The sequence below is a fragment of the Psammomys obesus genome, unplaced genomic scaffold (assembly GCF_907164565.1).
Source record: "Psammomys obesus unplaced genomic scaffold, mPsaObe1.curated_primary_1811, whole genome shotgun sequence".
Taxonomy (NCBI): Eukaryota; Metazoa; Chordata; class Mammalia; order Rodentia; family Muridae; genus Psammomys; species Psammomys obesus.
In genome coordinates this window covers 2816241-2876518 of record NW_026596962.1, presented here as the reverse complement: position 1 = coordinate 2876518, position 60278 = coordinate 2816241, and the positions used below count along the sequence as shown (strand labels likewise).

At 47.0% G+C, this 60278-nt stretch overlaps 1 protein-coding gene across 1 annotated transcript; it reads right to left on the bottom strand.

Annotated features, from left to right (window-relative positions):
• Nucleotides 1-17583: 17583 nt before the first annotated feature.
• LOC129670258 (cytochrome b5) lies at nt 17584-48328 on the bottom strand. Its single transcript, XM_055598736.1, has 5 exons — nt 48077-48328; nt 25702-25830; nt 24183-24212; nt 19641-19675; nt 17584-17939 (listed from the first exon to the last, which is right to left on the bottom strand). The coding sequence occupies exons 1-5, from the start codon at nt 48203-48205 to the stop codon at nt 17858-17860; spliced, it is 405 nt and encodes a 134-aa protein (XP_055454711.1). The 5' UTR covers nt 48206-48328; the 3' UTR covers nt 17584-17857.
• Between the last annotated feature and the right edge of the window lie 11950 nt (nt 48329-60278).

Below are 60278 nucleotides of genomic sequence, written 5' to 3'. Positions count from 1 at the left end.
AGATAGATAGATAGATAGATAGATAGATAGATAGATAGATAGATAGATAGATAGATAGATAAATGAGAAAAGCTGAATAGTGCCTGAGGAACAGTTCCCAGGGTTGACCCCTGGCCTCCACATGCAACCCCACCTGAGCCATGGCTGACATTCTTATTTCATCACTGCCCTTTCTCCCCAACACTCTCATCAAGAAAATCTTAAAGCAAATTATAAACATACCTCATCATTCACCTCAAACAGTTAACAATCATAGCCAACAAATTTCAAGTAACGACATAGTCATCTAACATCACCTAACTGGACCTAGCCGGTGCTTACTTTTCTCCGTCTGTCTTGCAAATGTGTTTTTGTGCCTTGCGTAAGTGAAGGTGTGAATAAACAAGACTTATGCATGTACTTATGCATCCCCTCCCCGGCGCTGCATGCAGAGTAGTTACAGTGCACAGGAGATGTGGAAGAGCTTGACCATGGTGAGAGCTCACACAGAAAGGCTTGGCACCAGTCTTCCTCAGCAGTCGCATGACTAGTCTTGACAAAAGTCTCTCTGTGTGCACATGTGTGCCCATGTGTGCATGTACGGGCCAGAGGCTGATTTCAAGTGCCTTCTAGTGCTCTCCATCCTTTTTTAAAAAGCTTCCCTTTTTCTCCTTTTTATGTGCATAAATGTTTTGCCTGCATGTCTTTATAGGCACCCAACTGGTGTCCGTGGAGGCCAGAAGAGCACATTAAATCCCCTGGTACTGTACTTACAGGCAAAGGTAGCATGTGTTCTAACCACAGACCCATCTCTTCAGCCCTTATATCCTACTTTAAAAAATTCATTTACTTATTCCTTATCTTAATTAGTATGTTTACATTGTATGAGGTTTATATTTAGATTGATTTCCCCCCCCCCTCCCCAGATAGAGTTGCTCTGTATAGTCCTGGTTATTCTGGTACTTGCTGTGTAGACCAGGCTGGGCTCCTATTCAGAGCTCAACTGACTCTGCCAGCCAAATGCAACATTTGTTTCTTTTCTTTTAATGTCCTTTGCTTATTGGAGAATGTGGGTGACATTTTAGGACTTGATACATTGTGATACTTAACTCTTAACATGTGGGGACCATTTAGCCTAAGAAAAAGTACCTGCTGGCCCAGTGAGTGGCAAAGATAGGGGATTCCGAGTAAGTACGCGTGTAAGAGGAAGTGCACATTCCCCGGTGAAGGTTAGCAGGGACCTGGAGTCCAGAGGAACAGGAGAAGGAAAGAAGAAGATAGACTGTAATTTTAATCAAGGAAAGCACTGCTGAGAACCTGACAGGAAGTCACTTCACCAGGAAGGAGGTGGGCTGGGAACAACCAAGAAGTTGGTGCTGTCTGTTGCAAGAAGCTGTTTACAGAGCGCTTCCATAGGCTTTTAGCATCTGCCTTGGTGGCATTACCTTTGATGACTGCTCTGGAGATGTTTATGTCACCAGAGAACAGCCACACTTTCATTAGTCTCATCATGGAAAAACCCTCGGCTCATTTTATCGTCTTTCACACAAAATAAAACAAAACATCCCTGAAAACCGCTTGCTTTCAGTGATCACTTTTGTTCCATTTACAGCTTTACCTTAATCTGAATATAGGATGAGACTAAAATCCACAGAAACAAGGAGGCCAATGAGACAGGAATTCTCACACAGGAAGATGAACCAACTCAGTTCTCCATGATTGGGCATCCCAGAGGAGACACACGTCTTCTTCTTTCCTGGAGTTATTTCCTTGAATTGACTAAAACAAGGCAAATCGATTTTTTTTAACAGCTCAGGAGGCTGGAATTCTGATGTCAAGCTGTCAGAAAGACGCTGGTCTCTCTGAAACCTGGAGGAAAGGTCTCCCTCCCGCTTCGCTTCTTCCAGCTGCTAGTTGGTGTGGACACGTGGTGTTTGCGCCTCTGCAGAGACTGCTTTTGCTGGTGCGCGTGTGTGTCAGTCTCCAGTGGTTATTTTCCAATACATGCACTGATCTTATGGGATCAGGGGCCCACTCTACTCTAGCACCGCCTTATCTTAACCGATTACACCCCTGCTGACCCTCTTTCCAAATAAATGCTATCGGTGAAGACTTGACTATCTTAGGGGCCTGGTGTTAAGTATCACTAACACTTTCCTCCCTGTGGGTTCAACATAACCTAAGCACCAGCGAGCAGAGCCAAAGGAAGATACACTGCCGGGCTCCGCTTTTATCCTTGGAAGAGGCTCAGCAAGGTTCAGTCCCTGGCCCGACCAGGATGAATATGCGTTCACTCCCTGTAATCCATGTCAGGAGGGCTTGAGGCAAGGTTGTTAATAAAACAGCAGAAAACTCTTTGGCTCTGGGAAACATCAGGGTAGGAACAAGGCACCGTGAGGCTTGTGGCCTCAGATGCAGAGAAGCCAGAGCCAAGACAGAGCTCTGCAGTCTCACAGCAACATGTCCTGCTTGTTAGACGTCAGCAGGCCACTGGGCTCTTCCGGAACTAGGCAGCTGAACCCTTCTGAGCAGAGCTCTCATTGATACGGGGCTACCTTCTATCAGAGGTCTACACACTAGTGCAGGGGACAGGGCCAAATAAGTAACTACCACACCGATAAGACACAGCAAGAAAACAACAGCGATCACCTTCAACCGACCTTTGACTTTAGCAGCCTCTCAACCCTGAGTTGTTGCTTTTTGCACAGTGGCCCAATAAAACTCCCCGATACTCAGTATCTTGATCTTAGAGGTTCATCACAGATGCTGGAGAGAGAATCCTAAAAACATGACAGACGTCAACACCCAGGGCTTTGCTCTTTGGGCTGTTTATATCCATAAACTGCAGAAGCTTCGACTAGAGTGCTCCTGTGCACAGGCCTACACACGTGCCCTCCCTCCCGCAGCTGTTCTAGAATTCTTAATCTAAAACGAGACGCATCAATAACAGGAAAAACAGAACATGCATAATGAAGTAATAGTATTGATGTTAATATGTGAATACTTAAGACTAAGTTCACCCGAAGAGTATAGACGGTTAAGTGAAGAAGAGACTTCATCCATGCAAGTACACAGAACTTGTCCATGCTGGGGTGAGATTTTCTTCTCTTCCCTTCTTTCTTTCTTTCTTTTTAGATGAAGGATTTATTTGCTTGGTTTTTTACATTTTTCATTATTGTTATTATTATTAACAATTTATTCACTTTGTTCCCCAGCTGTAGGCCCTCCCTCATCCCCTCGCAGTCCCACCCCCCTCCCTCCTCCTCCCCTATCCCTCTCCCCTAGTCCACTGATAGGGGAAGTCCCTCTCCCCCACTGTCTGACCCTAGACTATCAGGTCCCATCAGGACTACCTGGATCCTCTTCCTCTGTGGGCTGACTAGGTCACCCAACCAGGGAGAAGTGATCTAGAAGCAGGCAATTGAGTTCACGTCAGAGACTGTCTCTTCTCCTCTTACCAGGGTGAGATTTTTCAATGGGGGCTGTTTCGGGGTCTTCTTCCATCCTCCAGAAGTAACCCTTCACGCTCTCCCGTAAGAAAGCCCAGGAAACGCACCAGTTCCTAATGCACACTTGGGCGGAATCGTTACTGTCCCTGGTACCATGCCTGCGGTAAGGAGTTGTATATTTGCATCTGCCCAGGGGGAATTCAACCAGATGTGTAACCCAAAACAGCTATGTGGCTGTTAGGAATCCCATCCCAGTCCCTAGCCAGAATTCATTTAATGATCAGCAGTCACAGGGAATCTGGGGTCCTTGGGTTTCCAAGGCTTTCACAACACATTCTTGAAAATCTGCCTGTTCAAAGCCTGGGAGATAGGGGAATGGTGTCGTGCTTATCATACAGGCATGAAACCTGTGTTAGGTCCCCAGAATCCACATTTTTAAGAAAAGGCAGGTGAGGGCTGGATAGCTAAGTGCTGCTCTTGCAGAGGACTTGGGTTTATCTCCAAACATCTACGTCAGCGGCCTACAAGTGCCTGTATCTCTATCAGTGTCAGACACCTCTGGCCTTCTTGAGCACCTGAACTCATGTGCAAACACAGACACACACACACACAATTTAAAACACTAAAAATAAATTTCATAAACAAAAAGGCCAGGCAGAGCAACAAGTGCCTGTGGGAGCACTGGGGAGGGGAGGACAGATCCACAGGGCTTGTTGGCCGGCTTGTATAGGCATGTCAGCAAGCTCCAGCTTCAATGAGAAACACTGTCTTAAAAGATCAGGTGGTGAGCGATTGAAGACGTTTCCACACGGAGACCTGCAGCCTCTGCCTCCATGACACACGTGCCCTGTGCCTGCACACTCCACACACTGAGGTCTGCGAACCAGTGCAGCCAACACTGGACAGTGGGAAGGAACCCTTGGCAAAGCGTCTCCTTCTCCCTTCCTAACTCTGGCTTTCCTGAGCCACAGTGGCAATAGGCAACAAGGTGGGAGAGGAATGTTTGTTTAACTCTTTGCCACGGTCTCAGGAGAGAGGCTGAGGTCAACATAGGAGCTGCATCCATTGCAAGTGCCCTATGGGAAGACTGAGGCCCCGAAGGCAGCCGGGCAGGCCATCCGCAGGAGTCAGGCTGCCTCACTCACACCTACTAAAAGTCACCAAGTGGCTGCTTGATTTTGCTCATTGGCCACAGGGCTTTATAGGAACACCCTGATCCCAGAGGGAGCTGAGTCACCTACGTAGGACCTGCCAAGATACATACAAGAGTCCCAACACAGAAGGAACAGCCAAGCTGAGTAAAAAACCACATCCATCTAAAGCACAGTGAAGACAGTCCACAGCGTAGCATGTGAAGTTTTGCCCTGAGATCTGGAGCTTCCCTGTCAGCACCTCTCAGCACTTGCTCCTGCACATTTGTACCTGTTTTGTACCTGTCCCTGTCCTCCATTCCCTTGCTTCCTGTAAGGACAGTGAAAGCCAGGTGCAGATGACAGAGCTGGAAAGCCTTGGGGACCCCTATTCCACTGTGTCCTCCCCAATGGAGTCTAGATCCTCCATGTAAACAATAGCACATGGCAATGTTCCTCAGGCCACAAAGCCCCCACCATAAGTGGGGACCCATTTCTGCTCTTTCTCCTTCTGTAACAAGACAAATTTCTAGTGGTCTTTCTCCTCCACCTCCTCCTCTTCTTTTTCTTCTTCTTTTCTCCTTCTTCTTTTTCTTCTTCATCATTTCTTCTTTTTCTCTCCTCCTCCTGTTCCTTTCTTTTCTTCTCCCCTCTCACTCTTTTTGAGGTGGCCTGTCATATCTTCTAGGATGCCTTCAAGCTCACTATGGAGCTAAGGATGACTATGGAGCTTGGATTTCTGATCCTCCTACGTCCACCCTTGCAATGCTGGGATTACAGGCTTGTGCCACCACCAGACCACGTTTATGTGGTACTTTGGATCAAACCCATGGCTTTGCTCATGCTAGGTAAGTATGCTGGCAACTACATCCTCAGCCCTGCCTTTCTGATTTCAGAAAGCTAATTAAATGTAAAAGCAAACAAAATAAACAGGCTCTGCAACACATTCCTGTGGATACCTGGCCTTTAGTCATTGTGGTGGGCTGAGCTTTGTCCCACAATCCATCTGGAGAGCTACCTGCTCTCCACCCAGGCCCCACAACTCAGAGTGTGGCCTGATTAGGACAGAGGGTCTGTCGTGGTAAATACAATTAGTGAAGATGAAGTCAGTGCAGGTGTGGGCAGACTCTAATTCAGTTCAACCATATGTTTAATAAAAAGATTTGGGGGCTGGAGATTGGGCTTGGTGGTTAAGAGTACTGGTTGCTCTTCTAGAATACCTGGGCTCAATCCCCAATCTATCCATCGTGGCTCACAACCATCTGTAACTCCAATTCCAGGGATCTGATGCTGTCTTCTGGCCTCCACAGGCACCAGGCAACCATCCAGTTCACATATACATACGCAGGCAAACACACACACATAAAATAATGAAAAGGTTTCTTTAGGAGAGAAGTTTGGATGCAGATGCACTTCTGGTGAGAATGGCATGCAAAGCTAAAGACAGGCTGACTGAGGCGCCCGCTGACGCCGGGGAGAAGCCACAGGGAGATTCTCCTTCCCGCTCTCAGAAGGAAGGCATGCCTTAGACACCCAGCTATGTTTTAACCTCTAGGATTGTGAGTCGCACACTTCAGCAGCTCAGGCCACCCGTTCTGCAAGACTTTGCAGTGTTCGTCCTACGAACCAATGCACTTTTTCTGTCCATTGTCTATCTAATAAATCATAACAAGTTACCAGTGTTTGACATACAATCCATGAGAGCAATGTCTCATTACAGTACTTACATTTTGTGTTTAAAACAACAGAAAAAAAAATCTATCAGAATTCCCACTCCCATAAATCCCATCTTTTGTTTTGTTTTTGCTTAAGTTAAATGCAGTGTAGATCCATGGCTATAAACATAAATACTCCGAAGGGAGTTTGACATTATGAACATTTATTGAAACAAAATCAGTAGGTTCCTACCAAAAGCTTATGACCTCCACAGTCCTGGGCTCTTAGCCAGGTGGCAGTATCAGACATGAAATTCTTCCTGTGGAGCAGGCTACAGATACAATCCAAAAGGGTCGGTTACCACCATAACCATAGCACCACTATTACAGCAACGGGCATAAGCTGTCTAATTAGTCAGTGTTCTATGGCATGCAGGATCCAGCACTGGGCAAGACTTCGGTATCATCCCTGCCCCAGCAGCCTCCATGGTGCCTTTCACTTTCCTCAGAAGCCTGAGATACCATAATTGCCTGTGCTGCTTTGGGTCCCTCAAGGACTCCGCCTTCTGCTTATCATAGTCTGATTCTTCTTTGGGTATGTCTAGATAAGGAGATCAGCCAGTGAGAAATAATAAATTCTAGCTCTGGCCCCATAAAGCCAGTAAGTCACAATGATTGCCACTTAATATGTCATGATCAAATTAATAAATAGACATCAGTTGCTCCCTTGACCTTGAAAATACTTCCTTGACCCCAGGAAAGTGGACCATGATATGACTCAGACTTCTAATTAGTCCCTCATGTATCTAACTGAATTCATTTGGCAGGTAGAACAGGTTTTGTTATTTATCAACTATTTTATCACCCCGTGCATTGGCCCACTGGTGACTCAGGGCTGTTAAAGAGGTAGGTCCTGTTGCCATTCTAGCTTTCATGACGGTGTGAAATGATTTGCAGTGGAGCTTTCAACCACATTCCCCTCTAGAGCAGTGGTTCTCGGGCCTCCCAACCCTGCAACCCTCTAATACGGGTCCTCATGCTGTGGTGACCCCAACCATACAATTATATGTGGTCCCTGTGGAGGAGCAGTTGGACCTCGAGTGGGGTCACAGCCCGAAGCTTGAGAACTGCTGCTCTAAATGAACACAAATAAATAAGAGGTCAGTCAATTCTCTTTTACTTGCAACAAGTGAAAGGTTTATGGCACAGGAAGTTATATTTTAGTGGCAAAATCATAACATAAATCTTGTGAGTGATGAAATCTTTTGGTTTGGCTCTGGTTCACACAGTGTTTCACAAAACTTTTTCTCATGCCCACACAAGAGTCACAAGCTGGTTAGGCAGTGCTAGGCAAGGTGCTGGCCAACTTTTAACCTCTTTTTAAGGGGAATAAAGAGCTACCATGAAAACAACCTCTTTTACAAATAATGACATTCTGTGACCATGCTAGGGCCTTGACTTTCTACACATGAGAGGTAAACACTGAGAGATGGTCAGAACCTGACTGGCCTTTGCCAGCTGTGATCACTACGTGAACTTTAAACTTTGCTATGAAAGTGGTTACCTAACATGGGGATCACGAAAGGATTAAAATGTCCTTTATCTACCTTGGCTTAGTAAGGAACACAAGAACTTTTTCTGGGGTCAGAGATTAGAACAGGAGAAATCAATGAACCCTGCTGAACTGTGTCTCTGCTCAGAGACTAACAAGCAAGAGAGGCCTTTGATTTGGCCAGTCTGGGCTTTGAGAGTGGCCAAGGTTCTCCACAGCATCCCATTGAAAGTATTCTTTGATTATGGTGAAAAGAGAGGTCTGGAGCTGCTCCCCTGAGAAGCCAGAGAGAGATGTAAGAGTGTCACCTGCCATAACACTCTGCCCCCTCCCATCCCAAGAGGACAAGCTGCTCTCGAAGGACTAAGGAGATGAAGACACAGACAGAGGCCCTCTAAGAGAAGTCTCAGTTGCCCAAGACAGCTCTGCGAGGGCAGCTCTCAGCACAGCAAATAAAAACACAAATCGCACAGACACTTCTGTACAAATTCTGACAAGCTTTCTCTCCCCACTAAAGCCAAGAACCTCTAACCTGATGAAACACGTATGTTGAGTGCTTACTCATGATTTCCAGTTTAACTTGCAGTGTGTCTAGTGAGAGACCAGCTGCACAGCACGAGCCAGAAAAACCAAGTTTATCTCCTTTGTGTTATGACCTAGAAAAGCATCTTTTGGGCCACAAAACTGAGGCTAGTCCTAGCTCGCACAGCTAAGTCTCCCTAGCCATCCCCAGAAGCATCTCAGTTTAATAGCTCGACTTCAAGCTGGGAAGACAGCTCAGTCGCTAAAGGTTTGCCAGAAGGCATGGTGCCCAATATTCGATCCCGGTTCTCATAAAGGATGGAGGCATGGTGGCATGCACCTGTAAATCCACTCCCGGAAAGGCAGATGGATGGATCCCTAGGCCTGGCTGAGAAGCCAGCCTAGCATAATCAGTGAGCCCTGGGTCCCAGTGAGAGACTCTGTCTCAAAAAACAAACAAACAAAAAACCCAGTGGGGGCTGGAGAGGCAGATCAGTGGTTAAGAGCACTGGCTGCTTTTCTAGAGGGCCCCGTTTGGTTCCCATAATGCTCATAGCAGTCTGTGACCTCAGTTCCTGAGGACAGATATAACACCCTCTCCTGGCCGCCCAGGCACACACATGGTACACAGACATACATGTAGTCAAAATACCTATACACACGCAATAGAAATTAATGATTTTTTAAAAAGCACAACAAACAACAACAAAAATGCACGGCATCCGAGGAACAGCATCCAAAGCTGACCTCTGGCTTCTACACCACACAGATAACAGCACATACCACATGGGGTGGGGAGTGGGGGTGGGGAACACGGGGAGGGGGGGTGGGGAACACAGGAGTGAGCTGAGGTGTCTGAAGCTTAAAGCCCTTCCATAGAGTTTCTTTGGAAAGGCATTGATTTCAGGGCCTGATGGTCCTGAAAGAGAAAGGATTCTTCATTCCCACACTGCCAGTAAGGCCAACTGTTGTCTTCCACAGGGACCAGGCTAGGAACACCAACCCGCTCCCCTCTGCTGATGGGAGCCGGGTGTTACTCAGAGCCTCAATGCACTCAGCTGCAGCTGACTCCTTGAGGGTGTACCCCAGAGGTACCACAGTGGGACCCATGCCACCAACTGCAAACCTCTACGTCTCTCTGTGCATCTCACTCCAGTTTCTGGAACGAGGATTCCTGCGGCAGCAACAGCATCAGAGACAGGCCCTGGGCAACCGTTAGCACCTAAGGCCTGTGACGCACTCTCATTCCTCAGAGCAGGAGACAAGGTCACGGGTCGTACTACACAGAAACCCTTCAGGAGCAAGTGAAGAAAAGCCACCGGAACTGACCCAACCAATAAGGAAATATGAGGGTTTCAACTTCCCCCTTAAACTGATGGAACACACTCTTCCCATATGTCAGCAGCTGTCAAAGTGCCGGCAGCACCCCACACTGCAAAGCTACTGGGAAGCCACAGCAGTCAGGCTCCAAGACAGACACCATCCGACGCTGAGCAGAACCTCCAGGGTTTCCCGGGGCTCTGGGGACAGGCTCAGCTTCAACCTCCCCGAGTTCCATCTCAGAAATGTCTCCAATGGCCCCGGGCCTGCATCATCACTCCTTACCCCTGGGAAGAGAGGCCACCTCTCTGACACTGAAGAGGGCGACAGACTGGGTCTTCCATAAGCCTGGGTAAGCACCTCTTCTACTTCTCTGGTTCTTCCACAGACAAACCATCTAGTTCCACTCTGGTGCAGATGCTCTTTTACCTCAAGCTGATTCGAACTCACATAAAAAAAAGAGTGAGGGCTACCCTTGTGTGCCGTGTAGCTAGGAGTGGGGCTGGAGGTCTCCCACGAGTCAATTGTGCTGTTACAACAGGGGAGTGGTCATTCATTGGCATAGACACGTCCACGTACACTGCGAGCCTAACTCGGGGAGCCCCGAGAGGCGCCTGAAGGAGGGAGCCCTGGAGAACAGGGCCCATGCGCCTCACGCTGGCTTCTCGGTGGACTCTGGGGAAGCTGAGGCCCAGGCCTCATGACACAGCATCCTTCCACAGTTCAGTCAGTTCTGCCCTGCTCTCCCCAGCCTCTCCCTTCTCACCTGCTACACCTTCCCTAGGGGTCACTTCGAAGCGGGGTCACACTGCCCCTGCTGTGTCCTTCCCACCTCTCCCCCATTGGCCATGTTAGAGCCAGCTCACCTCACTGGCTCCCAGAAGAGGCGGCATTCCTCCGGGGGTGGGGGGAGTGGGGTGGCTGAGTGCCCCGGCCTGCTCTCAGAGACCCTGGCCACCAGCCAGCCCCATCCTCGACTCTGAGGTAATAAGTGCGTCATAGCATCCACCTTGAACATCACATGCAGTGGCCGGGCGCCATGGCGCATGCTGTAGCCCCAGCACTCAGAGAGGCAGAGGCAGGCACATCTCTGAGTTCGAGGCCAACCTGGCCTACAAGGTGAGTCCAGTACAGCCAGAGCTACACAGAGAAACCCCCTGTCTTGAAAATCCAAACCAAAACAACAACAAAACAGATGCCTTGAGAAGCCCCACCTCTGAGTCTCAGCCAAGTCTCTTGAAATTGAAGTCCCTGCTTTTTTGTCTCCTAGAAGCCACCTCCCAGCTTTCTCTACCCCTGTGTGCTGCCCCAGGCAAGATTCCAAGTGTGGTGATTGAGCCTAGAGCACTGGGAATGAGTGAGCCAGAGCCAGGCCTGTGCTCACCTGGATGGCTCTCAGCAAAGCCTGCTTGCTGTGCCTCCCTGTCCACACTGTAAACTCGGAAACCACCATACACTTCTCCCAGAGTGCTCCAGCATTGGAGGTCATTTCTGTGATACTTCCCAGCCTGCCGGCCCTGATCCACACTGGAGGCCTCAGACTCTAGTCCTCCGCCTCCTCCCAGGCTGCCCCACCACTCCTCCGTCCCACCGTCCCACACTCCTGCCTTCAGCCACTGAGTGCAGGCTGTGCCGCCTGCGTGTGCCCACGGGCCTAAGAACCCGGCCAGAGACCAAATAACAAAGCACATGAGCCAGCAAGGCAGCTTGAGGATGAAGGCACTTGTTGCAGAAGCTGGAAGACGGGAGTTCCACTCTCAGAACCCACATAAAGTTAGTTTAGAACAGGAAAGCCCAAACTCCCCATGTGAATCAGGTCACTGCTGGAGGCGGGGCAGCAAACTATTCTTTGTTCTTTAATGTGGCATTGCCACACAAGCTTTCCCTAAAGGATTTTGTTTTGTATAATTTACGAAAACTTCAACTCAAAACATCAGCTACTTCAACGAAATCTCCTGGGGCCTGCCAGGTGTTCAGTGAACGACCCTGTGCCCCACCCAAAAACCAAAAATGTACCCTTTCCTACTGCCAGATCTCTGCAGGACGTTTTGGTTGCTGATATAATCACCATTTTCCCAGGAGGAGAGTGTCAGTTGCAGGCTTGGGACAAATGGAGGGTAGTCAGGACTTTCTGGGCACATTACTGAAGTGTGAGCTTCCCTGGCCCCGAGGCCCACCAGACCTTCATCTGCTTGCCAGGGTGAGGCCCTGTGGCTGAGTAAAGGTACCACAAGTTATCAAAACTTGGCTTTGAGAGCACAAGGCTGCCCCACCCTCTGTGTTGGCCTCTGATAACCTCCCACCATCCCCCACCCAGCATGGTTCTGGATGACCTTCAGGACAGACAAGACCTCTTCTGCAGTAGCTCACCAGCCAACAGGAAGCAGAGAGTGAAGAGTGTGTGGCAGCATTTCCTTCACTTCTTGCCAGTCCAGGCAGCCACAGGAGCTAACACCTCCGCTCCAACAAGTAAGACCCAGAACTCACCGTTCTCACAACACACTGTATGAAACGCTTGAGGAGCAGTTCAGCAGGACCCTGAACTTGCTGCCTTCACCAAGGCGTGCAGCAAGCGTCGCAGCCAGACAGTGCCAATCAAGAATAACAAAAGATCAGAAATGCAGATTAAGGATGAAAAACCAGTTAGACACATCAGTGGCTTGGGAATTCAGTTAACAAACACCACCTATACCTCAAGAATTGGACTAAGCTCTCAGGGTAAGCAGAGACAATGGCCTGAGCATCACAGCAGACTAATTAGCAGTGCTTGCAGCACTAAATCTTGGACGAAGGCTGTGGCATAGACGCAGGTAGAGAGACGGGCAATTGATGGAGTAGCTGCAAACAAACACTACAAATAGTTTATATTCAACTGCAAAAGTCATCTATGTATCTCAAACATAATTAAAGTGGGCAGACACAGCGGAAGGCAAAGTTCCTTCTCCAGCTTCACGCACAGCCACAAAGGAGGCTGCGTCCAGTGGTGACGGCGGCAGGAAGCACACAGGGGAGGGCCATGAGCAGGAGGACACCCACTCCGAGTGAAAGAGCCTGGTGCCTGGAGATAAGAAGAGCTGGAGATGGTAGTTCCAGGGCCCAGATAAGAGTGTGTTTTGACCAAGTTGAGCTTTGTTGGGTTAGAGCTCACGCTGAACAGATCAGTGGCTTCTAGACTATTCAGAGCTACACAGCCATCACCATATTCAAAGTCAGAACATTTTCATTATTCTCCAAAGAAACTCCGTTCCCATCTCCAGCCACTGTCATTGTCACCCAGCCCTCCTTTGAAGCCCCAATTCACTATGGTATCTACAGATTTGTCTGTTCTGAATACTGGAACCATCTTCTACTCACCACGCTTTTAAGTTTGACGATATGCTGTAGTAAGCACTCACTGATGGGCTATCTTATTATGCTTCATTAATTACTGTGTGGGTTTGTGTTTGTGTGTATGCTAACAGTATGGCTCACGTGGAAGTCAAAGGAACTTGTGGGAGTCAGTTCTGTCCCTCTACCATGACCTAATATCTAACGCAGGAGACCAAGAGTGGAGGAAGGCCCCTTTGCCTGAAGCCATCTGACTGCCCCTACGGCCAGAACGAGCTTTGCTTATCCGCCACGAGTATTCCTCGTTTCTACTTTGTGGTTTCTGAATTGGAATCCACATACAAGTCTTTTTGTGAGCACCTGTGTTTACTTCCAGGCTTACAGCCAGCAAAGGGACTCCTGTTTGCGCAGTTCTACGCTTAACTTCCGAAGGACTTGCCGGTCCCACTGCGGCCACACCTTTTATGTGCCCACCAGAAAAGCACAACTTCTCCACACTCTCTCAAAACTCGTTTCTAAATTTACTGCAGTATTCCTAGGGAAGCCGAGGTGTCTCCAGTGAGGTCTGTCCCTCCTTCCCCAGCCAGCTCTTCTCGGACACGCCATTCTCCTCCTAAGTTCATGTTCCTCTTTTTCATAACTCACCAAAGCCAATCAGTGCTGGCCATATGCACATGGGTGCCGAGCCCCCCACTGGAGGCCACAACCCGGAAAAGCTCGTCACTGGCTCCTCAGCTAGGGTGAGGCTTGATGAGACCTTTTTCACCCTGGAACTTGGACTGGGCTGGTCTTGTGCTGGTTCTGTTTAGGCAACCACAACAGCCTGGAGTTTACGACTGCCATGGGTCTGTTGAGCCCAGAAATCCTCCCAACCTTGGGCTCTTCCAGTCTGTCCACACCCTTTCTGTGCTGTTCCCCGACCTTGCGGGGGCGTGACACACCCACGTGAGGTGCAGTGTTCCAGCCCCTCATTCTCACACCGGCTGTAAGTCTGTCATCTTTGAGTTTGTTCCTAATAAATTACAAACCAGTCCTTCTCGGGGGATGAAAATCTCCAGGTGTTTCCATTCTGTGTGTTTCTTTCCTCTTGCTCAGTGGTGTGCTTTGAAATGAGAGTGACTATTAATTTCAGTGTATCCCTTTCCTCCTTTGTGATTTGTGCTTTTCTGCTTTTATCTGAGAAACCACCGTCTGACCCAAATCACTGAGATTTATTCTTGTTTTTTTTCTAAGACTTTTACGGATCTTTGCTCGAGTCTTTAAATGGGGAAGTGAGACTGTGAGTTTGAAGATAACGTGACCGTCAGCCACTATGCCATTAAAGTTTCAGGCCTGGCTGTTCTCAGGGACTGGCCCTCGGCTGAATTAATCTGTGCTGGTTTTGAGTTTGGGTTTGAGCTACTTTGTCCCAGCAGCCCTAGGACTGTTCCAGTTCCACAGAGAAGCTCAGAATTCGGAAGCAGATCCAAACGCCCTCAACTGGACAAGGAGACCAGCGCTGTGCACAGTAACCACGAGAAGCCACCAGGCCTGCGGGATAGAGCTTGTGCTGACCTGACCCAGGGCAGGGAGGCTGTGGGACTGCTCACACAGTTCTGTCCACTCCCCACTGCAACTCAGTGTGAACAGCAATGGGACCCATGGAAACCTCAGCCTCCCCTAGCGGAGAGCAGCAGAGAACACAGTATGAACCAGCATGGGAGGAGTAGGCCCTGAGCAGGTAGCTCAGGCCTAAGTGGCTTTCTCTGCAGGCAAAGGACCCGAGTTCTAATCCATGGCTGCCTGTGCCTGTAACCCCAGCTGTGGAAGATGGAGACAAACAGGCTAAGTGAAACTTCAATCTTCTGGCTCTATACTGTCTCAAGGCAACATGGCAGAATGCTGGAGAAGACACCTGACATCCTCCCCGTGTGCACACATGGTCATTCACAACCACAGACTTGTTTGCATGCAACACACACACAATTGCTTCCTTCCTTCCTTTCTTTCCTTGAGATTTTGGCTGTACAAGCTCTAAATGTTCAAAATACAATATAAACCAATTCTTCCTTTGCGCAACACCGTTCTTACATGAGGAACGCTGACAGCGTTAGTCCAACTGTGTGGTAAGCATTAGCTGCGGCTGGAGAGTGAGGCCAGTGGTAGACAGTGTTGGCTGCCCAGAGGGCCTGAGTTCAACCCCCAGCCCAGTGTATAGCCCAAGCCTGGTGACGCAAACTTATTCTCAGCGTTAAGGGAGTCAGAGCCAGCCTAGCTTAACTGCAAGCCAAGGAGAGATTCTGTCTAAAAAGCCAAGGTAGCGTCTAAGGGTAACACCGAAAGGTGACCTCTGACCTCCACACACCTACCCTCCAAATAAGCAGATGCTAAAACTGATTTATAAATTAATCCTGATACCATCCAGGATATGCTATATCCGTGTCAATTCACTGCATACATGATCTAAGAGAAACGCTTCATAATTCAGTAAAATTTGACACTTTCTAGCAAAATACCACAATCTTAAGAAAAATGTACCTTATTTTAATATGCACACACACTTGTCAACTCCAGGCCATCGCTCCTTATTCTTCTGTCTTGAGCCCTCTAAACAGCACACAGGGAGCAATGTGAGAAGGAGGAAACCTGAAGAGTGTGCAGTAGAGAAGGTGAAATGCCATCACAGACCCTGACCCTTCCCAATGAGATGACCCAGGAGGACAAGTGGCTGGGGAGGTGGCCCAGTGACACTGCACACATTTAGCATGCACAAGGATTGCTTGTGACACGGCCTACACGCAGGATACACAAGGAGTTGCCCACAGCCCCATAAAGATGATGGGAAAGTGTGATGCATGAAGCTGACTAAACAGTTCACACGCAGCGGTGCGCGGAAGATGGCTCGGTGGTTCAGAGCACTTGCTGATCTTGAAGACATGGTGTAGCTCCCACACCCGCATGGCAGCTCACAACCACCTAACACTCATTCCGGGGTTCAGCATTCTGGCCTCTGTGGTATGAGGTGCTCATGTGGTGCCCAGGCATATGTGCAGACAAAACACGCACACACACACACAGTAAAAATAACTGAACTGGGAGACTGTAAGACCTGGAGAGGACAGGCGCTCCACAAGGACAGCGGCAGATCCCAAAAGTCTGGGCACAGGGCTCTTTTCTGAAACTGAGACTCCAGCCAAGGACCCTCATGGAGATGGCCTGGAACCCTGCACAGAGTAGCCTAGGGCAGCTCAGTGTCCAAGTGGGTTCCTTAGTAATGGGGACAGGGACTGTCTCTGACATGAACTGACTGGCCTGCTCTTTGATCACCTCCCCCTGACGGGGGAGGAGCCTTACCAGGCCACAAAAAAAGACAATGCAGCCAGTCCTGATGAGACCTGATAGACTAGGATCAGAGGGAAGGGGAGGAGAACCTCTCCTATCAGTGGACTGGGAGAGGGACTCGGGTAGGGAAGAGGGAGGGTGGGATTGGAGGGGAGGAGGGAGGTACAGGGGGACAAAGTGAATAAACTATAATTAAGAAAAAGAAAAAAACAGAAAAAATTCACACTCGTGACAACGGTAACATTCCTTTCTGATGTGCTATTTCTTAAGAATGTCACTGTGGGTCATGCAGTCACTCAGGACAGATTCACTTCCCATTTAGTAAATGACTCCCTTGGGTTTCTGCATTTAAAATGAAAAGTCACGGATACTAATAGCACACCAGGCAGAGGATGACACGGGACGCCTCTGAGTCAATCTTTGAGCGCCCTGTAAGGAAATGGGCAGAGCCACACCAAACTCCAAACTCCTCACTCAGCAGCTGCAGCAACTCCAAAAAGCAAGTAGCAAACACCTGCAGATCTGTGCTGACACTCACCTAGCCGGCACTTCCTAAGCCGAGCACACACCGTGCGGCGCTATGGTCCCTGGGCAGGCAGTGTGTAGAACTTCAGAGTTAGAGAGTGGAGAGTCTCCGGGACACCACTCCCAGCAGCCCCCCAGGTCCGTGGGCTGCTTTATATTGCTGTTATTTGCCATTCAGAGATGGAACACCTCTTTTATAGTTAGTGTAGGCCACTTCACACTGTGTCATGCACTTCAAGTAGAAACATTATCAATCTTTGAGCTATAACTTGAGTCTTAATCTTCTTTTAAAGGAAACAACATTAGCTTTTATGGTTTGGATGTGCAAAGCCCCCCCCCCCACACACACACACTTATGAATGTGAGCATTCGGGTCCCCCTGGCGGCACTGTCTCGGGAGGCCATGGGACCTTTGCCACTCTGGCCTAGCCAGCAGGACTGGGTCACTGGAGATGAGGATCCATTCCCGTTTCTGTCCTTGGCTCTCTGCTTCCTGATCTAAAAGTGCTGCCACAGACCTGCATGCTAACCTCCTGGCCATGGTGGAGACTTAGGTTCTCCTCTTCTGTACTTTGCTTCATTCAGTTCTTCTTCACAGAGAGAAGAAGGCAAGTGATGCAGAAACATGCGATAGGTATGGCCTAACTGCAAGTATCACTGGGCAATTCAGAGAGAGCAAGCAAGTAGCAGGGCTGCTGCTTTACTGCATGACACAGACAACCGGGTCTGAAAAATTAGCAATTCTGTTAACCTGAAACACGCAGCACTAAAGACAACACACCAAACAGACAGGCACACATGAGAACTTTAAAAGCCAGATATATTTTAAAAAGATCATGCTTACAATAAGAAAATTATGCAGTGAAGAAACATCAAACGAAGTTGAATAAAAAGGCACATTTGAAAAGTTTAAGAGTACCAGGAGGTCCTTGTTGGTTCTACTAGTACAGGAGGAGAGGGAGACAGATATATTACAATTACTTTCTCGGGGGAAGGTGCTGTCAGCGGACGTGATTAACACTGGCTTCTTTCTCCCCTCTGGGGTGGTCTTTCCTTCCATGGCTTCTGAGAGGCATGTCACTCTTCCGCCATGTAGAAGCGATACATCAGGGCTACGGCCAGCGCTGAGATGGCTGGGATCACCCAGTTGGTCCACCAACTAGAAAGACACATGAGCAAAAAGATGCTTAAGCAGTCCGCAATGCCGAGACCTTAGCCCCTGTCCCCTCTGAGGGAAACCTACCGCAGCATATCCTTCTTACCCTAGAGTCACTTTGGCTGTCAGAACAGCTTGACTTGGCTAAAATTCACTTGAGCAGAACCGTCTTGGCTAAAATTCACTTGAGAGAGCCCTGGAACCGTCACTGCTCTCTCTCCTGTTGTCACCATGAGGAAGCTAACAACCTCACTCTGCCCCCAGCTCTTTCCATATGCTTTAGAGAGCGTTTAACAGCCTCCTCAGACATCCACTGTCCCACAGTAAACTCGGGGTTACCTAGCACATGCTGACAAAGGAGAAATGCCCCTGGCGTGCTCCGTTCTCTCACAGGCACTAAGCAAGCATTCTAGGTGGCACTAAGATGAGACTCAGATCAATGCTCTCATTCTGAGTCAGCAAGCTCTGCAGCCGAGAGCCTGCCCGGGCCCAAGGTGCGTGACAACCTGAGGCTGAGTACCAAGGCTGCCACCCAGCCTAGCTCTACCAGTCTCAGATCCTCCTTCGAAAACCCACCCTCACTGTCTGTACTAGATGGATTTAAACTGGTAAGAAAAGCATGCCCTAAGCCCCTAGTCTGTGGTCTATCTCCCAATCAAAGGCAGATCTGATTTGTATACTGCTCAGTCTCTATAGGCTTTCAACAGGTGAGAAAGTAGAGATAGTGGGTGAAATTAAGGACATAGCTGGGAAGAGTGATAATGAAGATACAAATTCTTAAACTGGATTTCAATCCCTAAATTTCAACTTTTTAGGAGATGGTTTTTAAACGTGTCTCATTAACTGATGCTTAGCACCTAAGACACTGTGTGTATATTCATACATCTTCCCTCACCTCAATAATCATGTATCAAACTCACTCAAAGTTCAATTCAAAGATGTAAGTGTGAAAGGATTAAAAGTGTAACCTGTTAGGGGAGGAGAATGGGGTTTTTCAGTTTGTTTAGAAAGAGGCTAGCCTGCCAGAGAAAAGGAAGTGACATATATTCTAGAATATTCCCTGCCTGCTGGGAATATTCTAGAATACCAAGAGAGTGGAGCGGTTCAATTTGAAAGAATGAACTACAAAAGTAGGTAGCTTTGGGCTTGAGTCTAAAAAATGAAAACAACAGCAAGACCATTATTATATAAGCCAACATGGCCGAAATGCCAAAAAGCAAGCTTGGGCTGGAATACGGAAGGAAGTCTGGCTCCTGTAACCAGAGTCATGCTGTACTTGGATTAGTGGGTTCAGAATAACAAGTGAAAACTGAGCCTTGTTTGCAGAAACATAATGACCACAGTTTTAAAAGGCACCCATGTGTCAGGGAAGAATGAAACTGAACCTTCGCCTACAAGACAGCCATGGCAGGTCACCCGAGGGACTTATGCCACGGCATAAGAAACGCCACTGGCTCTCTAAGGTCCTGGTGTCAACACATCCAGATGGTGATGATATCTGGGGTCACGGAAAAGTGCTACAAATGACAGTCTAGGATGGAAAGTCACAAAGGTCCGGAACTCATGCGCAGACTGACAGCTGAGTAGCACAGTGGGAATCCAAGCATAGGACCAGAGGGGGAGGAACCAGTCAACCTGGCTTGGTCCCTGCAAGAGACTTCGTCTTAACACAGACAGATGGACAGACAGATGACCACTGCGTACCTGGAACTAGACTCGACAGTAGTGACAAGAGTGTCCTGGAACATAAAGAAAACATGAAGTTAATTTCCCGTCTAAGCACTTATCCCTGACTGAAATCCTATTTTAAGATAAAAATCACTGTATTTTATTCAACTCTATCTTTTAAAAATTCTTAAAAGGCAAAATTATGCCCGAGTTCTTACTTACTAAAAAGCCTAATTTCACCATTTTTCAAGAAAATAAAATTTTAAGAAATATATTTAAATTACTTAAGAACATACACTGCATAACTTGAAAATGTTAAGATATATAAATATAATAACCCACACTTAACATTTAAGCACTTCAACATAAAAACTCATGGACAAAACATATACAAGACTCCACCACTGTCTTTGGAAGTGAACTTCTTCAAAGAATGGAATATGAATAAAAATGTCATTTATTTCATTCAAATCTGATAGGGCGTGAAAGCCCTATTACACCTAAATTACATTAACAGTGTTTCAACCAAAATGAAAGAGTAAGAGTCGCCGCGTCACGTGGCAGAGCACCTTTTCTGAGGCTTCTTTAAGTCCCTGGATGGCACCAGGGGGATGTGATTAACTCAGACACTGCTCTGCCTACCCAACAAATAAAGCTCTGTGTTTACCTTCTTGCACTCCCTGATCACAGCCCTTCTCGGGAGGACTATAAAAAATGTGTATTTTCCCAAACTGTTCCAAAAGTGCAGCCCATGGAAGCACACACACTTAGGCTTTCACACACGTTAGGAAGCACTCTTGTAATATTCCACACCAGCAAAACTGTTAGTGCCTCAACAGAAGCAGCTACAGACAAGCCAGCTCCAGGAGAAAATCAGGTGTGTGGCGCCCTGCAGATGAAAAACACCAGGAAAGCAGCTGTCTGCAGCAAGAAAGGTGATGCCCCTGCAAAGCGTGTTAGGGAGACGACCTCGGAAAGGCAAATGCATTTTGGGGATGCATGAGCGAAGCCGGGCAACACACACCAACCTTGACACATCACCGTTAGGGTTCCTGACACAGAAGGGGAAGAAAAACGAGTCATTTAAAAGTTAAGCAATCTTTTAAGCAATTTTAAATCCTAGTAACTATAGGAATTCATAACCAGCACAATTATTTCTATGAGTACATGAGTACAATTAATTGATTATAGACAATTAACTATGCAAGCAATGACAGTCAGTTATCGAAAGAAACAGAATCCCGTAAGACACGGCAGAGCTCACTGATGACAGGACACTGTGCCACGCTGGAAAGTCAGTGTGAGGAGACAGACAAGGATGGCCTCTAGCTTATGGTACAGGCAGGGAAACGTGCAGGACACCCTCTGCACCCTCTTGTGCCCCTCCTTACCTCCCCTGTCCTGATGTCTGCACTCTAATGTAAAGGCACCACTGTGAGCTGAGGCTGAGGCTGAGGCTCAAACGCCCACACCACTTCAAATGTAAGGGCGGGCCGGATGGCCCAGCAAGCACAGGTACCTGATTCAGGGCCTGACAACCTGAGCTTTACTGATTCCTGAGAGCCACGAGGTGGAAGGAGAACCAGTTCCTCTGACCCATGTGTGCACACATGGACAAAGTAAACAAATATTAAAAAACTAAATATAAGTACGTAAAATGTGGCTAGCATATCATCACAACCACCATCACTGGCGATGATGACTCTCCAAAAGGTAGAACTTAAAAAACAATCTTCTTCCTAGCCTTCAAACCCAGAATGCTTGAGAGTTTAAGTTGCACTGGGGGAAAGAAGCCCTGTTTCCCTGCATGTTCTGAGGGGCTCAGCTGTCAGGGATCTGCCACACGGATCAACAATGCCACCTGCTTACTGTAAAACCTGGAGGCCTTCCAACTTACAGCAAAAAAGGCTGACAGCCATGTCCAGCACATGTGATGCCTTACAAAGGTCGTGTGACTCAGCAGAATACCAAGTTCATCTAGCCTCGCTCAATGCTCCCCTCAAGTACAGATGGTGTAGCCTTCCTCAAAGAGGAGAGCCTCCAGGAACCTAGGAGCCCACCACGGACAAGCCAGAGGTTGGGTGTGTTGAGGCTGAGCTCCCCAGCAGCTCACCAGAGCTTCGGGGCCTCGAGGTCTAGAGATCTCAGAGACAAATACCACCCTGATGTCATTGTGCTCTGAAAGTTAATACCAAGGAAAGGCACCAGGAGAGTTAACAGCATATTTATATAAGCAAATCTGGTTGCTCTGGATACACTTAAATTGTGTAATTCGCATCTATAAAAACCTTAACTTGGCAATTTAGTTTCTTTTGGGCAGGCTCAAGCTAATACTCTCCAGTACATCTTATTTCTCAAAGTTAAACTAGACACTTTAAGTAACAATTTCCCCTCAACACTGAGCACTAACGCACACACCAGGGCCTTATGACGTCTCTACAGCTTAGCTCCAGCTCCAACCCCAAGCATCAAAACATCAGACCACAGAACGTGTTTCCCAGATACAGACGATTACACGTGATCCTGAGAAACACTTAAGGCCCCAGTGTTCTTCGGCAGAAATAACAAAGCCCCCAGAAAAGCGGCAACACATTTTCTTCCGTGTCACTTGCTCCTAGCCTCTCAAATAACCAGTAAGGGTCACCCCACTTTCTCCCAGCTGCGCTCCTATTTAAGCAAAGTCATAGTAGCGGACAAAGGGGGGTTTGTTTGTTTTAGAATAATAAAACACCGCAACGTTGCTCCATTTGTAAAACGTTGAGAGTAAAAGTATCTACTTTAAACACCGAGTAGACTCAGGCCCAGGGAGAGGCTCCATACCCAGGGCATCACAGCTACTCCCTGCTCACATGGGCAGGAAGAAGGGCTTCCATCACCCCTGACAGCCAGAGTCCCAGAATTGATCCCCTAAGGGTGCTCTGTCCACCAGCTATTCCAAACAGCAAAGCAATTACAAATTCAAATGAAAGCTAAACCCCCACAGAACAGCAAACATGGAGGGCACACGCATGCTCTTCCCCTCAACATGACTTTTTGGGCCAGGCTCTCATAATTCCCAGGCTAGCCTCAACCTCACTATGCAGCCAAGGCTGACTTCTGGTCCTCCTGGAGTCACTTCCCAGGTACTCAGGACCACGGCTGAATAGAACAACAGCCAGTTGTTGGAGACTGAACCCAGGGCCTCACTCATGCTAGGCAAGCACTCTACCAAGAGAGACACAGGCTGCACAATGAACACGTTCTCAGAACACACGGACAAGAGAGGCCTTCGGTGGTCTGTGGCATGAGCGATACTGACCACACACATCTGCCATGGTTAGATGTGGTTCAGGGTAGCAGACGAATGCTCAGCAAACAAACCTCAAGGCCTTGTTTTCCTGCAGGTGACTTACAACAAAGTCAATAACAGCCTAACAACTAACAGGACAGAAACAAACTTCAAGAGGGACAAGTAGGTGCTCCAGAATTTCAGCTGGCCATAAAGCAGCCACAAAGAGCATGTAAGTCAGACTCTGAGCAGCAGTCACTGACAGTATTCAGACTGCAGACACCACTCTTTCTCAATCTTCTTGAAGCACTCTCATCACAGTGGTACAGGCGTCCTCTCTTTTGAACAGGGACAGGGAAACGGAAGTGAAGTGGCCATGTACTGAAAAGCAGTGGGGATCTGCTTGCACTGTGTGAGGGTTGGAGAAGCCTGGCTCCTGCACTCACACTGCTGAAGTCCTCTGTGATGCACCGAGAACAGCCTCTTGTCGGCAGAGACAGGGCAGCGTCTTTCCAGCACTCACAGCAAGCTCAGGAGATGCCGTGTGCCCTCACACTCAGACCAAGAGCACAAAGCAAAAAGGAAAATCTGATTTTCTTGCTCTCATTTTTGAAACAAAACCTTCCCTCAGCCTTCATTACTTAGAGGCCTGAATTAACTTTTCCTGCTTAGACTTTGTCGTCTTCATGTCCTCATACATTCTTGCTCTAGATTTAGTGAGCGAATGTAGGTGAGGTCAGCTCATACTGAAGAGCTAGGGGATGCCAGTGCAAAAGGCGCCTCTTCTGAGCGCCTCCGATGCCACCAAGAAGCAAAGAAGGAAGAGGCACAGGTGCTGCCTCAACTTAAACAAGTTCTAAGTCCTCTGGAAATAAGGCGTATGTCAAATTTTTCCGAGCAGACTCACAGTGACATTTTATTTCACTTCTATCTGGTACTAGAAACTGAACCTGGGGCTTCATGCATGTTAGACAAGCACTTTCCACTGAGCTTTTACTTACCAGACTTTTACTTATTGATAATTACACCAAGACTCTTATTTATTAATAATTATCATGTTTAAAAAAATAATACATTTGTTGTACAAAGTGACACACAAGCTCTCTTCAAAAACACATGGACTGGTAAAAAACAAACAAAGAAAAAACCCAAGCCAAACTTTTGTAAAAAACAGTAAGTTCCATATCTAGATTATCTAGAAAGACCTGTGTAGGCTCTGATCTTTGCCTCATTTTAACACGCACTAAACACACTGATGATACACAGTTACCTCTATGCAACCCTCCTTTGAGATGTTTGGACAAACTTACCGAAGGCTTGGCTATCTTTGATCTGTCATCCTGAAAAGAAAAAAGAGGGGAGTGGGCATTAAGAAATATTAGGACATCTATTAAAGTCTTGTTTCCAAAAGGCTGACTTTCATTGAGAATGTTTAAAAATTACTATTCATGATTAGCACCTGGCATCCAGAAAAGTCAAATGCAAAGTTTGATCCATGTGGTTCTACAACAAACATTAACTGCAGAGTAGTTAGGAATAAGAGGCATTTTCCACCCGCAGTCCCGGGGTTTGGAATGGATTCAGAACTGTCGTATTTGTATAGGAACTGTTTAAGGGCTTACTAGAGTTGAGCTGACCTCTATGTCAGGCAACAACTGAGGTCCAAATGCTTCCCTTCCTACCCCTCTCTCAAGTTCACTGAGATAGGCATCTTTCTGCTATGATGGCCTCAGTGAAGCCTGCAATCTCCCAACAATGCAATCATAAACTATTTAAACCTCAGGCTGAGGATGTGGAAATCCAAGGGCATCTAAATGCTGACCACAGAAAAGCCTGGAAGGGAGGTTACCTAAATAAACCCACCCTCCCTTCTTACAGGAACAGAGCTTAAAAGAACGGGATGGGGAGGAACATTCACAAGGGCAGACCACACAGGTGCCAAACAACCATGCTACTCCTGGGAAATATGGCTACAAACACACATGAGCTGAGAAACCCCGAGGTAAGTGAGGCCTGCTCTCAGAGTACATACCACCTCCCAGCAAACCCAAAAGGCAATACACAAGCAAATAGACACACGGACACACGGACACGGACACGGACACACCTGTTCAACAGAATTTGTACTAAAATGAATTTCTGAGCCTTCTAAAAAGAGTCAACTTTATCTTTCCTCCATTTGCAGTTCTTACAAAAGCTGTCATTCATATACAATAAGAGTCACATATAAAGAGGGATATGCCTCTATTTCTTTATCTATCTTTAAAGTTCCTTGATTTCTTTTCCATGAGCTGGGGCTGCTGGCTGTTTGTCTCTCTTTAGGGAATGTGTACGAGTGGCTACCCTTCACTCCCTGGCTGTAGGAGAACAAACTGCCTGGACTTGTGCTCCACCCTTTGAACATGTCTCTCTGTGGGCTCTCAGAGACTGAGGAGTGTCCCCAGGACAAGGCCTTGGAACACAGCATTCTGATCCTGAATACAGTAATAATAACTGCAACCAAAAAATGCAATGCAAAAAAAGGTTGAATCAATGTATTTATCACAAAAAATGGTGTCCTGTTAGGCATGGTGATGCATACCTCTAATCCCAGGGCTTGAGAGAAAAAGGCCTGAGACGAGACTTGCAGGCCACCTGGTCTGCATAGGGAGCTCCAGGCCAGCCTTTATTGAGGCCTTGTCTCAAACAAAGTATTCTAAAATCAAAGAAATTGTTTTTGTTCTATTCCCTTTTATGTTTTCTTTAGATACAAATCTAGACTTAGCAATGTCAAATGGTAGCCCTAAAAAAGAAGAAGAAAGGACCCTCCTGCCCCAGGAAATGACTTACTGGATGGAGCTCTCCGATGATGTACGTCTTGGACAGTTCTCGCGCGTCAGTAGAGTGTCCAACATCCTCAAAGTTCTCAGTGGCGTCACCCCCCGCTTGCTCTCTTAGGACTTCTTCCCCGCCAGGATGCTGTTCAAAGGACAGGTGCATGAGCAGTCAAATCTTTTCAGGCTAATGAGTTTTAAAAAATGGTTAGCTTATCGACTTAAAGAGCCCAGTTCAGAAGTCACCGACGGCAATGGCTGCCTGTAGGCACCCCACTTCCCTCTCCATTTCCTTGGTGACGGTACAGTAGACACTTCCCCTGATGCTGTGCTCCCATGCTAGTGATCCGGCAACACAAGTGTCATGTGTCACATGGGTGTCCCTTAACAATGTGCTAATGTTTGCTCTGCTTTTCCAGAAAGTTCCCCAAACTTGCCCCCATCAACTGCTCCTAAACTGACTCATCAGCCTTCTCCTTGAGACTGCAAACCTGGGACTCTCCGTCTGAGTGTGGACCGAGGAGAGGCCACTGGTCAGACACAGAGATGTGAGCAGGCTGCCCTTCAGGGTGCACTGTGTGCGCCTGCAGTGCGCAGCCAGCACCGCCCGCTGGCCAGGCAGGCCGGGCAGGCCGGGCAGGCCGGAGGCTCTTTCTAGAGGAATGTACGTACGCTCCATCAGTGCAGCCAGAACACCTACAAAGACTGCGCGTCTGCTCAGGGAAGGCAGGAAGAACCCTCCACGTGGCAGAAGCCTCTTAGTTGCACTAACTGGTAAAACAAAGGAAAGTCAAGGTTCAGGGAGCAGATCTATTGTGTATACCCAGAGACCTAGAGACTCCCAGGAAGAGATCTCAGACAAGCAGAACAGTGCACTCGGTTAACTCTGGCAGGAAAGCAAAACAGAATCAAAAACCACTTCTTAGACTTCAACTGAGCCACCTCTCCAGCACCCAAAACCACTTAAGTTAAGCTTGAAGATGTTCCTGGATCAAATTCATCCTGACCTTTAAGCAAGGCCCTTAGGGTCCAAAGCTGCCTCCCTGCGCAGCCTACTGCAGTCAGGCTTCCCTCTTCCCAAAACAGAAAACAACAAGGACACCTGATACTGTCAAAAGGTGCCCGTTCCTTCTGCTTCTTTATTTGGGCATGTCTAGCACTAAAGCCTAATGTTTCTTCCTTCTTTGTAAAACATCACAAACTACACTGTAGAAAAAAAACAAAAACAAACAAACTAAGGAGCTACAGAAGCTGCTGATAATCTTGCTGCCAAGGAAGTTAAATAAACACGTATATCTGAATAAGCTTTTAAAGGAAAGTTATGATCTTTATCTTATGCACTTGCACTACTAAATACAAAGCAGATGAGGTTCCATGGTCTAGAGACTGTGCAAGTGTGGTGGTTTGAATGAGAATGACCCCTATAGGCTCATAGGTTTGAATGTTTTGTCCCCAGTTAGTAGAACGGTTTGGGAAGGATTAGGAGGTGTGGTCTTATTGCAAGATGTGTGCCACTGGAAAAGGGCTTTGAGGTTTCAAAAGTCCACACCAGGTCCAGTATCTCCCTCTCTCTACATGCTGCCTACAGAGCAAGATACAAAGCTCTCACTGCTTCTGTGGCCTTCCTGTGTCCTCCTGCCATAATAACCATGGGCTAACCATCTCACACTGGACGCATGCCTCTGATTTAGAAATGCTTTCTCTTATGAGTTGCTTTGGTCATGGCGTCTCTTCACAGCAGTGACCACCAACTAAGGCACCATGGGAGCTTGAGAAAATATTTGGGGTCAGACAGGTGGCTCAGCACTAAAGAGCATTTGCCACTCAGAGAAAGCAGATTCAGACACCAGCACTCTGCAGGATGGCTCTCACCCACCTGTAACTCCAGTGCCAAGATCAGTGCGCACCTGCACACACGGTACACACACACACTCAGGCACGCGCACACACACAACACTTGAAAAAGCAAGAAAATCCTGGTATTTGTCTCAAAGCTTTGGGAGGTATTTTTAACGGTGTCAGACATATACCATATGTTCAATAAACACGGCAGTGACTGTACTAAACACTTTGCAGTATTAGTCTCTGTCCCTAATGTGACCTCCTGCGTGGCATAGAGCTTCCCCTAGTTCACTGAAATGTGCTCTGCCCCAGTCATCCTGACAATGACTACCTGATAAGCATCGCTACACGGAGGCTCCAGACACATCTCATAGGTGTGGCGGCGCTGAGCAGGATCTTCTGATTCTGAAACAACCTGGGACTGTGAACACTGATCTGATGACGGAGCAGAAGGGCCTGCAGGTGGGAGACAGGAAGGCACGAAGTCCCAGAGCCCCCAGGTAACCAGGCCCACACTACTGGCCCTCAGCTGACAACAGAGTCATAGTACCTAACCTGGGACTCCTGCTCAGGACAAGTGAGTGTCACTGTGCACCGGGGCCGGCCTGTCTACAGGACAACACAGAAGAGATAATGTCACCATCTGGGTCTGCTCCGGAGTCACGGGGATCCTGGACTGAAAGCGCTGTGTGGGGAAAGCACAGTTCCACCTCAGAAAGAGTGGTGCCAAGGGGCAGTCCTCAATGTAAGCACCACAGAGAAAGGAAGCAAGAGCGTATTTACCTGAAGCTCTGTCCTGGGGATGAACCTTCTTAAACCACTTGTTAGGCAATTTTCTAAGGGAAAACACTTTGGACTATTGGTCTCACTGGCCACTGCTAAATGTGTGTGTATAAATCAACAACTTAGGAAAAACATAACACCAAATAAACTGATTGATGTTGAATTTAACTCTACCCTAAAAACTTTTTGGATGAATGAAAAAAAAAAAAAATCAAAGCTGAAAAGTTGGAATAAGATGAGATAAATCTGAAGCCTTGATAAGACAACAAAGCAGAACATTTTGTAATATCTAACATTTTCTTGAAATGTGAGACACACACAGAGAAAGAGAAAGTGATTGCCATATGAATTAAACCTAAATCATTAAATCATAATTGTCTGAAACTTGGCAATTCTTTCGTTATCCTCTCATGGTTGTTAGCGGGTATGCTGTAGTTTTCAGAAGCACAAGAGTTAGTTTAAGACTATAATGGCCATAAAAAATGAGGAGTGCACATGGTGTTCACATCCTATCCTTTGGGCATGTTGCAGAACTGGGGAACGGCCCACAGAAAAGGCTTTGGAAAAGGAGTACAATCAAACCAGCCCCCGGTGACTGCTTGGCAAGAGTGAAGGTGCCTCAAATGCATAACTGCACACTGGGTTACGCTGGCGGGGCGTAGAGCTCACACAGCTGGTCTTCTGTGAATGTCTCCATTTTCCCAAAGGAATATTTCATTTTCTGTACATGTGGCTCTAGTTAATTCACACAACAAATACATGCCTTGTGCCCCCAAAGACCAGACTCAAGAGTAAACAAAGACAGCCCTGGCTCCTGCCCCTGGCAACCAGGCAAACATAAATAATGTTCGACTGTGAACAGCAAGTGAATGTCACTTCTGAAATCAAGATAGAAAGAAAAAATGAACTGTCACCAATGCAGAAGAAAAGAGCAGAGACAACTGGAGTTGTGAGGACAGGGGTTACAGCAGGAAGGCGTTCCAGTGCAGGGGGCCCTGAGTTCAGGGACAGGAAGGAAGCCAGCCAGGGGCCCAGGAAGGAGAAGGCCAGGCCAGGTCAAGAATGTCTTCCAGATCTCTTCAAGGATCTTAGTCCTATTTGGTGAGCAATGGTAAGTCACTGAAAAACACGTGAAGAGGAACAAAGGTAATGAAGTCATATTTCACTTTGAGAAGAGTCCTGAGGGTGAGAGAGCAGAGTGAGTAACTGAGGCCAGAAAAGATGGAGGCAGCTGGAGCCTGAAGAAGGTGAAGGTGGGAAGAGGGTGTGGGCGTTTGGCTGAGACGTGAGTGTGCATTGAGACAGTATGAATGGGTGTGAGACAGAGGTGTGAACTGGAAGATGTGAGACAACAGGGCTTCCAATCAGTGAGGAGGGACTCAGGCATTTGATGAACGGATGCTCAGGAGATGAAGCACAGTAACAGCAGAACCAACTGAAGGAAGTGGGATGGGAGTCCCGCAGGGGCCAGATGGCAGGCTGTCGGAACAGCCTAACACACTCTGTCCACACATCTTGCGGGATCACATTCCTTCCCTGTACTTTTGTCAATCCACAGCTTCTTCAGCTCCCCCGATACACTCTGACCCTGGCAGAACACGAGCACTCCTAGAGATGAGGGCCACTAAGAAACGGCTCTGGACAGCTCTCACTGTCTGATCCTAAAACAAATAAGAACTCTGTTTTTAAAGGACTAAGTAAGCACTGTCCATACCTGTAGAAATTTCCTGCCACACCTCCAACTTGGCACTCGTCCAGGAAGCCACGGTACAAGCAGGACATTCCTTGTCGAAAAACCCCAAATACAAAACCTACTGAGAGATGGCATCATACTCCAATTGGAAAATTCTCTAATTTGACTGCATGTAAGGGATCACAGTCGAAAAACACAGGCAACACACATTACCCGCGGGCATATGTATACGGAGGACACGGCCTCGCCACACATCCCGCAAGGGTGAAGTGCGCTCTGAGCAGGGAGGCTGTCGGCCTCCCAGGACCGGCTACGCTACTGGGAGGACACCCAGTGTTGCGAAGGGAGCCAGAAGAACCCTCCTGGGTTCTTCAGTTACAGCACCACATCGATACAGAACTCAGACTACTTAGAAAGAAAGGAAAGGCTCTGGCTTAAGAGACGGTGGGAAACGGGAAACTGACAACTGCTCATACTGTCTGCAGCTCCGCACACAACACGTGGGTCCAGCGCAAGCTGTGGTCTGCGCATGCTCACTTCCCCATCATGGTCTGTACGCAGAACAAAGTGTCTCTTGTTCAAATCCAAACTTCTTTAGGTAAAAACACATCTGCAGGGTTCTGAAGAAGACCCGTGTCACCTGCTCTTTGTTTCTCAAGTCCAAAAAGAAGAGTTAATAATCACTGAAAGAAATGATGCTGAACTCGGCTCAAGTTTAGTGGATTTGATTCAGAGAGCTTCAACAGGGTTTTGCTGTTTGTTTCTTTGTTTTTAAAGGACATCAGAAAAATGTAGATGGCATCTCTGTTTTTGAAAAATGAATAGTGCAGTGGGCTAGATCGGGCCCACCCATCTACAGAACCCAGGTCTAGAGTTGAGCTTGTGCTTGACATACAACAGAAGGCTTAAGAAGCAGCACAAACACAAGTGTATAAAACACATGGACTCTCGCTGGTGAGTCTTAACCCTCAGACGTCACTCTGAATATACCAATATTCCAAGGTTGGAGGCCTGAAACGCTTCTAGTTCCAAGCACTTCCAGACTGCATCACAAAGAGTTAGCGTTGGCTACCAACTCCTGAAATGTCAGCTGGCCCTCAGCAAAATTTCTCATCACGGCTCTCCCCCCTGAAATGCTCTTTTCACCTGACTCAGTCTCCTGCCCGGGCCTTCAGCCCACCACTGCCACCTATGTCCATGTGCAAAGGCCGGGGCTCCGTCCTTGACCCCACTCCCACCGGCCTGCGGGCTCTCTCCTGGTGATCCCTCTCCAGCTGTTAATGGACCGCTGTCCTCTAACGCACACAACTAGGTAGCAGCCTCTCTGCAGTCATGGTACCAGACTCCTAACACATCTCTCCTTGCAAGCCCCACTCGGTGTCCAATGCACATTCCAAGCATAATATTCTTCTCTCCTGCCATAAATGTACTCTTTCCCAGTCTTTTTGTTTCCAGTAAAGACCATCCGGATGCTGTGGCCATCTCACTCCTGCTGCAATGGCAACTTTCCAGATACCGTCCCTGAATTCCCTCCAACCTTCCCTTTCACGCCACCACAGCCTCCACACTCTCCTTAACAGTTCACAGGGTTACACTTCCAGGTCAGTTTGCTTGCAAGATTCTTCATGACTCAGACTTCAGCCCTGCTCATATGTGTTTGCCACCTGCACAATGCCTTCAAGGAGGTGCTGATGAAATACACCAGGTGAGCACAGACCTTTACAGTGACCCTGAAAGGTTACTTCGTAGGGCAGGCAGGGGAGGAATGGAACACACTCACTCCAAACAGTTCACACAAATCCCCTTTCCCTGCACTATAATAGTGCTTACCCCTCTGGTCACATGACTTCACACTTCACTGATAATTCATTAAATTAAATTCTACTTTGTGCAAAGCACTGTGGGGCATATAAGAAAGAACACACCCAATCTTGTCTGATCTTATAGCTAGCTAAGCAGGCTTAAGCCTGTTAGTAGTTACTGAATGAGAGAAAAATCAAAAAGAAAAAAAGTATGTGCTATGATCCTGAAGAAGTGTATAATTCCTTTGAGCTGAAAGAAACAGAACAGAACAGAAGACCTATGCCCTTCCTTGATAGAGCCCAAGTTTTGACTAATCATGAATACCCAACAGGTCCCGCTCCTGAGCCACAGCTCCAAGCAGTGTTCCCTGAGACAGCAAGTGTGAATGAGCCACAAGTACCCACACCACAGCCACAGCTGCATGATTTCCATCTCTGTCAACACTAAAAAAGAAAAGAAAATCTCTCCCTAGCTTTAGAGAAGGAGAGTCCCCGGCTCTCCCCTTTCTTTTCCTCGCTCTGTGTATGTGTTATAACATAATGTTCTGAAATGCACAAACATTTTGTGTATTCAAACAAGGTAATTAACCTATCTATCAGCTCACATACCTATCAGGTTTTTGTTTTGTTTTAGTAAATTTAAGATTTACCCTCTTAGCAATTGTCAAATACACATCATACTTGGCCACAGTCATCATGATGTTCAATACACCCCAGAAGAAGACTCAAAAACAAACCCAAGTGTTTCAGAAGAAAAGGCTTTTGTAGCTGAATCATCCCTGAAAAGGCGCCCACAAGAGCCAAGGACCAAATGTCTTTTCTGCAACTATGGAATGGATATTAGGATCAAGCCAAACCTGGTTCACAATCTTCCCAGTCCCATGGCTTGAAGAGGTTCTGAAAAGACTTGTTTGCACAATACACTTAAAGCTTATGTAATATTTCATTTGTATTAATTTAATATAAATTAAGAGTTACTGCTTTAATCACTGGCTTACAGTTGCTAAAGATCTGAACTGGTTTCTTAACATCACTTAAAATTTATTTATTAATTTAAATTATTAAATGCAAAATATAGCAACATACATCATCAATTAGAATCCAAGAGCCTACCTATCAAAAATGAAAAATAAGGTAGGAAAGTAAGCATTAAGTGAAAGACCGCAATAAACTGGGGCTAAGATTGGTCATTTCAGATAGTAGGATAGACAAGCTCCCACTATCCAGAACGACTGACCGGGAAGGTGGGGCTAGCACTGCCTGCACTCACTGGGCATCCCAACCAAGTGGCATTGGTGAGCTGGTGTGACATTCAAAAGTCTAAAAGGTGTATCTTTGGTTTCCTTTAAAAAAAAAAAGTGGAGGAGCTAAAAAGGAAGACAACATCACAAACCTGACCACCATTCTTCACATCTATCCAGTGAATTAACTTCTATTTCGAGACCACTGGCCAACACTGATGAAAGCTCAGAATCCCATTTATCTTTCACTAATAATGCTAGCCTAATATTTTTATTAATTATTGTTACATTACTTACTGTGAGAAATTAGCCCAGTTATTAAAAGCATGATCACACACAGTTTATCTACAAAGCCAGCCATGACCTGCTCACCCTATACCTTTCCAGATAAACTCCAGTGGAAAGAATTTCATCTGAGAAGCACCCAGCCTGGAAGAGCTCACCGTTCCCTTCATGAGAGTCACTGAAGTCGCCCAGGCTGCTGGGCACACACAGAATCTCCCTAAGAGACTGGATAATGAAATGACTCACACCAAGTACAAGACCCTAACTGAGAATGCACGTCTCTTGTTCAAGACCAAAGTGCACAACGGTTCACTCTGAGTCATAAGCCAACCATTACAGGCAATGGCGGTGAGCCCGTGTGTGTCTGATCCTGGGGGTTCCCGTGGCTAACCCTGACCCCTGAAGCTCTTCATCTCCGTGCTCCTCACTTAGCCTCTGCTTCACCAACAACCAGGAAGGACAATACAGCACACGCCACGCCACTGCCTCCTCAATGGAAATAAGAGTAAAATTTCTCATACAAAAGACAATGGGCACCAGAGTAAACAGAAGACGGTGCTCTCCAAAGCACAAAACTTCACATACAGCACAGCCCCAGAATGCACTTAAAGGTCATGACCTGGGGTTACCGTTAATGTTAATAGCTCAAGAATGATGAACTATTACTAAACTGATACTTTAAACCCTTTTCAGAATGAGGGCAAAAATAAATGATAAGGGAAGAATCCATTACTGTGGGCTCTACAGCAGTGGTTCTCAGCCTTCCTAACGCTGCAGCCTTTTCATACAGCTCCTCACGTTACGGTGACCCCAACAAGAAAATTATTTCATTGCTACTTCCTAACTGTAATTCTGCTACTGTTATGAGCTGTAATGTAGATATCTGATATGTGACCCCAATGAAAGGGGCCTTTTACTGCCAAATGGGTCATACCCCACAGGGTAAGGACCTCTGTAAGAGCCAGGTTTGTTTGTTTCAAAAAATCCATTTCAGATTTTTTGAGACCTTACAATGGATCTACAAAAACTTATGATAAAATAGCTTTTGATACTAGTTCTGATACGGATTATCTGAGTGAATAATAACTCACTTATCAGAGGCAATGAGCTCAAGGAGAAAAAAATTCTGCTAGAGAAGCCAGAATGACTTTGGATTAAACACACAGCCCACAACTTCCACCAAAGAGATAATCCTTCCTCAGTGAAAAAGCTCTCCAGGCTCATTCTGCACCTCTGTTAGTTTCTAGGGCCATTTCACAGTCCCGCCCCCACCCCACCCCCCGGCTTTCAAATAGAAATAGAACAGGGTACAGCTTTGGAATTACATTTGTCAGCTGTGTTCTTCCTTAGCACAAACAATTTAATAGAACTATTTTAAACGATCTGAAATATTTTTGTTCTGTGGTTGGCCTTAATCCCTAGAATGGCTATCTTTCAGTGGGTTCAGAACATACACTATAAACTTCCAAACTCAACAATCCAAATGTCTTTCCAATGAAAAGGAAAGTTTTGTGTGCTTGGGAGGTTTCTGCAGTGGTGGACATCTGCAGCCATGGTGCCACCCGTGGTGCAGGTGACCAGGACACCAAGAGCGGGGCTGCTGGAACAGGGAGCTCCAGCTTCCCCTCTGGCTTCAAATCCCACATGATGAAAGTCTGCTTGAGGGCAGGAGGATGCAAAGGCTCCAGGCTCTGCCAGAGGCCGGCCCTCTTTTCCGGTCTTCTTTATCTCCTGGCATTCAGTCAGCTGCTGAGCCTGAGCTTGGGGATGAGGTCCTTGCCTGGGTTGCCAGAGTCAGAAGCTAGATGCGTGGACTCCTCAGGGTAGAGCTGTTAGTGCACAGTCCCCGGCAGGAAGCTACTGGGTTTAACAAATGAACAAGCTCCCACATCACCATGCACAGTTATTTGGGTTTCCCCTGGGTTTAAGTCTAATTACTACATCAATTACCTAGTCAAAAAAACCCAGCTTGTCAGATACCATCTCTAGAGGCATAGATATAGTTTTAAGACCCAAGAAATTTCAAACAAATGCAGGGGCTAGTGTCTTGACATAAATCGATTAGAGAACTATTTAGGAGGCTTCTGTATCGTTGACTAAACAGTATACAATAGACATCTATACAGAAAAGTAGGATTTTTGAAAAACAATCTGAGTCCTTTCTGGATTGTTAAAATTGAAACTCAAAGAGCAGGTAGATAAAGGAGTAGAGGTTAAAAAAAAAAAAAAAGAAAAGAAAGGCAGGTTACTGGCTGATATGTGCAGAACCTGACTATTATTAACAAAGAAATTAGTTTATGAAAGACTGGGTATTAGAATGAAACAGCACAGAGGATGTGGAAAGCTAGCATGTTTCAGGAGATGCTGGGACCATGTGAGGCCAGATATGCAAAGGATTTGCCCCCTCACACAATGGGCCACACGCAGGATAAAAGCCAAGGTGACTCAACTCCAGGAAACCAGAGCAAAGCTGCCCGACAGCATTGCCACAAGAGCTGTTACCCGTGCATGGTCTGAATAGCCCATGGGCAGCCAGCCTAGCCCAGAGCACACCACGCCTAGTCCCTGCAGCTCGGCCTCCTCCTCCGCCCAGAGCCATGCTCAGAAGCACAGCACGTATCTGGGCCAAAGAGCCCAACTCTCAACAGCAGGCTGAAGGTTGAAAGCCAGATGTAGAGAAACTAAAAGGACCTTCAGGGAACGACCTTCCTACATTTACAGGCAAAGAAAATGGGGCACAAAGAATTGACATAAAAGCCACAATTCAGGAGAACAGATAGGGCTGTGGACACTTTTCTGACTCAGGTCAGTTGCTTTTTAAAAATAATTTTTAAAAAAAGTAACTTCATATATAAAAGTAAAACTTTCAAAACAAACTTTCTTCCTAATTTCTTTATGAAGAGAAATCACTCCTTTAAACTCAAGAAAACCTAACTTTTACCTTCCTAGATTCGATAATTCAAAGGATAGGAACACAAACGCATGCCCACGCCCACCTGCCTGCACGCCCGCTCTGTGCACACACAAACGCATGCACGCACACACAGATTCGAATACTTTTAGGCCAAAGCTCTTAACTGACGACAAAATTGCCCACCAAAAAGGTGAGAGAGAATGGAGAAGTGGTTAGTCCCGGGGGAGCCCAAGGGAGGCAGAGTACACAACCCTGGAACGTGCATCAGGTCAGGGGCACCGAGAGTCTGCTTGACCAAGGACGAGAAAACAACTACAAAAAACAAAACACCTTTGCCACATAAATGTAACCAAGCAGTCCAAAAGTCCACCAGTCCTGGAGTCATTCCAAGCATATTAAAAAAAAAAAAAAAAAAAAAAGGCAAAGTAAACACATTTCCTAAAGCAATGGCAAAGCAAAAATAAAAACAAAAACCCATTTAAAAAAAAAAAAAAGCCCAAAAGAATGACAAACAAAAACTTATTAGCAGTTATCTGGGATAGTTAAAACAGAAATGCAAAAGAATTTAGAAGGCAGCTTAAGGAGGCTCGTTTCTGGATGTTTTCTGACGTCAAGCATGCTGTCTTTGAAGCTGGTGAGCTCGCCCGACTCTGGTGTGCTGACTGCGCACTGCCACTCGGCATAAAGCTCACCTGCCAGCTAGCTCCTCGAAATGATGAATTACGAGCTACTCCATGCTGAAGACTGCAGCTGGAATCTCACTTGAGACCCACCTATGCGATCACCCAGCTGCCGTGCGGGCTGCCACTCACTCAGACACTATTGCCAGCCACGCCCTGTGAGCAAGATGGAAAAGCCAAGGAGTGGTAAGAGTCTGAGGGTGCAGGCAACCACAGAGAAATGCAGAGAGCAGAGAAAGTGACAGAGGTTGACCAGGTGACAACACAGAGGCCTGGAAAGACCATGATTCGCTTGCCACAGAGGAACAAGCAGCTACGTAACAACGGGAAATCTGGGGAGACTCCTGGGCCAGGCCGGCTCCTGTCTCCACAGAGAACTAACTGGGAAAGTGGACAAGAAGCTCTGCAGCGATTCTGCCTGAGACATCTGTGTCACAGTAACACTCAAAGTTTCTATCATCCATCCATCTGTCTGTCTCCCTGTCTTGTTTCCATCCATCCATCATCCATCTCCCAAAGCTCCCCACTCTTTCTGTCACCTTGCACCTCTCAATCCCTGTCCCTCCCTCTTGCGTAGTGTAGGGTCTCACACTGGAGGCACATGTCGTCACAGAGGAGCACAGAGACAACCTGAAGAGGAAGGTCGCCAACACCTTGGACTGTCAGCCCAGACAACAGCCCGGTGGAACTGAGTTCTAAGCAGAGTTCAGGACCCCTCAAGACAGTGTGGCCAAGGCGCTGCCGACAGGAATGGGCCCCTGTGGCACAAATGGAAATCTCTTCTCACACTTTTCTGAAAAAGGAGGAAGTTTCACAGGGCAAGCCCACAGCCAGGCTCTGTGATTGCCAGGCAGGAGGAAAAGAGGGTGGGGACAAATGTGTGGCTTTTGATACCAACTTTTCCGTAGACCCCTCCAGGTGAGCCATGCTGGCACCTGAAGTCTGGTAGAGGGACCAGCAGGCTATGTTTCCAGAGGGTGCCTGCAGAGCCTGTGAGAAGAGGGGAAGGAACTGTGGCTGAGTGACAGCCGGCCTCTAGCAGGTAGCTGTTTCTTCCAGATTAAAACAGTCTTCGTGGGAAAGGGGAGCTAAGAGGTTCACAGGCCGCTCTTCTCAGGGTCACATGAGGCGCGCGCTGGCTGAGCAAAGGAGGTACAGCTACCTAACAGCTGCACGGGGAACCCATGTGAGCATGCTGGATGCGCTTTTTGGTGATTCGCCTGCCCAGGGTACACAAGCTCTCACAGTTCTGTAAGTAACGCCAATAAATTCATTGGTTCACCAAGACTTGGATAGGATTGTTTCACTGGTTGGTAGTCAATGCTCTTCATGGGGTGAACAGACATTTCCTTACATCTCCCTGGGAGAAGTCTCCCAATACCCCCCCTTCTAGCTGGGAAAATAGAGCAAGGACAAGTGTCCAGTAACAGGAACAAGTCACATTTAAGAAAAGCCAACTCTGAGTCAGGAAGTGTCCTGAGAGAATCAGCCCTTCCAGCCCTCTCCACGTTCGAAGTGTGGCTGTTTCCACCATCACCCTAACTGTAGATGCACAAGCCGAGGCTCAAGCTGGCAAAGCTTAGGGAGACTCTAGGGTGGGAATCCAGGCAAACCAAGTCTCTGCACCAGTTTGTACGCTGGGGATAAAGCACTGCCCTCAGCTCTTGCTACCACAGATCGAAGCCCAGAATGAGCTCTGCGGCCCCAGCAATGCACATCTGTCAGCCATTTGCCCTTCCTCCAACCCCTCCAGATGTTTTCTGGTGGCCTCTAGTCTGTGTCAAGGCTGCCCTTGAGAGCTTAACCAGATCTTACAAGTATAAAAATATAGTGGTTAATAGTTTACTTACTTGTTTTGTGTATTAAGAAAACATTCAGAAAGGAGAAGTGTGCAAATATCACTTTCAAATCTTTGTAAATAAACCCCCATGATCACTTATCAAAACCTTAAAGCAGACCCTCAAACTGCAGATAAACCACAGAGCAGAGTTGATTCAGGCACCCAAGAGTGTCCACGCAATAATGTAGCTTCTTCCTACCCCCTTACCCCGCTCCTATAAATTGTTGAATTCTAGCACCAAGGCCCTAACAACCCCCATTCTTACCAACTCCCCCCATCATCAGGACAATGGACTTAATCAGCTACCAGGATTCTAAGCAGCTAAGAGTTAGACAGGCTTCTGGTAGAGGGACAGATAGGGAAAGAGGCCATGTCTCGGTGGTTGAAGCAGTGAATCTCCAAGATGGCCAACTTCTTCCTCGGCCTCCTGACTTGAGACAAAAGCGGCCTACCAGGAAGTCTAACTCCTGGTCTCTTAGTTCTGCTGAGGCAGAGGTTCAGATTTCTCAGAAACATGTGGAGACAGTGGGCTCTTCAAGGTCAGCTGTGAGTTGGGCACCTGTGTAACATGGTGAGCCTGTGAGCTGGCAGATAATCAGTGCTTTTCCCTCCTGAAACAGGAAAGCAAAAGACCTCTTTTAGAAATAAAGTGTTAAGGGTTTGGACTAAAACAAGCCATGAGTCAGTGATGAGTGTATGTGTGGCCAGTGTGCCCTGGCCAGTGTTTCAAATCCACCATCACTACGCCTGTCTCACTGTGAAGAACTTGGAGATAAAATTGTCATTCGGACTCCTGGAGGGCACAAAAGCCCCCAGTTCTGAGGCAATGACTCTGAAATAGAGGGTAGCAGGTGCGGTAGCTTGGAGGAGACGGAGGAACACTGCTTGCTGGTTGGCTGTTTACCTGGACTTCTGGATTTCCTGACAATGGATATTGGTATTGCCCCCAAAAGAATCCTAGAACCCACCCAGCAGGAAGACGTAAGGAGGGCCATGTCCCCTTTCCCTTACATCCTTCTTTTTCCCCTACCTGGGGTTGGGGGTTTGGAAGGAAATATAAGCTTTAAGGAACCCCCAAATAAAGTGGCGTTTGAAAGACTACACTGTGGCCCATTTTGAACTAATTTCCATAAAATGTGAGGTTTAGAACAAGGACTTTTGTTCACCACTGACAGACATCTGTTCCAGAACCATTTGCTGAATACTGTCCTTTTTCCATAGAACTGCCGTTAGAAATATCTGTGCAAGTCTATTTCTGGATGTTTCTATTTCTACTCCACTGATCTGCATATATGTCCCTCTGCCAGCACCTCACTCTCCAGAGTACTGTAGCCACATGGAAGATCTTTAATTAGGTAGAGTAATTAACCAGAAAGTGTTTAAATAGAATAAAGTGACACAAGCTGGCTTTACTTGTAAAATGACAGTCTCTTGTGATGAGCAAATGCAGGGTCATAGGACAGCCGGCCAGGCATGAGGTGGCAGAGGATTAGACCAGTGAGAGCAGACAGAATAAAAGTTGGTCAGATTCTAACTTTAATATGGAAGATAAGCCAGAGCTCTTCAGCTGGATTTAACATGGGGTACAAGAGGCTAAATACTGGGGACACAAGTGACATCAACGGACACAGGGAAGGATGAAGATAGAAGTTTGGGGCAGAAAAATGGGTACTGATTTTTCAGGGGTTAAGTTGAGGGATATATCAGATATGGAGGTGGAGACATGAAATAGACGAGCATACACAACCCAGGCAGGAGAGGCCTTTCTGGCCTGGATATGATCACCCAGAAGTCATGTGACAGTAGATAAGGTGGTCCAGGAAGAATGTAAAAACACCCTAGCTTTAGGGTGCCAAGACCGAGGTCAGAGATAAGAGGAAAAGGAAGAAAGGGAAGCGAAATGCGTGACTAGGGAGCCAGGGGGAAGACAGGAGACCGTATCCAGGAAGCCAAGCAGGAAACAACTCATGACACTTCCGGAGACCTTGGCAGAGCAGTTTTAAAACACTCACACAATCTGAAGAGAAAGGAGCAGAGGGAATAGAGTGGAGGGGAGTGGTTAGGGATGGCAGGTTCGGCAGACAGGCCTTAAAAGCCTCCATTACACAGAACAGCTTCTGAGGAGACATTGAGGAAGTGCTTCCCAGAGAAGCCATGTGTACATACATTTAGGACGTGTTGAGTGATGAAGGGAATGGCCCAGTGGGTTAAGCCCTGAGGAGGGAACTTGTTCATGCAGAACAGAGAACAGAAGGTGGTGAGGAAACACCATGCCATCCAGTGAGAAAACCGAACCCAGAGCAAACAGGGCGGCATCGGCTTGGAAGGGAGGCAGGGAAGTGTCTCCAAATATGCTCTGCCAAACAGCACAGGGCCTGGCTCAGGCATCCTTCACTCTGTGGTTATAGAACAGTCCATATTTTCACAACAAAGTCCCAGAAATACTGAGTGATAGATCCTTCAAGACAGAATCTCACCAAGTGTCTATGACAAAGAAAGGATCCTGACAGTACACCAAGAGCCAACAGTGGGGAAGGGGTGAACTATGAGAGCTGCAGATGGAGCTGGCCGCTGTGCTCCTCACGGTATCACCTGCTGAGCAGCCGCAGGGTCCAGCGCAGACAGCACCGAGCAGACACACAGGAAGTCCGTCTAGAGGAGACAGGCACTCAGACGCTGGCCTCCTTGTCAGCAGGCACACACAGCAGAAAGCCAGACAGAAAGCTGTCCTTTCTGTGGAGCTGTCACCTAAAAGGGGCCTGACCAGGGGAACAGAGGACAGGCAGGGAGGAAAGAAGAACAAAGGTTTGGGGCAGAAACAAGTCTAGCTGGTTTAAGGAACAAGACAAAGGCAGGTGGGAGAGGGAGATGGCACTACTGCCTGAAGTGGAAGAGAGACACGGGCAGGGCCAAGCACCCAGCTTTAGATGCGGGCAGAGATGGCATTATTCTACACCCAAAGGGAAGTCACTGGAAGGAATCACATGAAGACATGACAGCCTTGCTCAGGACAGAGCTGTCGTCTTCTGGAAAGAACATCCCTTAGCGCATTGCTAGCGTGTTAATCAGCCAAAAGCTCGCACTGCCACCATCAAGCCAAACAAATATCAAAGGCTTGCTCCACAGGCCAGAGCAAGGGTGACGCGGGGGTGATGTCAGAGCCACATGGCGTCCAGGGGCCAGTCACTCAAAGGCCTTCTCCACAGCCTCCTCACACGTCTGATATGTGTGGACAGTTCCTCTGCGGATGAAAAGTGCTCAGACAGTTAAGCCAGGCCCAGTGGCCAAGAATAAGTTGGCCGAGGCTGCCGAACTGCTCCTGTGAGAAACTGAAATGGGAGCTTCCCTTCCCTTCCAGAAAGCCATGTGGAAAAAACAAGAGAGGGAAAGAAAGCGTGAGTGTGCCCTTCACCTGGTTGCATCTTTGCTTCAAGGCCTACATTATTCTCTCGTGGTAGCAGAGACCTCCGAGCAAGCAACAGCACTCCTACCTGGGGACGCAGCACAGCAGAGCGTGACCTGCCACGTTTCACTGCCTGTAGGAGAATGCTGCCTCCAGCAAGTGGGAGGTTTGCTTCAGAGAGCGAAGTTTAGTTTTCTTGTCTGCTTTGTATGTACACATCTGTTCATGAGGGTGTGAGCATGCCTGGGTGTGCACATGCATGTGAGCACGCGTAGGCACAAGTGTGCAAAGGGCAAAAGTTAACGTTGGGGGCTAAAGAGCTCAGGTGCTGTCTACCTTGTCTTTGGACACAGGGACTCTCTGGCCTGGAGTTAGCCAAGTCGGCCTCCTCGGCACCGGGGTTGCAGGCGCACGCCGGCACCCCCGGGTGTCTCACATGAGCCCTGGGCTCATTTGTACAGCAGATAATTTACCGATTGAGCAACCCCCACCCCAGCAAAGAGGGGTGTGCACACAGAGCACACTCAGCACTACAGCCTAGTGCAAAAGGGATGTCAACAAATACCCAGTAAACGTCCCCTGTGGTAGCTTTTATTACCTCCCTGGGGGGGGGAGCTAATGGGCGACACCACTGCCATAGTAAAAAGATGGAGAAAAGGCAGAATACACTTTGGGACCTGTACGATAGCAATGAGAGCAGGTGAAAGAAAGCTGGTACCACGAGGCCTGCCAGCATTCAGACAGGCCGCATCCCCAACTAGCAGAGGGGGCGGAGATGTTAGGATCCCATTCCTCTTCCTCCAGCTCCCCCCACACCCATTCTTTATCAGCGTCTCCCGAGTATGCACCGGTTTGCAACCATTGTTCTGATACCCACCTGACTAGAGAATATATTTTATAAGTGTAAGGAAGTGAATTCCATCTCTGTGACCCTCCTGAGCCGAGGCTACAAAGGCCAAGCTCTGCACAGGCCGTACAACAGAGTTTGGCCCAACCAACCTTCAACTCATTCTCCTGGTTCCAAAGCAGCAAACAGGCAGGAGCCAGCCTACCAATACACTTCCTGGAATGTTCCCAAGAAGACTCCATCCAGGTAACACCAAGAGCAGACTCTTAAGAGAGAGGGAACGCTCTGGGCTACTGCTGGCAATGCCCAGTTCCCAGAGGACAGGAAGGTGCAGTATCAGCACCATTTCCATGCTACAGCTCCAGGCATTTTTCTCTTAATTTCTTTTTCTGATAACGACACACATCCACATGATCCAGAAGAGTAAATCACAAGCAGGTTTCTTGGTTACTAGGAGACCTGAACGACTCAGAGAAAAAAAACCCTCGGTTGTGTGAGCCCTTTCAACTGTCCACCAGGACCACCATTCCAGAGTACATCAGTGACACCAAGACTAAATGGAAAAGCACACAACTCCTCACAAGTTTTCACCACACGCTCTATCACAAGGGGTCACAGGGAGACGGAATACAAACTGTGCAAGAGGGGGGTGGCCGGTGCGATAAAATCCACCTGGATAATAAAGACGCGGCCGGGAGGGACGCGAGCCGAAGGTGGCTCAGTGAGATTCAGCAGGCAAAGCAACAGATGACAGAAGGGCTTGGAAAGCATCCTTCCACTAATGTAGAGCACACCCTGACAAGTGTGGGTGCATGCTTGCATGTGTAACCTGACTGGAGAGCTCTGGCTGGGCTGCTCTGTGTGGCTACCAGAGGAGGGTGGAATTCTGGGAAACTGCAGTTCTTCTCTTCCCCTCTTTCATATTATTCTTTGCAATGATTGTGGATTCTTCTCCCCACCTAATAAGCAGGAAAGCTGTGGATTTAGAAGTTCCAGAAGAGAGATGGCTTTCCACACTGTGTGATGCATCTTCCTAGAAAATCATACTTCAGGTGAAGAGTTGGATTTTGAATAGGTTATTTTGCTGGTAAACATTATAATTACTAATTATGAATTAAATCAATATTGGAGCTAACCCACAGCAGATAATAATGTTAGTGATAATTTATAAATTCTTTCAGGTGTTGGGGATCAAATCCACAGCCTTGAGCATGCTATAATAATGCTCTGCCATTGAGCCATCCCTCAGCCAGGGAAGAGAATAATCAAAACGTAATCATTGGTGGCACACCCTGGTCATCCTAGCACTCAGGAGGCTGGGGCAAGAGACTCACAAGCTAAAGGCCAGCCTGTGTCTCATGGTGAAATAAAAGAGCAAGAAGTGGGAGGTCGTTTAGTGGCTTATCTGGCAAGCTCAAGGCCCAAGTTCCATCTCTAGTACAAAAACAAAATAAACCAACAACAACAAAAACAAACAATAAACTTTTAACTTTCTGAACACCTTTTCATGCAATGTTTTCTAAGCCTTTTTCACACTTTTTCCCCCGGTATTACTAAGACCAGACCCAGTGCCCCTACCACAGCCCGATGTGTTCCCCTGAGTGGAGGAGGACCAGAGCTATTCAGATTCTATTACACAAGAAAGGTGCCATGGGTCGCCTCCCAGGTTTCTGGAGTCTCCTAGAATAATAGACATCCGCCTTGAGCAGCGATTAGCGTCTTCACCTAGAGCCTGCTTTATCCGGCTGGCCTGCATAACCCGTTTTACTTCCTTATTTATAAAATTTTCATCACCTCAAAGACAAACAAAAAAAGTAAAGTGCTTCAAGTGTGCTGTGCTGCCTTTGTTTTGGTTTGATTTTACTGGTGCTTTTGTTTTGGTTCAGTCTTTACTGTTTTAAAACAAACTGGAATCTCTTTTCAGAAAAGGCACACACACGCTCACACACAGACACCACAGAAGAAATGCCTGAAAGACACATAAGTGCAGTCCCCAGGGGGCCTTCAAGATATGGCTTTCCTACCTATTTACCCAGGATGCCTGAACCACCAACCAAACTACTACACCAAGTAATAGGATTTCCACTTTACATCCATTAAGGGCACATGTGGTTGCAGCACGAGCTAGAATTCCATCCCAAGCTAGTGGTATGGCTGCACCAAAGGAAAAGTCCTTTGCCCTCCAGTTTCTCAGAATCAAAGTGGGCATCTTAAATGTCTCAGGGGACAGGGGTCACAGACTCTGAATTCTTAGTCTATAAGCAGACACAAAAAGTAAAATGTGACAACAAAATTTCATTTTAAGCCCTCCCCCCCCCCCAAGCCAAAGTGAGTCAGAAGCTAACAGACTCTGAGCAAAAGGATGCTCTCAGAGAATCTGTGGGGAGGAGAGTCAACTTGCCTCCACATTGTCCAGGAGATATCAGTGTAACAAACACCCACTGGCCAGCAGAGAAAGGTAACGGGATTATTAAGCAATGCTTTCTTCCCTCCTTCCACAGCTCCGCTGAAACCTGGCCCAACCACGGGAGGGGGAAATGCAAACTGGTCCTTGGCCTTAGACACCTGTGTTCATTTCAAATAATGATCTCTCAAATGTCTATATCACTAACCTGGCTAATAACAGGGTCTGATGACAAGGCTCGATTTCATAAATGTAAACTCTAGGGGTCAGGACTAGAAGAAAAAGGGAGGTTCGTAAGACTTAAGTACTAAGGCTCATCATCTTGTTGGCAGGCACCAGACAGGAACCAAAGCCCTGCTGCTGTTTAGACTGCCTCCTGCTGCGTTTCTAGCCGTCCTCTGAACCTCAGAACATTAATTTGAGAACAGAGTTCACACTGCACAAGTAACCTTCAAACTGTGTTCTTGACTAGAAAGATTTTTCCAATATTTCAAGATTATCTTTTGGCCTTGCACTTTACCTGAACTCTCAAGCACTCAGCGACACACATCCCTGCAAAAAGGAAACCACAGCTGGAGTCTGCCAGGACCGCAGTTACAAACGGAACACTCATCTTCTGTTCAGCAAACATTTTTTTTTTCTAGTTTTGGTTTCTGGAGGCAGATTCTCCCTGCTGCCCAGGCTGGCCTCTCTAACTCTCAGGAATCCCCCTGCCTCCCACTCCTGGAGGTGCCAAGATTTGCAGGCGTGCGCACCCCACTAGTGAACGCTTTCATTCTCACGTCAGTGGCAAGAAGGCGCTGCTGGTCTCCCATTTACACAGGCGGAATCTGCACAGAGCAGGCCCCTGTGTCAGAGCGCGTGCTTCCTCAACAGAAATGAGGGATTCTTAAAGGATAAGGAAGCCTCGGGAGAGCACAGCCTTGTGCACCAGTGAACCCAGAGCTGGTGCAGACAGGGCTCCTGGTGACAGAAACATCCTCGTTCGAGTAAGAAGGATGCTCCTCCAATTTTTTTCACTTGTAAATTAGCAAGAAGGGACTATTCTTCAGTTCCTGTACTTCATGAAATTTCTGGAACCTTGAAATGTAGAAGGAAGCGGGGGGGGGGGAAGCGGGGGGCAAAGGAAAGGAAAGGAAAGTGGGGCAGATGGCTAGACGCTTCAGGCCTTGAAAAGTATTTCTGTTTTACACCAAAGCATGAAAACAATCACGTAGAGCTAACAAAATGACTGAAACTGGAGGAATCTAGAAAGAAGAAAAACTGTGGCGGCATGTCCCGAGAGCTGAGCTGAGGACCTTTGAGCTGTGTGCAAGTCCTCACCCAACTGGGCACATGCAGCCAATTCCACATGAAGAGCCACTCACGTGGGCGGCTTATTACACAGAACTGTTAGCTGGAGAAGCTTTGATGCAAAGCTGCTCTGGGAGCAACAGAAGGAAGGCAGGCTGAGTCCACACCTCACACCATCCCCAACTAAACCAGAACCCTATTTTATCGTCAACAGTCAGGAATTTTATCAAGAAGCATCCAACCCCAAACTTCCAAGTTTTTCTCTGTGTTTAACATTTTTTACAAAACAAAAATCTCTGGTATAAATTATAATCTAGCTAAGACTAAACCTCAACTTTTGCCCTGCCCTCCAAAACAACGACAAAATACAAAAACAAACCATGAAAATCACCCCTCATAGATAAGTCTTCTTATTTATTGGGAAGAACTGAGATGTAAAAGTTGCTGTGGGTCAAAACACTCTCAAAGGAACAAAGTGCATCCAGAGGGAGTGAAGACAGCACCTACGAAATGCCACTTGGGCTATGCAGCCGAAACTACAGCATTGACAGCAGTGCTGCCGACGGAAACGCCTTCCTTTAAACACCTGCGAAGTAGCTGAAGGATGAAGTCCCAGTCTCTGGACTGCGCTGCCTAATGCCCTCCTCCTACTAGCTCAAGGCACACAGTAGGGAGTCACCATCAGCGGCTGGGGCTCTCGGACAAGTCACTACCACATTAAGGCTGACACTATTCAGTCTCCGCTTAGTGGGCACTAGTAAGCTTCCGGGTCTGGACTTCAGGGCGGCCCCTCCTGGACTTCCAACCTAGTGAGGCAACCCTGCGCGGCAATCAGCTCTTCAGACCAGTGGTCTCCAGGCGGCTGACCTGAGAAGTCAGAAAACCCGGCGTTTTCTGGTCTCCGTGGAGAGGGCCTTACATGCCAAGAGAAGCCAAAAGAAGAAGAAGAAAAAAAAAAGGCTCTCTTAAAATCCTTACGCAGCCGTGCCCTCCCCCGCCAAGTGCGCAGGTAGCTTCTACTCGGGCCACTCCCGAGCACCTTGTACGGATCCAGCTCTGTCCCCCAAGCCCTGCGCCCACGGCAGCCTGCAAAAACAGCTCACACTGCAATGATGCTCCCTGCCCTCCCGGAGGCATGCCCAGGTGTGCAAACCCAAGGCGCGCAGGAGCACAGACACAGGTGTGCACACGCAGGCGAGCATGCTCAGAAGCGAACACAAGCGTGCAGACGCGGAGGTCCCTCCCAAAGGTACGCAAACAACTGCTCGCACACAGATAACGCTCCCGACATCGGTCACGCCCGCGAGACCCACGGCCGGGGCCACCCTCCCCGCGCCCCACCGGAGCGTGCGTGCCCGGCTCACCTCTTCCAGAAACTTGGTCAGGTCGTACACCTTGTGATGCAGGATCACCCAGGTGCTCTTGCTGTCTTTGTGCTTCTGAATCTCTTCCAGGGTGTAGTACTTCACATCCTTGTCTGCCTGCCCGGCCATCTCGGAACAGTGAGCCTCCCGGGCCCCGCTACGCAGCCGTGTAGGGTGGTGCGCTGTTCACGTCTGAGCGGCCTCCGCCCGGGACATCCCCGGCCCCAGCCGGCCGCGTGCCCAGGACCGGGGGGTGGCGCCTCGAGCTGGGCGAGGCCCGCATGGCCTCCGGGGATTGGCCAGTGCGGTGCTCCCGCCCGCAGCCGACGCCCTCCAGCAGGCCAATCACGCGCCCCCGTGCAGAGCTCGGCTGTTGATTGGCTACCAGAGGTGCCCGTCACCATCACCCGCTGCCGGCGCGGAGGGTGCGGCCTTCCCGAGTCTGCGCAGGAGGCGGCGGGTGGGGTCACGGGGAGGCGGGGAGGCGAGGTCTGAGGTCTGAGCGCGCAGCCCGCACGGAGCCGAGAGGCCGCGGCGAACTCCTCCCGGCCCCGGGTCCGTCCCTTGGCGCCCAGCTTCGCTTTAACTCTCCGTGTTTCCTAACCAGGGCGGCCTTGCATCCTGATGATCATCTGGAACAAAAGAGATCCAGATCCACAGAGGGACCGTCTGTGCGGGGGGAACCCTTAAACATAGAAGACGCGAAGGAGCCGCTCACGCTGGCATCACAGCCCTTGAGCCGAAAGTGTGGGCGCGTGCACTTCGCTTCACCGTGTCTGCGGGGGTTGGGAGCGGCTCCTCTAACCCGCAGGCAGAAACTCCTAGGAAAATGCCTCCTAGAAATTACTCGCACCTAGTACTTTCTGGCACCCGAAGTAACTTCTGTGCCACCAGACCCTGACGCCGTAGACTTTTTCTTACCCTCTTTCTTATCCTCCCCGGTCCTAAGTAAGGACCAGCGCGCGCGGGGTCAGCTCCGCCGTCACTCCCTGCCCTTTTACAGGAAGTAAACTCCACAGACGTCTAAGAGAGACCTCTAAGAGGTCGGGAGGCAGAAGACTGAATGTATTTGCCTATTTAAAAAGCCCTTCGTAGTTTATTTGGGTCTTTTCAGCAATGGTAATTAACTTCAAAAAACCTAAGTGATCGGCACACCAGCGTTTCCCCAAGGAAATCAGTAAGTTCCTGAACATAGTGGCTGCTTGGAGCTAAGTTCCTTCCCCCTTAGCTTCTCCAGGAAGACCTGCACATTGGGAAGCCAACATTGCCTAAAGCACTCCAAACTGTTTTCACTGTTTCTTTTTAACCACAAGAAAGTATTTCCAGTTGTTACAACTATTTCTCAGGTGCATTATTTATATTAGGATGCTGATCAGTTTAGTTCACATACAACATACAACGTATCAATATTTTATTTTACATCAACTAAAATATAATGTAGGAAATTTTTCCAAATGAGTTGTTTGTTTGGACTTTGTTTTGGGTTTCTTTGTGTTTGTTGTTTTTGGTTTTGGTTTTGGTTTTTTGGAGACAGGATTTCTCTGTGTAGCCCTGGCTATCCTAGAATTCATTCTGTAGCCAGGCTGGCCTTGAAATTTCGTGCCTCTCCAAGTGCTGGGATTAAAGGGCTACCACCACCACCTGGCCTGGGTCTTTTTTTTTTTTTTTTTTTTTTACCTTAATTTTAAAGCATATCTTCATGGGAAGTTACAAATTGCACAAATAGGTCCCCTGTGTCCCTCACCCAGCTCCTGGAATGGCTACACATAACTCTGCAATACAAAAACAAGGAAGCTGCAAAACAGCTGGCAAAGGCAGCACAGCAAAATTGAAGCCAGTGGTCTACACGGCAAGGTCCATGGCTACCTTAGTGACTGCCCTGTCACAAGCTCTAGCTGGTGGTAGAGCTTGTGACAGGGAATTACACTCACAGCCCATGCTGTCCCTCCCTCTCTTCCCCCCTCCCCCCCCCCCCGTAATGAGGAACCTGTTTCATTCCTGTTATTTTGTCATCACAAGGTCTCATGTAAATGGGATCACACAATAACATATTTGAGATGCCATGTGTTCAGGAATTACACTCACAGCCCATGCCATCCCTCCCTCTCCTCCCTGTAATGAGGAACCTGTTTCATTCCTGTTATTTTGTCATCACAAGGTCTCATGTAAATGGGATCACACAATAACATATTTGAGATCGGCTTTTTCACTAATTGCTGTTGATATCCATCCAAGATGCAAACTGTATCCATAGTCACTTCATCTTCATCACTGAGAGGCTACATAACCATCCTGGCAGGAGCAAGGGTGAGACAATTCCAGGGAGAGACAGTTTTGTCTCCTCCATTAGCTATCAGATTGCTGAGACATTGCCCCCAAATTTGGAATTTCCATAGGAATCTCATACTGGGAGAAGGACAGAGCTCAAGCCCAGTGCCAGCCAGAAGAGGAACTTGTCTCGAGGAAAGAGAGTCCACAGAGTTCTGCCGAGCTGTCAGCACTTATTGCAGGGGAGACTGGAACTGAGACAACGGTGGGTCAGGACTCAACCGGAAATGCTTAGTTACTACGCTTAAGCCTTCCATCTAAACCTGAACTTACGCCGGACAAAAACCAGCTGAGGCAGGCAGGAGGTCACCAGAGCTCTGTTAGTCGCTTTCCCCATGTGACAGCATTGAATAGGTCTTCTTCCTCTGATGCTCTCTATCACTGTTGGTTTGCGTGGCCGTTGGGGATTGTTGATTGAGCTTGTTAGGACTGCCAGGGGCCAGGCTTTGACCTCAAGAGCTTCAGGACGATTTCATGGTGTGAGTGACCCTGTTACAACACCTTGTTTACAAGTTCACTGCTAACAGGACATTTTGGTTATTTCCAGCTTTTGATTAACTCCAGAAACATTTCTATGAGCAACTGTATACAAGTTTTGTGTGAACATAACTTTTTATTTTTTGGTATAAATGCCAAAGAGTGTGGCTGTTAGGAAATATAAGTAACTGTATGACCAGTTTGTCAGAAAGTGCCAAGTCATTGTCCACTTCACATTCCTACAGCAGTGCCTGAGGGACCCAGTTTCTCAACATCCTCAGCAGCGTTATCTTTGTTCTGGCTTCCTTCCATAGGTGTACAGAGTGGAAGTCCTCATCAGAACCATTTCTCCATGTGCTTATTTGCATTTGGACTTCATCTTTCTTTGCTTTTGTAATTTTTCAAATAATTTTACAGATAAGTTAGTTCATTGAAAGAAGCGTGATTTTTTTTTAACCCATTTGTGGGTTTTCCTCTCATCATCGTAGTCTTTGTCAAAGCAGTGTTAATTTTGGAGACACTAAATTTTTATTTGTTTCTGTGTTTGTTTTGGTGTTTTCTATGTGATCCAGTCTGGATGGGAACTTACTGTGTAGCCTATGCTGGCTTCTCTGATTCCAGGAGATCTTTCTATCTCTGATTCTTGAGTGGCTTGGACTACAGGCATACCCCACTACTCCCAGTTGCAACATTAAAAGCTCCATTTTCTTTGTGTAAAGTAAATGACTCACACTGGAGTTCCTTCTTCTTGTATAGAATTTCTCGAGCATTATTTTTTGAGAAGACTTGAAAGGAAAGAAGTAAGAAATCCACTATACAGTAGCAACTCACAGGTAGGTTACTTGGCTATACCTAGCAATCAAACAAACATAGGACCTGGTCAGCAAGAGAAAGGACATGAGTGGTGTTAATTTTATGTGCACAAGGAGATCTTTATAAGAGACAAATGTGAAAAAAATAAACAAGCAAAGTGTGGTACTTTTTAGATCAAGAACAATAAACTTGTGAAGAGATGACAGGGCAAATGGACCTCTGAACTGTGGTAGTAAATTCCAGGGAAGTCGTTAGAAGATAGGTGAGAGGGACGTGAAAGACAATGGAGGACAAGGGCCATGTAAAGCACCTATCTATACAGGTTTATTGCTGCCCTTTGGTCATCAAGGCTATTTTTACTCCTGGTGTTAAAAAAGTCAAGGTTTCAGCTTGAAATAATCATTATGCCAGGACCACATAATTGGGACAAGTCACTAACTCCTTCAATAGCTTGTCTTTACTAAATTCTTTTGGTTTATTTATCAAAAATCAGTTAATTATGGCTACATGGAATTAATTCTGAATTTTATATTCTGTTGCATAGGTTAATGTCTATGCTTCCACCAATACCATATAGCCTCAACTACAGTAACTACAAAATAATTCCTGAAATCAGATGGAATGAGTCCTCCATTTTTTTTTCTCTAACTTCGCCTTGCCATATTTATATAGAGTATGGTCTACCTCTGCATTACTTTTCTGTTACTGTGATAAAACACCATGACCAAAGCAACTTACAGAAGAAAGGGTTCATTTGGGTTCATTTGGGTTCACTGTCCCAGAGGGAAAAAAGTGGGTCACTGAAGGAAGGCGTGGCTGCTGGAGCAAGAACCAGGCATGGTGGCTAAAGCAAGAGCTGAGAGCTCACATCTTGACCCAAAGCCCCGTGCTGGTTTCAATAAAACGCCTGTCTCCCATAGACTCATTTATTTGAATGCCTAGTCAGCAAAGAATGGCAGACGTGAGAAAGACTAGGAGGTGTGGAGGCCTGTTGGAGTAGGTGTGGTCTTATGGGAGAAAGTGTGTCACTGCACTTTCAGGGTGTCAAAAGCTCAAGCCAAACCTGGTGGCTTTCTCCTTCCACTGCCCACTGGGGTTCCAGATGTAAGTCCCCAGCTACTTCTCCACTGCCATGTCCACCAGCACGCTGCCCTGCTCCCCGCCATGCTGATGATGGGCTAACCTGCTGAAACCGTAAGCCAGGCCCAATTAAATGCTTTCTTTAGAAGAGTTGCTGTGGTCATAGTGTCTCTTCACAGTGACCAGGATAAATAAGCACAAATCAGAAGAACTGGAAATGGCATGGGTCTTTAAACTTTCCAAGAGGCCTCCAGCAAGGCTGTATCTCCTGAATCTCTCCATCCAGTCCCACCAGCTGGGACCAAGTGCTCACATGCCCAAGACTACGGGTGACATTTCTCTTCCAAACCAGCACAATGTCTACACATGTATGCTGAGATTGTAAGAAGAATCTCCTTCAAAGACAGGAGAAAGGCTGAATGGTTAAGAGCATGTGCCACCCTTGAGAAGGACCTGGGTCCAGTTCCCAGCACTCACATGGAGCTACTCACAGCTTCCTGTAACTCCACTTCCAGTTACCACAGAGCCCTCTCTGGCCTCCAGCGTCACCTTCTTCATGTATCTAGCTTTTGTTCAGACAAGGAGGTGCACATGTATACACAGTTTTTAAATAGTTTTTTAAATTACAACTATATGTCGAGTTAGGAAGAGTTGTTTACTGTTGTCCCTTCTAATACATGAACACAGAGTATTTGCACAGAGTTTTCTTATATGTTTTCCTTCGGCTGTTTTAATTTCATCACATGCAGGGCCTTCCCCAGCATGGGAGAGTCTGCAGGTCTTTGCTGACAGGGCAAGCAAAGGAGATTCGTTGAGAGTAGGGAGTGAGTCAGGCAATGGTTAAGGGAACTTAGCAGCTCTGTCTAGCGATCAGGCTGATTCTGTGGCTCTGACTGTCTAGCAACCAAGTGCTCCTTTATTTATACAAGTTTCCCAGAACAAAGGCAGAGTAATGATTATCCAAGTGGTACAGGGTATGTATTTGATTTTTCACTATATGTCCAGGGTTACAAGTTTAGTTACAATTAGCAAATACAAACAGAACAATGTAGTGCTCCATTTTAAACTCTGCTTTATTTGGGGTGTTTAGGCCTCAACCTCCCTTCCAACCTCTCAACCCTACACAGGAGAAAGAAGGTTAGTGGGGGGAGAGGGCCCCTTTACTTCTCATGGCTGTTTAGGGTCAGTGGGTTCTTGGGGCTCTATAACAATCGCCATCAACAGCAAATGTAGCCAGCAGTCTCCTCCAAGCCAATGCACTCCCAAGCATTCCTCTGTCTATCTCTCTGGTCTCTCCAAACTGCTACACATGCCAACACTGCATGCCACACACCTCTCTCTGGGCTCCCATATTTATATATACTCACAGAGTCCTAGGCCACACCCCCTCCATGCTGCATATGGCAGGCTGTGACCAGCTGGCAAAAGCCACGCCACACAGGAGACAATTAACAGCTGTGGACAAACTATAGCCCAACTAAAATCCCACACTTGAGATTAAAACAAAAACAAGAAACTGAAATTTCCATTACAGAACAGATTTCATCATCATCATTATTATTATTATTATTATTATTATTATTATTAGTATTAGTATTAGTATTATTTTCCCTATAATTCCAATTTAAAGAACGTCTCCTCCAAAGCAAACAGTTAATATATGACAGCCTGCTTTTTGGCTGGCAATATTTGCTGTTTGAAAGCACTCCAGACAAACAGAAAAAATCCCAGTTGTCTTTTTATGAATAGCAAGTACTAATACCTAACTTTTACTATATATATCATCATCTTCACTATAAAATAGGAAAGTTTATTTAATCTGTTTATCTAGGGGTGCACCCTGTTCAACCCCTTATCTTTAAACTACATTTTCACAGAGCTCTAAGCCTATAATAAAAAGGCCTTGAATCTGTGACATCGTCTCCTGGCAAGGCAGGGTTTGTCAGTTGTCTCTGTTCACCCTGCACCAATTAGGCCGTTTGCGGTTCCTCGGGGCAGACACCCTGAGATCTCTGGGGTGATGGCCTCATCCCAGCTACATGCTTATCTGTGCTTAATGACCTCCAGGCATAAAGAAGACTTCCATATAGTGGTCAGACAAAGTTAATGTTAGGATTTTTCCTGAAAAGACTCAGACATAATTTTTCTCAGGAAAAGACATAAATTGAATCATAATGCAGGAAATCCCCAATAATGCAACATGCAGAGAGCAAAATCCCAAAGTTAGAGATAGGACGGCGATTGTAACAATCTGCTCAGCCTCACTGGAACTGTGTCAAGCAGCTGTGCTGGCTTCGTGACTCAGCCTTTCCAGTGAACACAGCTGCGTCACACGCAAGTCCCACAAGCTTCGTTAGTTTTTCATCTAAATATTGTTTTGCCATAAGCTTTTGTGTATTCCTTATTAGCATTGTGTGCGTGGGTGTGTGGGTGAAACATGTCAATGGTATGTGCGTAAGGGTAGGGACAATTTTGCTTCCTTCTTTCCACCTTTATGTAGGTTCTAAGGATTGAATTCATGTCTATTGGGCAAGTGCCTCTTACCACTGAGCCATCTTGCCAGTCCTAAATGTTCATTTTTTAGTAATTACAAATGGTATTGTATTTTCTCATATACACCCCATATTCATTTTCAATATATAATTGCATAAGTAAATTTTAAATTTCTCTCGAGTCTGCACTTGGATGAACGCAGTTTCTTTTCATAGTGCTGTGATGTCCTTGTGAGCCATTATGTCACCTGACATATTCTTTACTTTTTATTTAAAATCCTTTACCACGTTGACATGTTGAAAGGTGGCTTTATTAGGTCCTCGCTTACTGCTGCAATAAAATAACCAGGGGAAAAAAACCTTTAAAGAAGGACGGTGTTTCTGGCTCACAGTTTGAGGCTACAGTCCAACCTGGTGGGGAAGGCAGAGCAGCAGGAGTTCGAGGCCGATAGTCAAGAACGGAGAAAGTGTCTGGGGAGATGGCACAGCAGTGAGGAGCACTGCCTGCTCTTGCAGAGGAGCAGGGTTTAATTCCCAGCAATCATATGATAGCTCACAACCATCTGTAACTCCAGTTTCAGGAAATCTAACACCCTCTTCTACCATCCACGGGCACAGGGCTCACATAAAGGGCACACTCACACATGCAGGCAGGAGCCTCGTGCACATACAATAAATGAGCAAAGAAGCAAGGAAGCAAAGAGAGCTGTTCACCAACGCTGCCTTCTGAGCACTTGGATTAAATGTGAGCACCACCACACCAAGCCCTAAGCTTTTTTTTTTTTTTTCTTCTTCACTTTCTTTAATTCCTTTTCACAACTTGGAAGCTTAGCTGGGTAGGAATCTTGTCCTGAGGTCACCACTCCCTTTATTCCATTTAATATCTGGCTTTTCTTTGATCATTTTATCTCCTTGAATACAGGACTTGGCTCCATTCCAATTCCTGGTACCCCTTTCTCCTCAAGTTGCACATTTTATATTTTTCCTTGCTTATAAGAGTGAACACTAATAACCACACAACAGAGTCTATACTAGGCTGTTGTGTGATTTCCTCTGCCAACACAATTAATCCAAATTCAAGGGCAAAAAGCAGGCACATTCTTTGACAAAATATCACAAGAACAGTCTCTAGGCCACATGTTAACATTCTCCTCTGAAGCCTCTTGAGCCAGGCCCCCAGTTCAAGTCACCCTCAGCACCACTGGCTTCCATGTTCCCACTAAGGGCTGAGTAAGCCCCCCGTAAGGCATTCCAGTGAGAGGACTTAAATCCCAGGAGCCAAGCAGCCTTCATGGGCACCAGCCAGTCCCAACTGGAGTCAAGGAGCCACAGTAGGAATTCTTCTTTCTGCCTTTAAAAGTAGACCCTGACCTCCCCTTGGGGCCATCTCCATTTTGTGTGAGTGACGGACCCCAGTATGCTGGTTTTCTCTGCAGAATACTCTTGGCTTTTCCACACACACTGGGTTCTTCCTTCAGCGATTCTCGGACCTAACACACTGCTTTCCTAATCCAAAGTCCCATAGTCCGAAGTCCTCCAAATGAAAGCATGGTCAGGCCTATCACAGAAATACCCCAGGCCCTGCTACCAACTTCTGTCTTACTTGGGATTTTCATTGCTGTAGAGACACTATGACTATGGCAACTCTTATAAAGGAAAACATTTCACTTCAACTGGCTTACAGTTTCAGAGACCAGTCCATTACTGTCATGGTAAGAAGCATGGCAGTGTGCAGGCAGGCAGGGCGCTAGAGAAGGAGCTGAGCGTCTACATCTTGAGACTGTGAGCCACACTGAGCACAGCCTGAACATCTCAAAGTGACACAGTTCCTCCAGCAAGGCCATACCTCCTAATAGTGCCACTCCCTACCGGGCAAGCATTCACACACGTGAGTCTATGGGGCCGGTCCTGTTCAAACCCCCACAGGAGCTAAGCTACTGCTGTTCAGCTGGCTTGCTCTTTTCTATTCAGCTCAGGGTCCCAGGCCATGGAATGGGTGGGTCTTCCTTTTTTTTTTTTTTTTTTTTTAAGAAAAAAAATTGTATTTACTTATAAGTATTAAGGATGTCAACAAAACAGCTGCAATTTTTTTCTTGTCTTTTTTTTTTTTTTCCAATTATGGAGTGGTATTCAGGTAACAGAACAACAGTTATCTTCGTATAAGCTGCATCGCAGGCAACTGAAGATGAAAATAAAACAAAAGAAAAAAAAAACCTACCGTCCCTATGTGTAACTAACTTGTGCTTTGCTCCAACCACGTGCTTTAAGTTTCCATGCTGGTTTACACACCCAGACTGTACCAGGCCAGTTAGTGGCCACTGAAAATACCACCAGGACAGGGCTGTCTAAAGACACGTTCAGTTGTGTGTTAACTATACAAAAACAGACGCTGTGCAGTTTAAAAACATCTTACACAGCCTCACATTTCAGGTTTTTTTTCTTTTAAAGGAGTGAGTTGTGTACAGGGAGGTTAAATGCTTTATAGAGAAAAAAAATGTGCTAGAACCAACTTATTCATCCTCATTATCCTCTTCTTCCTCTTAGTCTTCCTCCTTCTCCTCCTCCCCCTCATCCTCTTCATCCTCCTCGTCATCTTCCTCTTCCTTCTTTTTCTTGCTCGCCTTGGTCACCCCGTTTTTCGCGGTGGCGAGTTTTCGTTTAGCTCTTCTGCAGCTTGGCGCCTTCCTGTCTATGGCTGCTTGCGGTCCGCTGCAGTTCTCCACATCCTCGCTGGCTTCTTCAATCACGGAGGGATAAGCCGGGCTGTTCTCCTTTGAAGAAGGCCGAGGGAGGCGTCTGGGGTGTGCTGGGGACCTTGAACTTCTTTTTGGTCTGCACTTTGGAAGGGATGTAGCTTTTCGTTTCTGCCTCATAGCGAGCCTTGCCAGCCTTTGTCCTGGCTTCACATTGGCCCTTCTCTCCTGCAGGCATGGTCTTCCACCCCTCTGAGCACTTCTTGAAGAACTCTGACAGGCGACGGAGGCATCCGGGCCTGCTTCTTGTGCTCCTCCTAGCACGTTTGCACACCTCGCCTCTCGGCTGCTTAGGACCTCCTTTGCCCATGGTTAGTTGATTTTTGTCTGCGAGACACACGGTCGCTGCCCACTGCCCATCTGGCTCATGCTGGTCCTGGCGCCCTGGAGTGCAAGCTGTGGTGGATGAGACAGAGCCAGGCCCAGTGTTCCCATTTCAATTAAACTAATCTAGAAAATCGCACATAGACATTCTCAGAAGCTTATTATTAGAGTGACTCCAAATCCCATCAAGTGGACAAGCAAGACTGACCACCACAGGTGGTAGGGTTGATATTTCTGTGGATGGTCTTTAAATAGCTTCTCTGTGACCACCAGCTTTCTGAGACATCTTATCTCAGGGGGCATAGAGCTTTACTCTTGTTTTACAACAGTAGGAAGGGTCTATGATTTCCTCTTTTTAATCTTTTCCTATGAAGGAATGTGTTGAGTTTTAAATATTGAACTAGCATTGTATTTCTAGAATAAACCTCATGTATTTGTGGCATATAATTTTTGTATATGCTACTGCATTCTATGTATGTTTTATTTAGAATTGTGTGCCTATATTTATAAGAGATGCTGCTATCTCGTTTTTATATTAGGTACTGCAGTTTGCTGGATTGAATATTAAAGGAATATAGCTTCATGTAACAAGTTGGACCATTGTCTTCTTTTGTATTTTTCTGGGAGGGGATTTGGTGGATTACTTTTATAGAATTTTTTTTTTTTTTTTTTTTTTTTTTTTTTTTTTGGAATTCCTAGTTAAACCACGTGAGTCTACTATGGGTCAGCAGACTTCCTTTTGAGTGGATTTTTTTTTTTTTCTGACTAGTTAAAAGACTATTTAATGTATCTTTCATACTGGGTAAGTTATGATCCTTTGAACTTTGTGTGTGCGTGTGTGTGTGATGTAAGTATGATGTGTCTATAGTCATGTGTGTGTGAATTCAGACACTTGGGTTCTCCCTCCTCCACCTTATTTTAGGCAGGGCCTCCCAACCTTTACTTTGTGTGTGCCAGCATACCTGGCTTGGGCCTGAAAGCTCCAGACTTTGCCTCCACTGCCTGTCTCCTCACAGTGGCTCAGGGATTATAGACACACATGACTGCCTGTGGCTTTATGTGGGTCTTGGGGCTCTGAATTCTGCAGTTCTTGGATTTGTGCTGCAAGTGCTTTGCCGACTGGGCATCGCCCAAGCCCCATTTGAACTTTTTTTTTTAATTTTAACATTTATTATCCTCTCAAATCATGACACCATGGGCAAATGCATATATTTTATGTACTTTGAACAGTGTTTTTTTTTTTTTTTTTTATTTTAATCACAGGTCATTCACTTGTATCTCAGCTGCAGCCCCCTCCCTCTTTCCCTCCCAAACCCACCCTTCCTCCCTCATCTCCTCCCTGCTCTCTTCCAAGTCCACTGATAGGGGAGGTCCTCCTCCTCTTCCATCTGACCCTAGCTTATCAGGTATCTTCAGGACTGGCTGCATTGTCCTTATCTGCAGCCCAGCAAGGCTTCTCCTCCCTTGAGGGGGAGGGGAAGCTCAATCAGCCAGTCATTGAGTTCATGTCAGAAATAATCCTTGTCCGCCTTACCAGGGAACCCACTTGGGTACTGAGCTACCATGGGCTACATCCGAGCAGGGGTTTTAGGTTATATCCATGCATGGTCCTTGGTTGGAGAAACAGTCTCATAGAAGACCGATGTGCCCTGATATATTTGGTCCTTGTGGGGCTCCTGTCCCCTCTAGGTCATACTAACTCCCCCTTCTTTCATAAGATTCCCTGAACTCTGTACAAGGTTTGGTTATGAGTCTCAGCATCTGCTCTGATACACTGCTAGGTAGAGTCTTTCAGATGCCCTCTGTGGTAGCTTCTGTCCTGTTACTTGTTTTTTCCTACTTCCAATGTTGATCCCCTTTGTCTTTCTAAGTGAGGATTGATCATCTTACCCCTGGTCCTCTTTCTTGTTTATCTTCTTTAGGTGTACAGATTTT

Bases quoted from the DNA above. Each gene is read 5' to 3' on its own strand.
- LOC129670258 (XM_055598736.1), bottom strand. From the start codon at position 48,205: ATGGCCGGGCAGGCAGACAAGGATGTGAAGTACTACACCCTGGAAGAG. The intron at 25,831-48,076 runs GTGAGCCGGGCA...TCCTTTGAACAG, and splicing joins TGACCAAGTTTCTGGAAGAG to CATCCTGGCGGGGAAGAAGT. The intron at 24,213-25,701 runs GTAAGTCATTTC...TTTTCTTTTCAG, and splicing joins TCATCGGAGAGCTCCATCCA to GATGACAGATCAAAGATAGC.